Raw genomic sequence first — 60,948 nt, 5'->3', positions numbered from 1 at the left:
ACGCAAGGAAAAAAAACGATGAGGTTACCTGGTATGAAAGTGTCGACTCATTCAGATCAATAGAACTGTTGTTTTCGCTATGGTGTGGCAGTTTTGTTTCACCCCCCCCCCTCCCCTTGAATAAAGAAACTGTCCGCCATCTTGAAAGAAGCGTTTGGTTCACTGCTGAATCATCGTTGCTCATCAAGAAGAAGGAAAACGCAGAGAGCTCCGGTAGCAATTAGATCAGACTTGACAATAAAACTGTGGCAGTGAGTCAAGATGCGGTCGGATGATAGACGTGGCTGGAACTGTTTAAAGTGCAGCACAAAGAGTGAATAAGATAATGTGGTGGACGTCTCATATCCTACTAAAAACTCCTTCGATACAGAAACAGTTTTAAAAATAACATATTGACTCTGATAGCCTTTTTCCATTGAGTCAAATAACTCCAAATTGCTATTTGAAGATTTGCAGACTTTAATCCCTTCTAGATGCCTGACAACAAAGACTGTGTAGCTTTTCCTTTCTCCTTTGGATGACAAGAGATGCTTCTACTTTTGACATTTCCTTTCTGTCTTTGTATCTCTGAAAGACTTGTCGTCTTGCAAGCAAAAAAATAAAATACCTCAATAAAAAAAACCACGTTAACTATCCACGGACACGTCACCCAAGCTCAGACCAAAATGCACAGTCCTTGCTGGGAGCAACACCGCTAACTCGACACCTCTCTCTCTGCTCTCCCGAACACTGATTTGAGTGACAGTGTTAGAATTGACAGAAGTGGATGAGAAGGAATGTTGCTTTATAAGGTCTTCTCTGGCCGCAGGACGAGGGTGACAGTGGGACGAACGAACTGGGACACGCAAGTCGAGAGAAGGAAGGGCCCTGAGCTGACAATGTGGCCCTAATCTGAATGACAAGGTCTGCGCATCAGCCCTCAATCCACCCTGGGTTGTGTGGGTGGGCGAGGGGGGGGGAGAGAAGGGAGAGGAAGAGGAATAAGAAGAGACAGAGAGGGAGAAGGAGGGAGGGAGAGGAGAGGGCGAGCAAGGGTGTCCTTACTTCAAACATGCTGGCCTTAATGGCACGGACAGCTCTGACATTTAACCACTGAATCATTTTTAGATAAGTGGATTCGGGGGCGGGGGGGGTAGTTGTTACTTGTAAAAATTTCAAGAGGCGGTCTTCTGACTAGATAAAATAAAACACGAGAAACTTTTGGAAGTCGGAAAAAAATAGTGAAATAGTGAACACAAAGCTCAGCCGAATCATTCACACAACTTTAATTCGAAGAGAAGCAAGTTTGTCAGCTTCAGTGGTGATAAAGTGACGGAAAATTGGACCTTTCTTCCTCATTTACTTACTACTATTACTGTTCATCTTGAGCAACAATTTATCCGGCAGTTGGCCCAGTGACTCTGCACAGCAGAAAACCACAACTGTATGTGGCATCTCCCAAAGGGGGATCACTCTGAATGTGTCATAGGACACCACAGAGAAAAGGCCACACATGCCGAGCAGATTGTGAATGGAAGGGAGATATAAAAAGTAAAAAAAAAAAAAAAAAGATATGTGAAAGTTGCTGACACAAAGCAAACGAGCAGAGCAAGTTTGCGTAAAGGATCCTGTCGGAGTTTCACAATTAGCACTGCAGACGCCTCGTAATTCCAGAAAGACAAATCATACAGGAGATGATCCAATTACTCCCATGACAAAATGACAAAAGAAGCATACGCACTCGATATCACAGTAGCGTGTGAATGTGCCGTTCTTTTTATGTTGAAGTGTCTCCTTTCATTGGCCGAGGTTATCGGAGAATGTGGCCAACCACAAGTGTGGGCATAGTGGGACTCCCAGTCCCCACCCCCTCTTCACTTACAGTACATGGAGGCGAACATTATCATCTCCCGATTTTTGGGTTCTTTGGGTTCAAATAATAACAAACATAATTTATATGAAAGTAGTTCTAATAACGATCAAACGTTTCAAACGTTAAAGTGCATTATTTGCCACAATCAACTGCATTTGTATTTTACAATTCATTACTGAATTGTAAAATACAATTAAACAGCTTGAATACAAGAAACTGAATCACAAATCAATACGTTCTGAAGTTTACTTAACCATTATTGTCTATTAATTATCAAAAATCTTCTAATATTTCAGTTATTGAAAAAAAGGAATAATTTGGTTTTAGATATTCATATATGGGATTTAAAAAAGATGTGAGAGTTCTGTGAAGCTTCAAAGCACAACATTGAACTGAACTGGAAAAAAACCCCCATCTAAAGCCTTTTTTGAAATCTGCTTGACAAACCCAGCTGAAGGTCTTGTATCATTTCTTTAATATGAGTCTACTGATTTTCATAAAAAATAAAATGCTTCATGTCATGGTTAAAAGATTTCTGCCGTTGAAGTTAAATACTAACTTTAGCAGACCATTTCTAATCAATAAAGTGCTCACTGCACACACTAGTTTGCATTGCTCTGTCTCTCGCCCTCTTCCTCTCTCCATCTCTCTCTCTCTCTTTCTCTGTCAGGAGGGGGGAGGAAATTCCTGGCGAGGGTGCCTGGAGTTGTTGCTCTCTGCCTGCAGGTACGGACCGGCCTCCTCTGTCTGCCTGTCTGCAGATATCATACCGCGACGTGATCTGTTTAGCTGTCTGACTTAATGCTCACCTGCTCACGCGCCTCCGGCTGTGTGTGTGTGTGTGTGTGTGTGTGTGTGTGTGTGTGTGCGTGTGTGTGACTGAGTGTTGACTTCTTCTGTCCACTCACAGCTGGACTGGCGTCACTGTCTTCATCTGTTGGCCTGTGATTAAAGACATACGCACACAGACACGCACAGAATGATTGATGGAATTTTAAATACAGTGGAAAAAAAAATACTTGCACATTTGTAAACTTCACATCCTAACAGACAATCGGCAGTCTGCAAAAAATACACACACATGCACACATGGACTTGGGGGAAAAAAAATGGGTGAGAAAAGGACACAAACCCCCACAATATTTGCAAGAATTACAAAAACTCCAAAACCCGTTCCGAACAAACAATTGACTGATCTTTAGATGCTTTAGGGTGAGTTGCATTGTGAGCAGGCATATTATGACGTATAGTTTTCTTTATTTCATCTGCAGGTTGTCACGGTGTTGACAGATGCAGGATGACATGTACGACCACGCTCCCACAATACACGCAGACACACTTGAGTAGGGGTCTGAAGTCCAGCTGGAGGTGGTCTCTTGCCAAACCTGCAGGCAGGCCGACTGTTTTCATATTCATCACACACACGCTGATTGAACGCGACAGCACACACACACACACACACACACACACACACACACACACACGCAGCTGGGAAAAAAAAAAGTCTACTGGTGGGCGAATCAATATTTCAAGGGCAGCCTGCCATACTGAAAATTTTATAACAAGAAACTATTTTACCACCTCGTATGTATTATTCTGTCTTTTTTTTGACATTTTATCAACCAACCTTGCACTGTAAATTAAAAAAAAAGAAAAACAGGCCGCCATTGAGAAAAAGAGAAGTAAAGGTGGATGTACTGTTTGATGTAAACTAGCAGCGGTGAGTAATGTCGTGAGAGAGGAGTGCATTGGGGAGGAAAACCGAGGAGAGAATAATAGCCAATAGGCAGAGAGAGAGCGACAAGAGCGAGAGAGATGGAGGAAGAGTGCCTCTCGCCCTCTCATGCACACACGCACACACACACACACACACACTCACAGAAAACAGAGCGAGAGAGCTCTGCAGGGTGCCAAATAATAACCTTCCTTGTCATTATCATCGCCCAGGCAAACCCACTCTCCTCTCCACTCCTCCTCCACCTCCTTCCGTCTCCAACACAATCATTGCCCCATCGTTTACAGTGTGCTGCTAAATGGGAACATCAATAGACACATCCATTAGCTGCGCAAGTCCTTTCCTCTCTGATTCTCAAGTGCTTTAATAGCCGCCACACACACACACACACACACACACACACACACACACACACACACACACACACACACACACACACACACACACACACACACACACACACACACACACACACACACACACACACACACACACACACACACACACACACACACACACACACACACACACTCGCGTGCAGCATCTCTGCTGGCTGTTAACCAGGCTTGCCCCGCACAGGCAAAGCCAAACTGATGGAGTGTATCATTACAGCTGGTTAGTGACATGGAGGCTGTGTGAGGGAGTTGCCGTCAGTTAAACCCGAGCTGAAAACCAAGAGGGTGGGGCCGCTCCCCGATATAAGTCGCTCTCATACGAGCAGCAGCCCGAGAATTTCTGCTTTCCATTTTGTATTCATTTATTTCGCTCACGTCTGCAATGCTAGGATGTAATGTTTTTGCTCTGCACTTCGGAAAGATTAATATTTCATAACAAAATGTTTGCCACTGTTTTTTCATGGTGACACTTTTCTAAGTGGCACTCTTTAGATTTCTATTTTTTTTTCCCCTGCAGAACACTGCTCAGAATAACTACCAGAGTCACTGTCACTGTGACAGATCCTTGAAGGAGAAAATATCTCTTAGATTTTAGGGATTTTAACCACAACTGTAAATATGTAATGACGACGGTCTACCGAGTCGCATCCATTAGTAGTTTAGAAACAGCTTTCTTGTGTATTTGTGTAAAATTAAGCCATTACATTAACTTTAAACACGTTAATATTAGTGTTTGTCCTTATTGTGATACCCTTGAAACATATTTGACAAATCAATGAATATTTATTAAGTGCTGTGTTCTAAACAATTGATAGTGGTACGTTAAAGGACACAATACTCATCTTTATGTAATTTGCAAAGGCCAAATATAGAAGACTAATCACTACACAGAGGGCAATCTTATTTAGAACATCGTTAACACCTTGTTAGCCTCAGTGTGAACTTCACTGTCTGTAACCGTAGATAAAAATTAACATTGGCTGGTAATTAGTGTTTTAATGTAAATCTAAATAAAATGGGACGTATCCAAAACTGGCGCTGAATGAGAAAAAGATAAGCAGGGACGAGTAGGGCAAATGCAGTGAGCGAGCGAGCGAGGGAGGGAGAGGGAGGGAAGGGCTTTCCACAATGCCGCCTCACATGCTATAATTTCAGCATGTGTGGGGTTTTTTCGGATGGCGGGTGAAGCAGGATGCTGGGAAGCCTGGGAGGGGCACAGGGTGGGTAAAGGGGAGGGGGGGGGGGATATGGGGGTTTGTGGGATATGTGGTACGGCTGTTAAACTTGACTTGTGGGGATTGGTTTTGACGGGTGGAAATAGAAAAAAAAAAAGTAACGTGAGCTTTGTGCACACAGACCGACAGACGAACTCTAAATAGCATGTATGACACATACAATTACTCTCCGTATAAAAAGTTACAAAATCAGGAATATGATAACAAAAGCACTTTAATAGCTGAACATTTGCATTAATTCAATGATTTAGTTCATTTAGAGATTTTTACGATAGAATAGTCAAAGAGGGGAAAAACAGCTAGACATAATGAGTTTGTTTTCTCACATTAACACCATTATTACCCCTTTAATTTGGAGGTCTCTGAGTCTTACCTTAACAGGCCCTGGTGTGTGTGCGTTATTCAAGGTGGTGGGAGACCGCAGACAGACTCTAGGTGCCAGAGTGTGTGTGTGTGTGTGTGTGCCTCCGTCGTGTCTGGACCTGGGCAGAAAACAAACAGAGAAGAAGAAAGCGCAGGATAAATTCAGGTGTTGTTTGGTAAACTGTGTTATTAAAATGTCAAACCCCACACATACGGTGATGTACAGCCAAATTATTCATCAGCACTGACTGATGTGTGTCGCAGCATTAGCTGTGATAATACAGCGCACATGATTTTATACGTACAACAAGCCCGCTCACAATCAGATTCCCTACATACACACTGGGTGGTCTTGAGAAACAACGACAAGGAGCCGCAGTTGTACATTAACACATGATTCATCTTGGGAGGGGGAGACTGTTTAGACACAGGCTAGGTGGATTATGGGTAAAAAAAAAAGGAATGCCTGAAGAACAAGAGCCACACTAACACAAACATATGGAAGGGGCCTTTGAAGCCTCTTTGCAGTTTGTTCAATCAGATACACAGTGATTGTGCGTTTGGATGGATGTTATGTCTCTTCTAATAAACCCAAATGACATTGATGTGCTTTTATGTGGTGGCCTAAACGCAATAAAGAGCTGGAGGATAATGACAGCGCAGACTGTAATGTATTATATAGAGCTGTGTGTCTGATGTACACACGGCATGATGAGACTGGGAGTACTGTGAACCGAGACAGAATGAATTATCACAAAGAATTCCTGAGTAAAACGTCTCATGATGACCGGAGGGAAAAGGGGGGGAAACATCTGAACAACCCGATGATGTAGTAAGAAAGCTCACTGGTTTTTAAATAAACCTGAGAGGTTATTTTTGTTTTTTTTTAATGGCATAAAATGTACATTTTCTGTAATTTAACCTATTAAAGGCTTCCTTTTTCAGTAGACTAAATGTGTTCCTTTTCCACTTTGAACCTAATTAACTTCAAAAATGAACCATTCAGAGTCTACAAAGTTGTGTCTCAATGAGATGTCATTGGATCATGTTGAATAAGACACAACAAATGTACACAAAAATACACAAATGTGTATGTAGTCCAACAGTCTTTCATACTCTATTAATCACTTCCATTTTTAACTTAGGTTACTCACTTCATCCTTACGTTAATACAATAAAACAATGAAATTGTATATTTAAATGTTTTCCAGCTTCAAAATATACTCTCCATTTCTTATTTTCTTTATTTATTTAACTTCTGTGAGTGAGTTCATGTTACCTTTTCATTGTCTCAAATAAGACTATACTAAGAGTTGAATAAGATCACTTTTCAAACCTCTAAAAATCAAAGCGCAGATTAAGTTGGTGGTACTTGCAGTAGCAGTTTGGAATCCCATCACAGTACCCCATTAGTCAGTCATGGTTGTTCTCTGCATGCCCTGATGTTTTCTTTGATTCGTGAGCCATTTGGTCTCCCATTGTGACTAATAATGAGTCACACTGTGTACCCTGAAAGCTGCGGGTTCGTTTGTGGTCAATAAGCACATTAAAGTTCCTTTGGAAGACATATTCATCAATGGGTTTTAAACTGCTTTGGCCGTATTAATGATGTCTTTGAGCACCCTGCTGTTTGTAGCCCCTAAGAGTCCTTTTCAGTATCTTTAGTTCAAGAACAATTTAGTCTCCAACAAAAAGAACTTGTGCTCTAAGATGATTCAGGTTCAAAACCTTCTTACCAAAGCTATACCAAAATCTAAAAGGGCTGCGTTACAGCATGCTTTGTTGTAATCTTCAGGTCCATTTTTTTATTATAATTATTATTACACAGTTTATATTGTGATTATAAGGAGCGTTGGGTCTTTAACTACAAACTTGAATGCAGGGCCTTAAGCAAAATTAAACATTCTTAACACTTATTTAGCATTAGTAGTCTTTTCAGCTCAAGTAAACTCGTTTTTTTTTTTGTCTTTCATATTACATGAAGTGAATCTCATACATTATTAAAGGCTGTCTAGACACATAGCTGTAGCATAGATCCCATGCAAAAAAAAACAAAAAACAAAAAAAACACCCACAACCGCTAAAATAAATGAACCTAAAATTCCTAGAAAATATCTGTACAATCTAAAACCCTGGTTGCAAAAAGAAAACTCCCGTAAAAAAAAAAGGAAGAAAAATGATGTCTGGAAGGTTGCAGAAAGGTGGCTTGCTAAAATAGTCTTAGAGTGAATTATGGTTCCTTTGAACTCCGCTCAGCCGGATCTACATTCATAAAGAAGGAACAATGATTGACCTTGGCCAGATGAAAAATTGCCTTTATTGTTCATTCTCCACTTTGATGTTAAATACAGTGAAACGGGGCAGCACAGGAAAGCTGCTTGCCACAGCTGAAGGAGAAATTAAACCTTTTATGTCGCCTAGGAACTGCTCCCTTTGTTTTACCCCGACTTGGTTCAATTGCCTACATCTGCCAGAATATACGTGCAATTTACTGTTTCCGTCTTTCAGAGCTAATGTGTCCCACAGTTCTGCTCTTTTCTATAGTACATTCACTATGTTTTCTAACCAACTCCTCCTGCATTACCCCTCTCTCTCTTCCCCCACTCCCATCCCTCTCTCTTTCTCTGCCCCAGTAAGCAGACTTGCCGAGACCAGAGAGGGCGACTCCATCATAATGGTCCGAGCACAAAGTCACCAACCTACACTCTCATTAACAGATCCATGTGCTGCTTGGCACATCAAAAAGAATTTTAAAAAAAAGAAAAAAAAGAAGAGATTTCAGGACCACCCACGTGTCTCCCCCCCTTCCAAAAAAGAAAAAAAACTGAACGCAACAATAAAATCTGTGTTCTCCTCTGCCGGCTAAATGAGCCGATTCATGCGAACTGGAAAAAAAAAAAAAAAAAAAAAAAATTGCAAATTAACGAACATTTGAGTGTTTGATGGTACAGGGTGTTTATGTGTTAACGAGAAGATGCTGTTAATCAGGACTGAACGCTTGAAAAGGCCTGGCTGTGGGGTTGACTTGATGTTTTTGTTCTTTTTCCACACAGTAAAGAAAGTCCAGTGTAATGACTGTGACATTAACTGTGCATATGTGTGAAACAAGAGTGTGTGTTGGATTTTTGTATACTTTAAGACAGATTGTGAATTAATCTACAAACTATGATTCATGTACTATAGAATATAGTGTATAGTGTAGCCCTGCAGTTGTGTGCAGTTTTTTGAAGAATGACAAATCAGCCATACAACTAAGTCACAATGTGCTAACACCTCAGTTCTAGCTGCCCAGGTGACATTTTTCTCTTTTCTGACTGCTGACAAATAAACCCAGAAAGAAGTTAGGAATGCAGTTCAAGTCAAATTCTGTAGTTGGGGACATTTATGTGGCTCAGTCGAGAAAAGAAACAGAAAAAAAGATATTGAAAGAGGTCAAAAGTTCAACTTTCACCAGGATGAGAATATAAGATCAGATAATTTCTTTGATCATTCATGCTTCTTTAAAAAATACGTTTTTACTGTGCCGTGTCTTTTAACAACCAAAAGAAAATCAAGAAAACGAGCAGTGCGGCTGTTTTCATTCCTGTACCTTTTGTGTACGAACACTATACACACTCATCTTTGTGCTTTGTCAGGATCCGTCTATGTTCTTACCATATTGTGTCTGTTTGTAATAAAACAAGCACAGACATGTAGAGCTAGACCACCCAGAGCAGTTACCCAAACACCCTCCTTATTCAAAAAAAAAAAAAAAAGTCACTAGTTTTAATTATATCCATCCTTTGGGCGTGTCTTTTTGCCCAAAACAGACATCCAAGCACCCCCCCTTCACCAACAGGCCACAAACCTCACCCAGGCCTTATGGAAAGAACTTTTTGGTGAACACATTGACCCTAGATGGAAATAAACCCATTCAAGAGTTATTTGAGGTTGAGGTTGCAAAGGCAATCTGATTTTATATTGTTTGTTGTTGGATTTTCTCCTCCTGAAGCCCAACATGTTCCCTGACTTTCAAAAGGTTCCTCTTTTGATGACAACATCGGCAGGATTTTAAAATCATGTGGGGAATTGTTTAGCATATCAGAAGAGGTGGGATTAAATACCAATAATATCAGAAACCTGCTCAAAAAGACACACACCTGCACGTTTTAATAAGAAGGCGTCTGTTTCAGGGAGGGGGTTGTTGTGACTGCACACTGCTTTTTTCAGGATCATTTTCAAGCTGGCATTGTTGTGAGGGGGACACATACTGGTGTGCTGATGGAAGACAGAGAGACGTGGGTGTGTGTGTGTCTGTGTGTCTGTGTGTGTGTGTGTGTGTGTGGGGGGGGGGGGGGGGGGGGGGGGTTTACATGGGCTGGACCCCAGCGACTCTCTGCCAAACAAATCCTCCTTAGGCTTTGATCCTCTGCCCACTTTTCTCTCAGCATTTTTTTTTGTTTTCAGGCAAACAACTGTGACGCTCAGCTGTAATGAGATTCCAAGGCCTCAATAAAGAAGGACTCTTAAAATCTGCAACACGAAGCACGAAGCCGTTAATTTAAGTCCGAAAATGCGAAAAATGAAAGACAGGGCCGTCACGCTTGTCTTCTTCCTTTCCTAATGTTTTCAATGTGCTATCCTCCAAGGATCAAGGGGTTAATCTGCTCTTGTTGTGTTTTAGCCGAGATGCTATCGAAGGCCATTTGTTCTGAGCAGCGTGGCTAATGACCCTGAGCTAACGCTTGGCGTTTGTCTGGGAACTCAACGCGCGGGAAGGTAAGTAACCTCATATATTCTCGAGCGGGGAGCTAATGAGAGGGAATGGGAATACAAGCTACTGTCCATCATCTACTTAGAGCAAAGACAGCACACACACACACAGAGACACACACACGCACATACTGGAACACCCTAATAGGACACCTCTTCTTGTGCCGAATTTTACTCCTGTCTTGATGAGTGAATGTGCTGCATGTAGCGTTTCATCATCGATAAGTCAATACTACATTAACTCAGAAAATTCCTGTAAACAAGGAGTTTTATCATTGAAGCAGATGGAAGCCACTTCGAAGCAAATAACCGTGCATGTATTTTTGTCTTGCACACTTAACTGCAGCAAATATTTCATAGTGCAAAACAATTCAACGATTGAATTTTTCTAGCACAAAAAGCAGCATTTATAATTTTTCTGTCAAAGAGGATTACTATAAGTAGAGTTACATTAACACAGGCATGAAAGCTATGAAAAAATTAAAACAATGTTGCCTTAGTCTTAACCATGAGCTTCATAATCATACACGAACTCTAGATATCAGAGCTTCAAAGTTCTGTGCACTCTTTATCGAGATGCTTCTGGAAGTTCTTTCTATATTTGTAGAAACACACATGGAGCCGAGGTATGGCGAAGTGTGTAACATGTGAAACTGAGTGAATTCTGCTGTGATGGGAAAACAGCAGGGGTCCACTCCTCTGCCTTTATTCCATTCAGTCGAGCCTGGCTGCCTCTCTCCCTCCTTTGGCACGCATGCGAATATTTACGCGTGTGTTTGTGGAAAAAAAGGGGGAGAGAATGGGTATAAGGAATAAGTACCCCACCACACTCTGTGCATGTGTGTGTGTGTTTGTAATACCTCCAATGGCAGGCTAATGATAGGTCTTATCGACACCCAGCAGTGAATGCAGGCCTTTATCTCCTCGCGGGACGAATTATAGAAAGCTTCGGGGGCTGCCTTTGACTCGCTTTTTATTTCTCTCCATCTCTGATAAAACCCAGCTACTGTTATACAGCTACTGTTATACAGCTACTGTTATACAGCTCCTGCAGCGCGGCAAGTTGAGTAACAATATGCCCCCGCACCTTCGCCATCAAAATAAACTAAAAGAGAGACGCGCGGCTCATGAACTCAGCATAAGTCAGTGACAAAAGAGACAAAAATGAACGTGTCAAACAAAACCACGAGACCTTAAACATTAGACTGAAAACATGGCATATGGAGAACCAGCTGTGTAAAACTATGTTTAAAATATTTTCAATATGGTTCAATAGCACGTTTCCATTAACAAGAGTATAAAGGTCTATGACACAAAAAATGTTCACGAAAAAATATTTCAATTTCTGGATTTTTAGTTCCTTTGAAAGCGTCTGCTTTCCTTTACTTTTTTAGTTATGAAAATCATCCAATTAGGGACAAGGAGATATTTCCAGTTGTTGCCAGCGACACTTTGAATTTTTTTTTTTCCTTTCTGCCCACAGGTACGTCTCAAGACACTTCGACAACCTAAATACAAAATAACCTGGATAAAGTTAAAAGCTTTCCTTTTGGCAAGCAAAATGCTTCAAGTCTCTGTTCGGAAACTGATGTGGTCTACTTTAAAAACAAATACTGATGTAAATGGGGTCTTCCATTCAGGTACATGTGCAGGTATTTAGGACACCGTTAAGAATGAGTTGGGGCCTTTTTCCTACTTTCCACATAGTAATGAAATGAAGCTCTGCTTATGAAGGCTCTACTGTGCTGATTTCAGGGTGAGAGGTGGGAGAGGGGTCTCTTAGACAAGCAGTTTATGAAATGAAAATGTTTTCTTTTCCAATGAAGGCAAGCGTTACTTTTCACATTTTCAAGAGTTCAGCACACGACTCCTTGGGGGAGCGTAGCCATTTCTACGCTCGATTCCCGCTGAGTCAATAAAACTCTCTCTCTCCTTGTGCCGCTTTTTTATTTTATTTTTATGTTCTTTCTCAGCTTTATTTTCAGGTAGTTATTGTGAGGAAGAGCCTTAAGTCCTCTTTTCTCTTTACTCATTCACTGTTTGTCTTATTTTCAGTCGAAGGGGAATTCTAAGGGGATCATTAAGGTACAGAACCATCCCCCCCTACCTACACTTATCTTATTTTTTGCATCTATCTTTTTCTCAAATTTCATCTCAAGTGGAAGAACAATAAAGCACACTCAAAGACTTTTCTTAAGTCGCTCCCGTTCTTCGCATCCATGTTGCTGGCAAAGCATGTCGAGAAAAAGCCCCCTAAGGCCAAGCAGCCAGGATTTAGAGGCCTCATTTTGCAGTCAGGTAGAGTCGAGCCCCCCTCCCCTACTTCATCCCGCTTCTACCCCTCTCAGCAATTAGAGAGGGGCCAGGAAGTGCAGAATTTTATGACCTTATAAAGACATTAGAGGCATCGCTCTATTGGCCCTTACCCCCTTTCTATCTCTCCCCTTTTTGGTTCCCTCGCTCACAGATAACGCTCACTTTGAAATCTTCTCGAACCAGCATCCATTTCTCTTTCTTGTTGATTCCCACACTCTTTTATATTCTGTCCCTTCTGTTTTAATGTTTTATCTCTGCCCCTCATCCTTATCACACCCTCATTGTGGCTTTAAACTCAATAAAAGCTCGGGTTCGGATCTTTAATCCTGTGCTGGTTGATGGCTGGAGGAGGAGGAGGAGAGGGCACTCTGTTGTCGAGGCCTTCCTTTGTGGGGACACGAATGTTACCATTTTCGACACTTGTCCATCAGCCTTTTATGCCCCTTCCCCGGCTGATTATACCCCATCATTGGAATCCATCGTCCATCAGCTGCCTGTTATTTAGCGTGAGCGTGAAACTGACAATTACTCGCCTTGTCCCCGAGTCCTGCAGTGAATCAATACGACTTGACGGAGTGACTCATTTGCCTGTCATTTTCTTATACACGCTTCTTGAAATATGAAAACATGTGACACTGTGGCTTCAGCCTTGCAGCCCCGCCTCCATATACACAAATGGACACCAAAAAGAGAGCCACCTCTTGAGCCTTGTAGCTTTTTAAGTCCAGCTTAGACAGACTTGGCTGCTCCTGAAAGAGAGTCTTCCTCCAAAGCTGAGGACAGACACACTTGGGACGAAGAAAAAAAAAAGGGGGGGAGAGAAGAAAGAGAAGTGGCATGTCTGGATACGTGCTTACAACACCCTCCACCTTTTCCCTTTTCTTTTTACCCCAGACTGCAGTTGCATCATTCCAAAACAACGGAGTTGGGGTGTTGTTGTACAACGTGCGACTCCAGCAGTCCCGGTTGGTTGATACATGGCACATCCACCATCAGAGTGATGAAATAAATAGAACAAAATTCTTTTTCAAAGGAGTTCAAAACCAGCTCCTTCAGAAAACAACATCTCCTTGTCCAATTGGGATGATTTGAACAGGGATTTGAAATGTGAGGAATTCTTAAAATAGATTTTTATCATTTGCACTTGATGGCTCCTTGGAGGATAGTTTCACATTCTCCAAAACCATTACTTTACACTCAAACAACAATCTTAATCTTGTTCATTATCCTCTCTTCCTGTTTGTTGTTGTTGTTGTTGTTTTTAAAGGTAGAATGCCCTATGTTTTTTGAATGGATGTAAAGACTGGGCCATGTGACTGAAGTCTGAGTATTTTTAGAGGCTGCACAAGAGAAAAAGAACCGAAGGGATTTGAAAATGTGAGAAAAGACAGAAGATTGCACGGCTCAGTTGGACTGAAAATAAATGAGTGAGCGTACGAGACAAGAGGGAGAGCTTGAAGAGAGAATTGAGTTCGACTGGGTTGTTATGAAGTGAGTTGAGGTGCACAGAAATGAGGTGAATTGAATTAGAGCTGTCTTCTGCCAAGTGAATGCGAGTAGCAGGTCGCTTTGTGAGTTTTTGCTCGGGGAGTTGAACAATGGAACGAGAAAGATGGAAAAGCAGAAGAGTTACAGATTCATTCACCAAAGAACAGAAAAAAAAATGATGAAAATGAATATTGCTATTTTAGAGCCCATGATAAAAGGACAAAAAAAAAAAAAAAAAAACAGAATCAGGTGGCATGAACTGCAAAGAATACTCCAGAAAAGGTTTGAGATTTAAAATTAAAGTCATTACTATTATACCAGTAATAGTGTACCTCTGGGCAGGAGGTAGAGGTTAAAGAGAGTTTCAGAAGAATGGGGTGTGATGAGAAATGAGAAAAAAAACAACCCTTTCTGTTCCTCTCACTGCCTCTCTTAAACCGTCCCTCCTATCTGTGCACTGTGGCAGCCATTCTGTACATGCTTATGTAGTGGAAAACGATGAAGCGCTGCTCTCTGGCTCACACAGAGAAGAGAGACTCTCTGAGAGACCGCTCACTTTGGGAACCCGCTCAAACTCCGCAGAGACAATAGGGTGGCTCTTTTCCCAGTTTTAACTCCTGTGTTTTGCCTTTTGGCAATGCTCTTCTCCAAGGTAATGGTTATATTTTTAACTCCCCGCATTGCGAAGAAAATGTTGGATTTTTTTTTACATTTTTTTAAATATTCTAAAGAATGCTTTGAAAGAAAAGATCCCAACCTTATACAGGAGATGAGTTTTTTCTGTGTTCTGACATGAAACACGAACATGGGATTAAGATCTTAAAATAACACAGGTGGTGTTTTATGCAGTTGGATACAGTCATTTCAGTTCAATTGGATCAATACAGAAAAGCTGTTTTACATGAGTCAACACATTTTGCTTAACTTTGGACTAATGTAAAGCACAAAAGAAAAAAGTATGAATGAAATAGAAATTTAAGGGCTTTGAGTGTAAATTGGTTCCTGAACATTGATTGGTGCAGACATTTTCAGAATAAATTCATTAAAATTAAGAATCTGTTGCTGAGCCATGAGAAAAAAAAGGAGGAAACAGTTCCTGTGAAGAAGTCAACCTTTATGTAACGTCCTTGTGATAAAAATGAAGATAGATATTAACAAAGGGTGAAGTGGCAGTTGGTTTCTTCAGAACAGAGACATGAGTGTGGGTGGAAAAACAGAGAGAAAGACAACAAAGAAGTTAAGCATGTAGCAGGTGACTCAGGCAGGATGGTCGTTCCTCACCTGGCAGCTGTGGCTTTATGCCAGGAACACACACACACACACACACACACACACACACACACACACACACACACACACACACACACACACACACACACACACACACACACACACACACACACACACACACACACACACACAAAGCTGCATTCAAACATATTACAAAAAGACAGTCTCATGCGTGCATGCAAACAAGAAACCCACACTGGTACACAACTGACTCAGGCAAATATGTTGAAGGGCAACAGAGGAAAGACACACAGGAGACAATGTAACAACCAGGGGCGAACAGAGCGCTCTTACCTCTTTTTCAATCACTTTATCTTTTCTTCATGCTTCCCTTTCCTTCCTCAGCGATGCCTGATGCTGCTAATGCACGATCGGTTCCTTCAACTTTTTCTTACGCCGACGCCTTTCATGACCTGAGATGGAAAAAGGGGACAGAGAGGGGAAATGAACCGTTACCAAACTGTTTCAGAGAAATGGAGTCTCCACAGGCACCACACACATCAAGGAAAATAAAGAAATGAAATACTCATAGAGTAGAATATTCATAGAGTTTGGGGGCTTGAGGGATTCCATTTATTGCCTCTGAAATTCAGTTATCTTTCAAAACGGGGTCTTGCTCAGCCTGTGGGAGGAATGTGTGAACAAGAGGGGTGCAGAGATTACACCTTTATACACACATGGCAGTATGACGTGGAGACATTGTGTTGTTTTTAGTTTATCTGAAAGTGTTGAGAAACTATTTTGTAAAAACACAGCGGCAAAAACCTCAGCAAAAAAAATGAAAGGTTTCAACGTACGAAACAGGTCTCTCCGTGTAAGCGTTTCTTAAAATAAGAAAGTGAAGGATAGGGAACAAAGACTGGCAACCAGGTGCAGATAAAAGCCACAGGATGATTATCACCCTCCTATATAGCTTTAATATGCTAGTTATGGTTTAAAAAATCTGTACTCGCTTGTAACTGCATCAATTTTATCCATTTTTGTTTGCACATGAGTTGACTTGTAATTATGCTGTTCGGAAAATGATTCTATTGTGGCCTTGTTTCGTAAATTGACAGCGTTTGTGAATGTAAGTGTATGTGTGTAGGGGGGTGTCTTACAGTACACTGATGAAATTGCAAACAGCTGTGACAGCCACTGTTGCACACACACACACTTTTCACCCATCTCATTTGTATTGTACAGCCACACTGATAAAGCACGAGGGTTAAGCAAATATTGTACAATAGCTGCAAGACAATGAAACACTCCCCCCCACCATCCCTCTATTATTCACATTAACACCAACTGAAGCATTGCTTCAAGTGCAAACTGTGTGTGTGTGTGGAAAAAAAAAAGACTGGCACTGCTTGTCCTCTTTATTACTGTGAACAGAGCAGACACCCCCTCCCCCCCCCTCCCATTCATTTTAATCTCTATTCTTAATGATAAAACCTCCTCAGTCACACTCTCGCTATGTCTGCACCCCAACCCTCCCTCAAAAACCCCAGCGAGGCAGCAACAGTGCTCCTTTGTTTGTCCCTACTCCCCCCACCCCCAAATCTCTTTTTTTGCCCCCGTTGGACGATGCTGGTTGGCGGGGTTGGAGGCATGCCTCGACAGGAACGCGAGGAGGAAGGGAGGGGCCAGAGGATGCAGGGGTGGGGTGGGGGGGGGGGATAAAAACGTGAACGGGGAGAAAAGGAACAAGGGTAGGGTACTTTGGAGAAAGAGTCACGGTTACAGTTACTTCTCAGTCTTCCTTCATTCCTGTACTTTTTCTGTGCATTCAGCACTATGTGAGAAGCCTTTCTCACACTCAAAGTGTGTTTTATGGGGAGGGGTGGGTGGGGTTTGGAGGGGCTACACCCTCTTTGAACCCACAGACTCCAGTTGACTGAGAGTCCAAGGCAAAGTAGTTTGCAGATGACTATTTCTGGTTCAGGTTTGGAAGCTAATTTTAAACACTAAAGTAAAGATTGACTGGAGAGGAAAAAAAACAAAAACTCTTGAGTCTGGATTTTTTTCCCCTGCCTTTAAAGAATACAAACTCACACGCACACAAAAACTCTATTGATTTTACTTTTACACATACATGCCTCAGAAATAACGCGCCTGATATTCCAGGCGTCTTGCTAAAATAGCCTTTATGCCAACAACTTCTAATTTCTCATTTATGCAAAGAAAACACCGGACCTGCCCATTGAGGCCAGACAAAACGTAATTTTAGCTTCTTTTTTTTTTTTTCGTTCTGGTAGCACAGCTAACGTGCCAAAGCCAGTTCTCTAATAGCATAAATGCTGCTCTTGTAATGGTGCCTGGGGCATTTAGAAGTTAGGGAGACAGCACAGTAGAGCGGTGCCTTTTTCCTCTTAGCCAAAAACCCCGCGTGCGCACACACACACACACACACACACACGCGCGCACACACACACAGAGGGAATAGGATCATTAACCCTGACTGCAAACATTATGTTTATAGAAAACGCCTGTCCTGCCCAGGCGCCTGCATAGCCAGCCCATGCTAATTCATTAGTTGTGTGCGTTTGTGTAATGTGGTGTAATTGTGAGCCATGATGTGATGTGCGTCGCCTCACCACTGCTGGGTGTGTCACGTCTCTCAGTATGCATGTGTGAACACTCGTGTGTCATTGCAGAGTCTGCTGTGACAGACACACTGAGAACATGACAGAGACAGCGAGTGTGCGCGCGTGTCTGTTAATGTGTGCGCGTGAGTGTGTGCACCTGCCAGTGATGCTAGCGTTAGACTTCTGCCTCCCTTTGACTCCCCGCTGTGCAGGCTTCATCAATCAATAGGACAGATGAAGACAGACTCCTGCCGTGCGATGAGGAATTAATGGTAGCGTGCTTGTGTGTGTGCGTGTGTGTCTGTTTTTGAGTGCGTTTCCATGTTAGGAGGCTAGAAGAATGCCCTCTGGGAGAATGTGGCAGACATGATGCAAACCTTCAAGGCTTCCTGCTCACACAGAGATCATCTGCACATGATTTACTTTCTTGAAACAGAAAAGACTGCATTTGATGGATGATTTGCATAGACTGATATATTTGCTTGAGCATTAATCCCAACCCTCTACGACCTCTTTTGTGCGTCTGAAAGATCCAACGAAAGAAAAACAATGGAATTTTTTTTTTTTTTTTTTTTTTTTTGAACTGACGTTTTTTCTCCCTGCAACCAAAATTTAATCAAATCCCATCCCATTCTCAACTTTACTCTGGGTTGTGTGAAGTGGTGCAACTAAATTTGGAAAGGTTTAATATCCGCAGTAATCACACTGAGAATCAAACTGCTTTGATAAACCAACTTCTCAACCTCTTCCCCAATGAAACTGAAGTCTAAAAATAGCCCCACAGAACACATTTCCGCTGGTCAGATCACCCAGAACCCTGGAAAACTCAATTACACACACACACACACAACTGTAGTTATTTGCAGCCTCCCCCCTCAAACTTTCACATCCACACTCCTTTAAACCAAAATCTCAAAGGATAGTTCTATACTTCGAGGCACACTTAAACAAGTGGAAACTACTTAAAAAGAAAAAAAAAAGAGCAAAAGATGCATTTCAAGTGGACTCAGTTATTTACGTGGTTGTGAAGATATATTTTCTTCACATTGGGACACTCTGAACACAGCTGCGAGAGACACACTTAAAACTGCCACATTTCAAAGAAAGTGCGTGAAGGCTTTTATTATCTTAATTAGCTGGTTGGGTGTCATCACAACTCTTCTGGCGTATTTACTCATCTGCAAAGTACAGAGTGGAGTGTGCTGTACAGTTGGAGGGTGTGCATTATAAGCAGTTGGATATTATGACGAGTAATTGCGGAGTGATTAGTCATTCAGGTGTGCTTATATGAGTCAGAATTAGCAGCAGGTTTGACTTACGAAAAGCTCAAACTGAAAAATGTGTTCACAGGACATTATTCATAGAACACGATGGTAAAGCTGTCATGACGACCTATCGTATTATACGTGGCGCCCCCTGAAGACAAAGCAGTTTTTGCAGATTTTGTCCTGTACATATGAAAGATTTTTTTTTTTTTTGTCTTTCACCGAAAATGTAATCTTGCTGTCTTTTGACATCATTTTTTTATTCCTATTAAGTTTATATAAAAACAACTTATTGTAGACAATTGAATTGCAAAATGGGGGGGGGGGGGGGGGGGGGGGGGTCTATTTCGGCACTGCATTTTCTTTAGCTACTTTTTATGGAGAAATAACAGCAAATGTAAGCATGATTTTCATTAAATGTTCCCAATAGTGCAAATAAATCTTTATCATATCATTTAATTATGATGATATCATTGCAATATGCATATATATTGTAGTCATAATTGTTCATGAATAGTAGGAAGCCAGATTTGTGGTTTATTTTGTTAACGGGATGGAGGACTGCATGTCGTTTCCTGGTGCTTCAAATGGCTAAATGACTTGCATGCAAAGCCACAGAAGCCATTTCACCCACAGTATCTAAATCCTCCAGAGCCATTATCAGTTATTCAGAGGTTTAGCCTCCTCTGTATGTAGAGAGGAGGTTTTGGTTAGTCTCAATGTAACTTGTGATATCTGGCTGGGACTCAGTGCCCTCTTTGATGGCCATTGTGTGGAGATGAATGAATCGTTCTTCCAAATTTCATACAGAGATGCACTGTGTGGAAGCATTGAAACACCTCTGAGGTCATCAAACTGAGTTACAGACAATGACTGTTTGATGCTGAATTACTACATTTTAACACTTGACTCATGAACTATTCTACAGTTAAACTTCTATTACACTCGTCTTTTCTGACGAGTTTCAGGCATTAATTATCAAGTGTTTCAAATAATGTTGAATACTTACTTTTAATGGTGTCCTTATGTTACAAGATGTTTTTTAACATCCTTCAAAAAACCCAGAAGAGAACATTAGTGAATGCGTATACAATTGGGGGCAAACACTGCCACCATGACTCATTGTTCGAATTTGAGTAAAAAAACTGTTAAGAGTTTGATGGATATCCCACACTTGCAATTGTAGATTAGCTGAGATGCAAGCTGTGGCTGCTAAGTATTCTGGTTAATTATTTTCTGTGAAGAGAAATGAGCAGTTGCTTCTTCTGCTGCAATTTATTTTTCCTCCCCATGAATGATGGATTTCAGCCCTTATTTTTTATTGTTTATTCGTTTATAAAAAAGGACCATTTGTGATAATATTTTGAGACCTTCTAATACAAAGGGTTTGAACAAGCAGCAATCCACAATTGTAACTAAATAAAACTACTGCATGTATGTATGTATAAATTCTTAAACCCTGAATTAAGTTGGTAAAAAAATAGAAATCCAAACATTAAATCCTGTGTCAGTTTTTCACCCGAGATGCCCTGATTGCAGGGGTACATTGTGTGATTTGACATTGTACCGACGCCTCGCGCTCAGACAAAGGAGCCGGTGCAGGCCTCGAGGGGGCAGATGACAAACACTCCTAAACCATGGCCAGACATAATCCCCCCCACCTCCCGCCGAAGCCCACAGCAAACGCACAGCGGAGGGGGACTTATTCAGAGCATATTAGGGAGGTGAAGGAGGCCAGGCACTGGGGGACTCTCCCCACTTGGCTGTCCTAATCATCTGAGACAACCCCAACCTTGGCGAACCCCCACCCCAATTCTCCTTCCCGCCTCACCCCAACCCCCTTATGCATGACCCAGACACATCCAGGAGCGTTAAGATGGGAGGGCGAGCTAGAAGTGGGGAAGCTGACCAAAAATGAACAGCCCCCCCCTGGGAGATGTAGTTTAATTGTCCATCTTCTTGGTCCAAATTAAACAAGCTCGAGTGCATTCAAGTGTCCATACAAACACACACACACACCCCTTCCCACTTTTAACAGACTGGCACGTTCCATAGAGCATGCCATTGATGTAGAGTGATGAGCGAGACCCCATTGTCTCATTATATTGTCTTCAATTAGGCAGGAGATGATGGGAGACAATGAGAAGAGCATTTGTAATCATGAGCCTCCCAAACTCATGCTGGGAAACAGAACTTCATTATGCCCAATGGTCCCTCATCGACGATAAAAACCCAGAATATGTTTGGTTCATCCTTAGGAAGTTTTCAAGCATAAATGGCTCGGAAAGAAGTGAGTCACCAGGAAGTACTGTAGGGGGTTCTGAGAGTGAAGACAACAACCGAAATGGGTAGAGGCAAATCTCTTTCCTTTTATCTGCGCTGCCAGTTAACAGCAGGTTCCAGGCGAAGAAATTGCATTCAACTCTTAATACTTCTGCTTTCCAACTTACCTGAACTTTCAACCTTTGCAAGTATCATCCTGGTATTTAAAGTCTGAAAAGTCAGCAATGTGCAGGGTCTTAGAACGACAGAAGAAGACAGAAAGAAATTAGGGGGGAAAAAAAGATAAGACGTTAGAGAGAAATTGAGCTTTTCTGAGCAAGGTTTTAAAAGGGATGAATTTGGGCTATAGAGATGATGTCTTTTCATCTTCACCACATAAATGTTGTACAAGCTTAGCTCTGAGAACAGCAGCTTTGCAGCACTGGTGTCAGCTCAAAGCCATCTGTAGAAATTAGACTTCTTTAAGAAAAATGAAAAGGAAAACTCGAGAGCTGCATTATCTGTGCCTTTACCTGGAGAGCGCTCAGCTGAGAAATGACTCTACCCTGACATCCTGCCGGCTTTGTAGCTCGCCCGGCATTTAAATCACGTTGCACCGTGGCTGTTAGGCTTTGATAGAACCATCCAACCGGACAAATACAGCTTTCATAAAATTGTGCAAATGATTTCTTTCAACTTGGATCGCAGCGGTATTGTTCTCCCATCCCTGACCCCCCTCCACCCCATATGCCGTTGTTCCTAGCGGCACAAAGAGCTAATCTGAGACAAACACTTGCACAGGCTCTGACACATTGTCAAACCAAAACCGGGGTGATTTTATTTTCTTTAAATCGTGTAAGTGAAGCATGAGGTAAAAGCCATCACCCATGGAGGACAACAGAGGGGTTAGAGAAATAGCTTCGTATTTTCCCCCCATACACGTTGTGAGGATTATTTTCTTTTCTCCATTTTACCCATCCGTCATTCCGACTGTTCTTCCACATTTAGGGCGACCAGACAGATGCAGAAATGTTTTGGTCTTCCAGATGAAATCAGTCTGCATGTGTGCCAGTAGGAGGGATATCTGTCAAGACGAGCAGCCCTGGGGCCTGAGCAACCTTTTCTTCCAAGGCGCAGCTTCATTATCTGATTCCAGCAGATGATGGCCATGCCTGCCAGAGCCTTTGATTTTTTTTTTTTTTTTTTTTTACATATCCCACTGCTTTCACACTGCCTTATTGATCGCCAACAGACTTCATTGTGTTTCTCTGCGAAAAGAGCACTACAAGGATGCTCTATTTGTAAAGTGATCAACCAGATGAGGATGGCAGATTGGTGGACACGCGCTAATCCCCCCCAGCCTCCCAAAGTACCCTGGATCACCCCTGTATAGTTTGTCATCACCTTAGGGATAGATTTGTCCCTTCTCCCAGATATTTCTTCTCCAAATGGGGAGGGTTCATGGTATAATCCACTCTTAAATGTCACTTCTTATAAAGAAAAATAGCTAAGACTGGTAGTCCAATTGATACCAACCCCATTTAAAGAGAACAACTTATAATTTAGAGATTTGTAAGCGGGTTATATTTAATCATATATTAAACAAAAGGGTTCTGGTCGATGGTGAAGGAGACCTTTCTGTTTATCCCTGTTTGTTTCTCACCACTGTCAAAATGTGCTCATAGACCTCTGCGGACCCGTCACATTCCTCCGTCTCAAACAGCACAACGCAACAGTACAAAGTAGCGAGCATCTGCCTCGTCACTCCGCCCAGATGGCAGCAGAAAGTATGTAAATTGGTTCATTAACCTTACAGTGCTTGAACCAGCAGGCCATGCAGAAGGGCTCGTTCCATCCGGGGTTTCTTGAATTTTATTAACACCCATTAATAGCATCAGGGAACTTTCACTCATGGCCTGAGGTGGTTCATCTCCGCATTATCAAACACTGGAGTAATTATAACATGACATCCCTCTGATTAACACTCCTGTGATTATTGCACCATGTCAGATCACCTTTTCTCCCCCCCCTCAGGTTTAAAGACACTTGTCCATTTTCTTGGGTAGAAATACTGGGGAGGAAGGAAAAAGAAAAAAGGCCACATATTATCACAGCACTCCCCCCAACCCCAACAAGCAGGCTTGGATCTTTAACCCTTCACAATAGAATAATGGAAAAAAAAGAAGCAGGGGGGTTAAGATGTGAAAAGAATCCACATTTTCGTACGCCGTTTCCCTACCAGTGATTTCCAGGCCAAATTAGCCTGTAGTGTGCGTGTTTGTGTGTGAACTGCTAGAAGTTAGGGTGTGCACCTGGAGCCGGGAGGAGCATGCTAGGGGTCAAGGGTCACCTTGCAGGGCTAAACAGGAGTTCTCCTCTCTACACGAATAAGACTAGACAACCCCTGCGGCTGCATCCACAACACAGCGCCTTTCACGCACCTCTTCTTTCCCATTTTTTCCTTCCTCTACTTCATTTCTCGTTCACCTCCTTTCCTTTTTTTCCTTTGGAAAGGCGCAGTAATCCATAATCCACTCAACTATCAGCGGCTCAATTATCCCTCCCGTTCGCCCATTTTCTCCCCACGGATGGAGATTCAAAAACAATTAACCTCTTCACGGCTGGGGACTTTTCCCAAGGAAAGGGCACAGTGGTAATTGAATGACTCCGCCATTTACATTCCTGACCATGACTTCACTCCTTCACGCATAAATCTGGTTACTGAAAATCCTAATCTGTGGCTTTGTGATTGTCCAATGCCATTATCATGGATGTTGCATTATCTCACCACAGAGCCAGTGTTGCACTTCAAGCGGGATTTAAGAGGACAATTTGTTATGTTTACAAAACACCCTTTTGACCTACTTAAACCTGAACAGATTTGAAATGTTTTTACTCAAATATTTTGACAGATTAAGGATTTTGAAAATTATGCCCTTTGGTACATCAAAAACAATTATTGTCACGTCAAACTCAGCAGACAGCACATTCCTGTAAACTGGTACAATTGGACTATTTCACACCAAGTGTCTATAAGCTATGGTGCATCCCCCCACATCCTTAGCCTCTAATAAAATCTCCTCTTCTCCCCCTTCGTTATGGAGGGGCCTCCTATTCATCTCCAGGTAGAAAGCCTCATAACAGCTTGTTGCACCCATTGAGCTTTTTATTACTTCCCCCATCAAAGGGTGGTGGCAGAGGAAGAGACATACTCAATCTCCTTGATGCCATGCTACACAGTCAGCTCTCAGAAAACACACACAAACAAGAGGCGGGATTTAGGTGGAAGCCCTGTGCAAATGTTACCTACACTTGTTCTCCATAACATGGTATCTGAGCAAATGACAGGGTTAAAGGTTCAGAGGAAGCCTCTTCCAGCTGTTAGGGGATAATCTCCAAACAAACAAGTTTATCAAAAAAAATCGCACATCACCGAATACATTAAAAATGATTGGTCCCATTGGACTAGAAACAGAACGAGTGTGTACTGGTTTTCACTTTGTTGTGAAGAAAAGATAAGAACAAAGACTTCACGACAACCAGCCATTTTCCATCAAGTAAGCTAGCTTATTATCTAGCTAACCCAGCAGCAGCAAAATGATGTAATCCCCCACCAACCCACATCGAGAAACAAAGACATGTACTCCTCAAAGGTAGACACTCTTCGAGCCGAAGTTACCCGTCAAAGAATGCACATACAGATGTGTTTTTACCAACTCTGGCCTCAAATTAGTCTTTTGTATTTCCTTTTGCCTCACTTCAAAAGCCACATCAGCTTTAAGCCTAGTCAAAAAAAAAAAACCACCATCAGAATTGAGGCAAGACAGACTGAATCATAGGGCCTCATTTCAAAGCTCTAAAAATTGTTTTTTCAAGAAGGAATCAGACATGGTAAAAAATATTTCTCTTTCGAGCACTGTAACTCTTTTGAATTCAAAGATCAAAGGGAAGATCTTGAATTATCACATTGAAAAAACTTAAAAACAAGTCAAACATGTAGTTTTAGAGTCCACCCCCCCCCCCCCCCCCGCCCCCCTCCCATGTGGTGAAGATAATCCTTAACAGAGATCAAGTTCAATTAACATAACACGTAAAAAAAACCAGCCAACTAGAACAGCACAAAAGCACCAGCTTTTTGAACAAATGTTTTAAAATAAATAAATAAATAACAACAGTGCCACCACAACCACATACCTATACTTTTGCAGACCTTTGCCAGAACAGCATAGCTGAAATCTTACTCTCACACGCTCTGACTTAGACTCTCACACATACACACATAAGAAGTCTTTGATGTTTCCTCATGAGTGTGTGTATTGCAGCTGTGTGAGTCACCCACACTCCATCCAAGATCCATATAGGAAGCGGCAGCAGCAGAGAAACAGTTATAGTAGAAAAGTAAGTGTGACCCCCCCGACACACACAAATTATACTAAGAATCAGGGTAAAAGGGAGGGCCCGCCAGGTCAGCACGGGGACAAAAAGAGTAAAGGAAGAAAAGCTTAAACAACTGGCTATGCAACCAGACAGGAACTTCTCTTGATCATTATGTCTAGCGCTCAGGTGTCTGGGTCCAGGGGACTGTAGGCGGTAGTTAGGTTGAGTGTGGTGGGAGGATGTGTGTGTGTGTGCGTGTGTGTGTGTGTGTGTGTGTGTGGGGGGGGGGGGGTATAGACAACACAGCAGCCAGACAAAGAGGGTATAGGAGGGTTGCCTACATACCACCAGCATCAAGGAGGGGAGGGTGGGTGAGGAAAATAGGAGACTTATAAAATTTTGATTAGACAATCCTTTGCAGAAGTGACTTTTCTGTATCGGGGCTTGCTTTTTTCCTTTTTTTTCCCCCTTCCAGAGCACTGCCTCCAAGAACAGGGCACACAGATTTTATAGGTCCTAATTAAAGCCATCTGAAGCCTTTCAAAACATCAAATGGCTTCAGTCCCCCCCCTGCTTTTTCGTTCCCTGCGATTGTGCAGAAAATCACGGAAAATCAGGGGACACACATTTTAGCTTCCACTCTCACATGTACATACAATGTGCAACCATTCTCCATCCCCCTGACCCCAGTCACCTCTAATTTCAAATCATTGAAAGGGTTTAGTAATTGACATGACCTCATAGAGTGACTGTCAAATGGTTGGTGATTTGCTGCGTTTCAACCAATTTTGTCCTCTCAGTCTGATCCGGTCTAAAGTTTGGGGAAGTTCTTTTTTTCTTTTTTTTTAATTTTTGGTCATATCCTGCATTGGAAATGCCACATAAGGTTATTGAAGATCCACCCTTATCCTGCCTGGCGGGTTGAAGTGAAGTGCAGCCGTGCTTTAGTGCGCTTCAAGTACTCCATTTTCCCCTCCTCGATCTCTCTCTCTCTCTCTCTCTCTCTCTCTCTCTCTCTCTCTCTCTCTCTCTCTCTCTCTCTCTCTCTCTCCCCCTTGCCCCCCCTCCTAATTGTCCTCATTGAGCCGTGTGGACCGGTTGCACAGCCTGACTGGCTAGGGTCAGCGGGTTTGCCGTGTGCTTTTTATCTATATTTCATGCTATGGCGCTGCGCTGAGACAGCCACACATCCACAACGGGAGCATTCATCGAGACGCACAAAGAATGTGGACCGAGCGAAATGAACTCAGAGATCATCCAAGCATCAAAAATATAACAATGCGAGCCTGGACAGCGTTTTTAAATGTTTAATCATACGTTCAAAGTAAACATAAATGACACATAGCACAAAACGCAAAAGTGAGACACGCAGCCATAGCCTACAACAAAAAAAAAAGTCGTCTAAAAGAAGACGATCAACGTAACTACTAGGCTACTTAAAGGAATAATAACCAAAATTATTGATTAAAACATGGAAAATGTATAAGAATTCCTACTTACGATTCATTTCAATAACTTCTGGGCGTTATTGTCTCGCCCCTGTGGCTCTCTGCTCATTTGGAGACGGAAAAAGTCTGCTCCTCCAGCGAAGCAGAGACTCATCACGGCCGGCATCATCTTGATCGCGATAAAAGTTTGCATAAGATAACACCTGGTTATTTCTGCTGAGGACAGGGAACGTCCGATTCCGCCGGTGTCAGGTCTTCAGTGATGCCTGCACTCGCCGGGATTGAGCGCTGAGAGGAGAGGGAGCGCACAGAAAGGCGTCATGTGAGCCGGGGAGGCGCGCGCCATTGGCCAGCCGGGGATCAGTATGATAATGCTGCCCTGTGCGCCATTGGCCCAGGACTGCAGCGGAGGCGCCTCCTCACTTGGCTGTGCGCAAGAATGTGAGGTACACTGTTCATAATTTTTTAGCGGGGGGGGGGGGGGGGGGGGGGGTTGTTAGGAGGGGGCAGAAAGTAACAAATTGTTCACAAGATCTTTTGCTTTTTTTCATAGAATTATGCTGGAGGCAGCGAGGAGAAACTCACGTTGTGTTGTCACTGCTGTGAGGAAAAGAGAAACAAATGAGAATGTCTGGTGACTCTATACATCAACTTTAGAACAGATGTAGACGGCTTTAGTTGAAGGAGGAAGATACTAAAAAATAGTGAAAGTTGGAGTTGAAATTTAAAAAGACATCAAAGAAGAATTTATACCCTTATGAACAGGATAGATACACATTTTAAACTAGTCAACCTTCTTCTCATTTGTTATAAAACTTTACCTTCACTTCATTATACTTGCATGAATCAACACAATAAATGATTTAAATACTTTCATGTTAATAGACTGTCCTATTGCATCATTTTGCTGGAGGCTAAATTGATTGGAAAGTGATTTAACTCAAATTCAAGATGCATAGTATATCAGCTGAGGATAAATATTGTAATTCACTTAATGTACAGTATCTCCAAAAAAGAGAAGCTTTTGATGCTACACTACTATGTGGTTATTGTTGCCAAGACTTAAACCAACCTTTCAGTCTCAAATCAGCCAATCATTCTTTGACGCTAAGAAGTCCTGAAGCTAATTTATTATTCATGAGACAGGAAGCTAAATGACAGGAGAGGATGCTTGCTAAAGGTGACATGGTCGGAGAAAGAATCCCCTGATATTATCTTAAACATGTATTGAAAAAGAGAGAGCATGATGTGTTTAACATATTTATGCTATTCTTCCATCTTCTGTGTCTACACATTGGCTACCTATACACAGTTGGACTTCAGCGAGAGCAGCAACATATTAAAGAACATCCCCTTTGTGTCTCTCTCTGGTCCTCTGGAGTGTGGAGGCAGATGAACTCAAGGTTCTGTATGGGTGGGAAATAGAGCGCATGTAATCTGCAGCGCACATCTTCGCCCTGCACAGGCTGCGGAATTAAATCAATATTCCGCAAAGCTTTCTCTTGTTTTCACATTCACTTGACTGCTGCCGTGATGCGCCGCAAGGTTCGGACAGTTGCATCGCCAAATTTTTGTGGCATTTGCCCCCCTCCCTGTTCCTCCTCCTCCTCCTCCCTCACTTCACAGCAGAGACCCTTATTTGGATAGCTCCAAGGCGATGCGCCCGTTCCATTTGTCTCATGCGTTAACACGAGGTGGCAGGAATATGGCGATGCGCTATCTCGACACAAAACATTATCTCCGCTCCGCTCCTCCAACACCGTGAAACAATGATTATTAACCGCTTAAGGAGCGTGTTCAGGGGTTTTTGAAGCTTGTTGTCACACTTAAAGAACATGAAATACATTTCACAACACAGCCCCTCAATTAGATATTTTAAATTTATTTCAGTGCAGACAACGCTTCCTCTTTTCTCGCCCCTTTTGAGTACTGTCAGTACCGCCTCGCCCGCAACCATGGGGGGGTTACGGCTTACGCCATTATGACTGGACTTGTGGCAGTCGCACTTTTACCAGAAACCAGCCTAGCACTTCCTTTTCAAGATTTACAAGCCTGTCGTGCTACATCATCCCAGTGTAAGACCCTGGTTATGCATTCATGCACACACAAACTCACTCACACCCCGTCGTTATGAAAGTAAAACCCTGCCTCTGCAAAATGGGTCATACACTGCAGTCACTTTATCTCAGCGAACGTTATGTGCCTGTGCGAGTGGTAGACATGCGCATGTGTGATGGTACATCAAAGGCAAGACTCCGGGATTACAGCATGGGTTTCTTCTATGAAACAGGGCTCGAGCAAGTTTAACCATTCCGTGTTTTCGGGGGTTGTAACCTCGATGATATAGTTAGCCCAGAGAGCAAAAAATGTCAGACTTTCTTTTATACCTTGAGGCAGCCCAGAGGAAGGTGCTCTTTCTCTGGAATGAACTGTATAGCGTCATTTTCATTCTACCGCAGTGCCCTGCCTTATACGTCAGCGATTCCAGGCAAACGCAGGATTTACTCGGTGCGTGTAAAAACCACCCTTGGTTAGAGTTTGATGATACACAGACAGACTAATAGGTACACATGCACACTTGCAAATTGTATCCACTGTGGAGAATACGTTGAGCTGTGGGGTTCAAAGCTATGCCACTCAGAGAGGGAAGGCAGCTCTGTGCCATCGTCTTATAGACCCATCACTGTGAGAGCTAATCTGCAGCGTGTTCCAGCCCCTATATTTAGACCAATGTTTTGTGAACACTTAGCATAATTTGCTGAGACGAAAGGAGCTTTTCGACGCCGTTAACCTCATCTCTTTAAAATTCATTTGGAGGTTTTTTTTTTCTTCTTCCCATTTGAGCGTTCCAAAAACACCTGTTCCCCGCTTTGTCTCCCCATGAAAGCGTCTCCATTTCAATGACGAGCTAGTTTGTCATGAATGGCGATTAAGGTGCGAGAACATGCTGGTTGATGCGCTCAGCTGCTCACAAGCGCATTGATGTTATCTGAAATCAGCTCAACAAACAGTTGCAATTTAGGTTAAATAAAATGCCTTCACTGTCTCATACAGCATCACTTGATTTACCTCTGCAGCAATCTTCTTCATTACACTCACCTCCATGAGAACATGATGAAACACCCACTGATCAGGTCCATAAGAATTTAAGGGAAGTAACCGTTCCTGGAACAACACTACACTGGGTTTTAATTCATTCCCATTTATTATCATCCAGGGAATAGCCAGTTTAGGTACACGTGTGAAAGCGTGTGTGCATGCATGTGCGTGTGTGTGTGTGTGTGTGTTTGAGCACCAAATGCTCTGATCTGGTCCAGGTGGGCCAGAGGGAGTTGGTCATACTAAAAGCCTTTACCTCCATCTGCTGTGGCCTGCAAACACACATGCATTTACACACAAACACAGAGACAGGATGGACTCTCTGGTTCAAAAAGCCCATCCCTTAAGCATTAAACACTATACGCTTTGGCCACAGAAACAGGCCACACCAGGGGCCCGCATGGCATCTGCCTCCCAGCTCACAGAGCCAACACAAGGGGCCGAGGGAGGGGCCGGGGTCCAAGATAAGCTCTTCCTTCCCTGGTTACGGCTATGCCTTTGGGGGACCGGACAGGCCTGGAGCCTCAGCTGAGCATGGCTGATAATATCCACATGAGTGTACACGTATGTGTGTGTTCATGTGTGTGTGGCAGGATAAATAAGTGCGTTGAGACGGAGGGTGTTGGTGTGGGGGAAGTGAGTGTGTTTGTGGGTGGCTTGGGAGCAAACAGTGACACAAAAATATGCCTGCTTGCCCAAAAAGTCACATAACAGCTTTGACAATTATCATCCCCGACATTTAAAAGTTGTTCATATTGGTGCCAAAAGTTCACAGAAGTATTTAAAGATATGTTTCCTCTTCAAAAGTGGAAATATAAATGGTGCCACTCTAAAGTAAAACTTACAATAAACTACTTTTTTTTTGTCAAAATGTCCACGTTAAAATCTAATTTAACCTACAGTAGTACTCTTCTGATCTTTGTTTGAAAAAATATGTACAAAGAAAAAACTGGGATATTAAGTGAATTATGTAAAGAGATTTATCTGCCTCATTTCTATGCTGTGAATCCTCTTCAAGAGACAAATACAATAATGCAATTTGAACATTTTGCACTTCTTACATTGAAAATACAATTTAAACAACAAAGTATGAAGATGTTGTTAGGCAGCAGACAAGGCATGTAATAAGAACAGTACATTATTCTCATTACATTCGACAATGACATGAAACTATTCGGCATGCTTTCACAATGGCGTTCATTGTATTCTTTTTCTTATCTGTTCTTTGTATTTTTTCCCCTTACCCTCATTTACAGTTTGAGATAATTGCCGTGCTGCTAACAGAAAATCAATCTGTTCCTGCTCACTCGCTTTAATTCATTGTTTATTTAACATGAGTGTAATCTAGGCCTTTGTTGAATGACAGAAAATGGGCTCTCTCTGTGCTGCAGCCTTGACCTTATCATTTTAACTTGTCATATTGGAATACTCATTTACTCATCATGTTAAGAGTCGCCTCACGTAACGAGCCGGCGAAGCAAATTAAATGAATACTGGGCTACTTTTAATCAGGTTGATGTTTCAAATAACAGAACATGACTAAAAGGTTAGGAGGATGATAGAAACACTAATTGGTAAAAAGATGTTGTTGAGGCTGGAAGGAAAATTCCTTGAATGAAATGTAATATTATAATAGTGCACACAATCAGGATAATGTGACAGCCTTATGCTCTGTGTAATGTGTGCCTTTTAAACAATTTCACTAAATGAGAAGTTCATGACCCCCTTCAGTGGGTTATGTTCACTTATTAGTTAAGCCTTATCATATTATTTTTAAAGGATGATTCTAATTAATATCAAACGTGATTTTGCTTCTCAGGAGTTCTTCAGCTTCGGTATTGGAGTAAAGAATGTATGGGTCAGATGTAGTTGAGAAGGCATCTTTGGTAACTTTTCAAAAAAAGTGCTGGAGCTTTAAGTTTTGAAACATGAACATATAAAGTTGATTAAAGCAGATTTATACAATCTAAATCCCCATTTATTTATATATCATATTTAAAGACAACCAAAGTTGACCAAAGTGTCGTAGAAACACATAAAATCAGCAAAATAAAAACACGAGCTAAGAAAGGAAAAAGGATTCAATCATTAATGATCATGATGATTATGTTGAGCTACTGTAACTATTCCAAGGAATAGAGGTGAGTTTTGAGGATTTACAGTAAAAGCAGGTGATGTCGAGGGATAGTCGAAGGAACGGCATGAGCGTTCCTGTGCTTTGGAGCAGCGGCTGGCTATCGACCTTCGACGTTGGGACTGCCAGAAGCAACTGGTCTATACTGTAGGTCTGAGTGTCCAAGATGAGCTTGAAAAAGTAGGTTTAAGTGAGTTTTGTGTCCTCAAATCAGTCCTGCAAGAAGAGAGGGATCATAGGTATGATGTTTAAGAAGAATCTTTAAAATCAGGTAAAACTCCTGCTCACTGAGTGAGTCTCTGGTGTTCAATTTGGAGGGAAAAGTCATTTAAATAAAGAAACCGTTTGAATCTCAGTTTTTTTCTCAACCCGTTGCCTTCATGGACCCACTCTTTGCACAATTGGACACAATTGCTTTTGTAAACTTCACGAAATTGTTTCTCGACTTCTGCGTCTGGAAAGCTGACACCTTGGTAAAGTGTCACTGTTCTCTGCTGGTAGCTTCTTCTTTCATGCTAACAATCTGGAATAAGATGCAGGGTGCCTAAAGAGAGACACTTCTGATATTCAACACGGGATGCTAGGTGTTTTATTTTAAAGTGTTGGTGTTAAACACCGGCTTTGTTGCATCCTGAATTTCCCTCGGGATCAATAAAGTATCTATCTATCTATCTATCTATCTATCTATCTATCTATCTATCTATCTATCTATCATGCAGCCTAATTGGAGGCGTTGTCTTATTAAATGAAGGACTGTGAGCATGTTGTAACGTACCATAGTTTGTGTTATCCTCAGAGTTGTTTTGATGAGGGAGAGAGAGAGAGAGATAGAGTGGGAGAGAGACATAGACATTGAGGGAAATATCCAGAGATCCAGGTCAGCTGCAAGGTCTCAGCTGGAGTTGAGGGCTACACCTGTTGGCGCCCGGGGGCCTCTCTCTCTCTCTCTCTCCCCCTCTCTCTGTCATCTTTATGTCTGTTCCCCCCCCCCCCCCTTCTCTCTCTCTCTCTCTCTCTCTCTGTCTGTCTGTCTCTCTCTCTCAGTCCAGCTGGACGTGTAGGAGCCTCTCAACCTCCCCCAACCCAGCCTGCACCTCCCGGATCCAGGCCAGTTCAGCCCAGCCATGCGTGGCCATCTCTGGGAATTCATTCCGGATGCTTCCTGTTCATTGCATCCACTCCTCTCTCCCCCTTCTTTCTCATTCTGTCACTCCACCCACACAACCCCCAATCTGCATGTCTTCCTCTTAACTACTTATCCCATAAACTATCTTTATTTTCTCACGCACATGCTTGAAACCACTCATTTCTGCCTCTTGTTTTTACATGTTATTATCTAAAGGATGCCCTTTACATGAGATGTTTTTGGATTTAAATGATTTAAATGCTTAAACTGTAAAGAAAAGAAAAAGAGAGTTTTTTGTTTTTTTTTAAAGTCCCATAAAGGAATCTTTCCAAATATCTGACCTGGATTTAAACACCCAGAATACAGTTATATCCTAAGTATTGCAGCTCTCCTTGTAGGAAAAGGCGGGAATAATCCAAAGTTTTCCTTGTCATTCCAAAGTTTCGGCAGGAATCACTGAGGACTGCAGAACACATTCCCACCTCTCCTGACTCCTGCTGTGCATCCAAAGCCGCCTTTCAACACAGTCAGCAGAGACTGCAGCTGGAAACATTAAAACGCTACTACAGGCATCCTCTTTATTCGGATATTGTGCCTGTAGCCTACTTTTACGAATAATGCCTGTACAGGAAAATTTCACCACTACAGCATTACTACAGTGTTTTATTTTACTGGCCAAACTGGAGCATCTCTTATAAACAGAGTGGCCTCGTATGCACTTTTAAATTAAAGCTATAGATACGCATGAAACTTTGTCACATCAAAGCTCCTTTCTGAAGTTTAGATGTTAAACAGCAGCAACAAAAAATACTGTCAAAGGGCTTCATGTTGCTGTTTGGCAATCATTAATGTCCTTTCATAGTTTGCAATATGCATCAATATGTACCTGAAGCCACACACAGGATGTTTATTGAAAGATGTGCTGAATGCAAGATCAAGACTTTTCCTTGACTCTCATTTTGCTGAGTGTCAATAAAATGTTTCAGAATAATAACTCTTACATTCTTACATTTGTAATAATCTTACATACAGTTTAAATGAAGTGCTGACTGTTTTTTCAGGTCTTTGACCTGAGAATGAAATTCACTGAGTACATTTAGCATACAATCAAAGCTTTATTCTTTGCTGCCTGTACAGGACTGAATCTGTCTTTGGTTCTGAATATCATTACAAGCACAATAAAGTTGGTCATAGTTTTACACAAGTAGACTGCATAGAACATACACATGGTTTCAGTGATGTCACCTACTGGCATAAAACGCATAATCAAAAGCTGAGTTATTTCGAAAATATCCCTCTTGTAGATTGTTTAACCAGTCAAGAAATTAGAAAATAGGCTCTAGGGGCGACCCCTTGGCTTTTGCGGCCAGCCTCAAATGGAAACTCGAGGGACTGCAGTTCTTTATGTCTGGGTTTCATGTTTCATAATTAAAGTTTCCGTTTCTTCTGGCCTGACTATTTGTTCTCAAACTACAACACCCGTCTGTTTGCCACTGAGCAAATTCTGCAAAAATGTTGTTAAAATCCCTCTTCTGCTTACGAATAGACTGTTTCCAATGCATCATTCACCTGATTTCCTCCACTTAAAATATAAGCTTTAAATACCGCTGAATCTCTGAATCATAATCTGACTCTCTGCGTTTAACATCGTCCTGGATATCCTTCACCAGAAACTCACCCAGCTCACAGTGCCGGCCTCCACCTTTAAGTGGATCACCAACTTTCTGACTGACAGAAAGCAGGAGGTGAGGCTGGGGCGCATTATATCCAGCACCCGGACAATCAGCACTGGCGCCCCCCATGGGTGTGTTCTCTCCCCACTGCTTTTCTCCCTCTACACTAATGACTGTAGCTCCCCCCCTCAAGTTCGTTCAACTTTCCCCAGGAGCTGCTGATCATGTTTTACACCTCCATCACTATATGCTTTGGATCTGCAACCAAACTGGACAGACACAAACTGCAAGGGACAATCAGGACTGCAGAAAAGATCATTTTGCGTCGACCTTCTCCCCATCCAAGACTTAGACTGGTCCAGGGTCAAGAAGCGGGAAGGTTGCATCACTGCAGACCCTGGACACAAACTATTCCAGCTCCTCCCCTCCGGCAGGCGTTACAGATCACTGAACGCCAAAACAAAACAGTCAGCTGAAGTTAAATTCCTTGTTTACCTGGCCAATAAAGCTGATTCTGATCTTTCATGATATATTAAAAGCAACATGTGGATTACATCACTTCAGACTGGATATGCCATTACATTCTGGTCCATTAACTATTGCTATTAACAGAATCACATAAAAAAGTGTCTTCTCTCTAACCTTGTTACCCCACTCAGATCTCTTTATTTATAGCTCCACCTGCTGTACGCTTCTTTCTATGAAAACGTGGGGCGGACACGAAAAAATAAAGATAACAGTAATGGGTTTTGTTCAACATGATAGCCGTCATCTGTCAGCTCGTAATAAATCGGGTATCCAGTGTAAAAATGGTGACAGATATTGTCCCTCAGCTTGCTCTACTTTTCTGGATAATTGGCCTGCCGATGAATTGTACCCACAATAAAAAAAAAAGCATCAGCTTGCCTTGTAAACCTCAGACATTGTTATTTTCCTTTCGTAAAGTGATCGAGCTGGTTTACGCCTTGCACAAGCTTGTAAAAAATCTGCCATTTAACCTCCCTCAATCTCCATTTTGTCCCGAAGCAAAGATGGAGCTCAGGGTTGAATAACAGTAAGCTTATTCTCTCGCTGCACTCACATCACATCCTATCCTACACGCCGGCTGCTGAATTATTCAGCTGTTTGTACCTGTGAGGCAGCCGGCCCTGTTAAGGGCTGCCCCGGAATGATCTATAATTAAATATAATGCAACATGAAAGTGCATAAGACATGAGACTGGGGTTTGGACAAGTCACTCAGACTTCCGTCTAGTTATCCTTTTTTTTTTAGGGTTCATATGCTGACTGCAGCTGTTTGTAGAGTATTTATATGAGCTTTTTTTTTTAATAGCTTTTGCTTGGCGTCTTTAGGCAGTGGTTTTGAATGTTTGCGATCAGTTGTTGACATTATGGGGGCAATAAGATCAAGTCTTGTTTGAATATGCTATTATTGTCCTGCTTTTCTCCAAGTACACAGTATTACACCCAGTAGGGCCCCTGTCTTTTGCAGCTTGTTTGTTTGTTCCCCCGAGGAGCTCAACCATAAAGCCTTTGAAAGCTCACACTCAGAAATAATCCTGCGGTGCATTTAGAAATATGACCGTAACAAAACAGTTTTGCAGGCTCTTAAAAATTGACCCTACGAGATACTTAAAAGTCAGCATCCGAGCCTTTTTCGCTGGAAGTGTCTAACTCTCTTGGAGGTAAGATGTGAACAGTTCAACATACAGAAGTGGACATTTTAGGGAGATTTTAGAAACATTGCCAAACTAAGACTGTAAGGGAAAAAAAGTTCAAACAGTTACAGACTTTTAATGGAAAAAAATCTCAGTTGATGTTTAAGGCCTTAACCTACACACACACACACACACACACACATAGACACACACACAGAGACACACACGGACACACGCCACAGTGGGATCCTTGCATCTGTCCAAATGTGAACGGTAATATCTCCACTTTGCAGGCGGCAGTGGGGAGGGAAGGCTTAGCGGCTCGCTCACTTTCTTCCTTCACTGGCTGTGAAGTGGAGTCTGAGGTGTCAGGAGTTTTTTTTTTTTTGTTCAGCCCCCCCCCCCTTACTCTCTCTCTCTCTCTCTCTCTCTCTCTCTCTCTCTCTCTCTCTCTCTCTTTCGCTCTCTCACAGTCTTTTCACAGCGAGTATGTCTCAATAGTGGTTGAGTCTGTGCTTTACAGGGAACACTGCGAGCGCCTGATAAGAGGCTGAAAGCAGATATATACATCCTGGAGTGAGCCACAGATACACAGTCAGGGAGACAGTAAACAGATCACAAACATTATGTTTCCCTGATTTACATGTGGCATATGATACAGAGGTGTTAGCGCAGAGTGACGGGTAAATGCTAGCTAACTCCTATCTTTGCAGCCCTAAAAGCACAGTTGATGGAAGGGAATCATTCACAAGGGTGAATTTGAGCAAAAGAATACGATGCCATAACATGCCCCCATCGCTCCCAGCCAAATTGAATTGACCCTTCCATCAATTCTGTGCCAGGAAAATTATAAAAATAATTTCCGTCCACAGGCAATATAAACAGAGTGAGTGTTTATTCCCTGCAGCTGCGTACTGGGAGTATTTGGAGAGTTGCATCCCCCCTAGACAAGCTTTTACCTCTTCCCCTCACAAAGACCCAGCAATTACTCTGGTTTGCTGACACCCTGAATACCAACACAACAATACCTCTTCTCCCGCTCTCACACTCACACTTACACACACACACACACACACACACACACACACACACACACGGAGCATCTTACGACCACCCTCCGCACCCAAACACCCCTCACCAAGTACAAAGTTGCCCCCATGGTTGCTATGACTACAGCAGGAGTTCATAAATCCAAGCGCAGAGGGACCCTTGATTCCTTCAAATTATCTTTTTTTTTTGGGGGGGGGGGGGGGGGGGGGGGGGATAAAGGGGTGAGGTTGGGGGTTATCTATGAAGGATTTGGATAAAGGAGTTAGAGGAGGACATTACTCTTTCCCCTCTTTTTCCTCCTCCATGTTCTCGGCTGCAGCAGATGGTGCCGTGTGGCTGTGCCATGCCACCTTCTAAGGAGGGCTGCCATAAGGAGGCAGGTTAGTCGGAGATTTGGAGTGACAGTGTTTGGCAGGGGCTACAAAGAGAATATGAGGGGAGGGAGAAGGCGCTCTGCGCCGTAGGCTGACACAAAGGTAAGCTGCTGTTATGTTTCTGTCTCTGTGATTTAGTGACCATGTGGTGCAGGAAGTGGAAAGCGAAGGTATTCGGGGATGGACCTATATCACACTTTGTTTACATTATTCAGTTAAAGTCCTTAAAACATCCCACATGCAAAAACAATGTTAAAGGTATATGTTAGAGCTTGTTAAATCTTTATTTTAGAGATAGGACAGTGTACAGGGTGAGAAATCAGTGGAAGTGAGAGAGGGGGGAATTACATGCAGGAAAGGAGCCACAGGCCAGATTTGAGCCTGGGCCACACGCTTCAAGAACAACAACCTCCCAACATGAGCAACACAGACTCATCACAAGGCCACCAGCACCCCATATTCAGTTTTAATATGAAATCATGTGAATTTGATATCAATGCCTCTATGAGCCATAAAAGTAGACCATGCCAACCATCAGCTACATTTCATGATTGTAAAGCTCTTGCACACTGCTAACGATTGATGTCTGACAAAGCAATTTAGCAGAATTGAATTAATTTATATATGTCCAGGAAAAGAATCGAAGAGAGTGATACAGTATGTTGACAGTGAAAAGACAGCAGGAGGATTTATTATTACAGAATGATGTGATTCACACCTACAGGGCATCATCAGGAGAGAGATGAACGGCTCTGTCAGCAGACTTAATCAAAACAAAATTAAAGTTCCTTACTGTTTTTAATCAATCTCGCAAATAAATAGCTGCTTCACATACCTGTCCAACTCGTGACTTTGGAGTGACATTTCGCTCCTGTGACATTTATGCTTGAAGAGGACAATTAGATTTTTTCAAGACGTGTAAAACAATATTTGATTTCATCGTCATAATGAGCGTTGATCAAACTGTACTTTGTAAACATCATGACGTTCAGTTGTAAATCAGCTCAAAGAAATGTTTGTATTTACCGTAAATTCCGTACTATTGAGCGCACCTGGATATAAGCCGCACCGGCTAAAAATAAGTAAATAAATGTATTTGTACATATATAAGCCGCACTTGATTATAAGCCGCAGGTGTCCACGCTATAACAAGAGCTATTTACACAGACGTAGGCTACCGGTAACATCCGCAAATACTGTAGCGTCTGTACGGACGTTAAAGGACGACGAGAGCGTTCAAATAATAACTTAATAACCCGATCACTGTCGGCCGTGACCACGCCGTTTACAGCAGAGAGCAACACATAACTTGCCGTAACAATCCAACTCTCTCCCCCAGCGTTCTCTCATACAGCCACTCAACACGTTCTCGCTGGTGCATTCACTGACTCTCCACATAATCGGAATTATGAACACATTATCAACTACTGACTTTACAACATGAACCGTTACAATACGAAGCCTAGCCGACGGTGTCTGTAACACGGCTGATGAAAAAGATGACCGTAATATATTTCACAAGAAAAAGTCCATCCATTCACTGCCTCTGAATGACTTCATTACTCACTTCCTCAGTCTCTGTTGTCGCTGTCAGTGTCATCTTAACGTGCAGCAGCTCTGTTAGCTTCTTTGACAGCCAGGTCGATCGCCTTTAACTTGAAAGCTGCATCATATGTATTTCTCCGTGTGTTTTCCATGATGAGGGTGCGTGCATGAAGCGCAAAATGACTGATATTAAGATCCGACGTGACGAAGTCAAATGTTTTTGCGGCAGAAGCTCATTGTCCCGCAAGAAAAATCCATAAATAAGCCGCACCGGAGTAGAAGCCGCAGTGCTCGAAGTGTGAGAAAAAAGTAGCGGCTTATAGTCCGGAATTTACGGTATTCTGAGGCTTAGAGGTTTATTTTCTCAAACTTCATTTAGGCTCAATCAAGGGTTTGTCATCTGCGTTGTACACTTCTTTGTATATCAATAAAATAATAATTAAAAAAAACGCGGTTAGGATTGTCATAATGACATCATCGTTGACGAGACGTTAGACGGTAAAAGGATGTTGCCTGAGTCACAAGAGGGAATGTGGGATTGTTTGAGACAAAACAGACAGCATATAATGAAAGCAAAGCTAGGATCATTTTGTCATCAGCAGGTGATTCCATGTACTTGATGGTTGAGCTTTGATAGAGGATGTGACTCTGACAGAGACTGTATGCACTATGCATGTACTATGACAGTAAAGCTCTAAATGTAAAGATGTTTTGTCATTTTGAAAACATATTATTTTGCAATCCAAAAAGCTGCAATCATTTAGCTGGAATTAAAAACATTTGAAAATGTCCAATTACATCCAGTCTGACATCCGGAGCCAGGGCACGACATGCCAGAGCCTTGGTGAGAACATTGTGTACAGGCCTTTGCATGAAAGGGTGGGTGGGTGGTGAGGTTTTTAGGAGGGGTAGCTGAGGGCTGCTGGGGGTCATTTGCCTGAATACTCCTGCACACATCCTGGCATGCAGTAGCTGCCTGTCTCCCTCTCGCTGTCACATGCAAACTCTCATGTGCACATTAGCCTCCCGCATGCATCAAACCCATCTGCAGAGCGTTAACAGCCTAATCGTGTCCCCCCCCCCCCCCCAAAAAAAAAAAAAAAAAGAGAGAGATGGAACACACACACACAACTGAGGCTCAGGATGCATCGCCACACACACATGCACACATATGCACTGACATCACATCACACTCTGTGCATTGTATGCACCAGTACACTCTTAAACACACACACAGATGCGCACAGACACACCAAGCCCTCTGAAAATGTGGGCTGGAAGAATGGAGGCAGTGTGCAGCCAGGCATCCTGCAGACAAGGGCAGGGATGGCTTTCTTCAGGGTTATGCTTGTGAGTGTGTGTGTGTGTGTGTGTGTGTGTGTGTGTGTGTGTGTGTGTGTGTGTGTGTGTGTGTGTGTGTGTGTGTGTGTGTGTGTGAAAGAGAGAGAGAGAGTATGTAGGGGGTAAAGCAGGGCCTGGAAATGTGGGTAGGTTTTTGGGGTGGGCCCTTGCCCATGCGTCTGAAATGCATTCATGTAAAAAGAGTCCCAAATAGAATCAGAGACGTATGGGAGCGTCATTATCACAAACTAGGAGATCTGTTGTCGCATCTTACAGCACAAAGCCAGTAAAGGAAGTGAGTTGATTCTTACAGGCCAGTTTGGGAATAAATTATTAAAATCACGGATGTTTCCGAGCTAAATTTAGCAGCCTGTCTAAAAGCAGCACTCAAAGGATTACAACAAAAAAAAGCTGCTTTTAAAGAAAGGCTGAGTATAAAATGAAAAGTCTGTCATTGTCTGCAAAGCTTCTTGTCAGCTGAAACTCCACTAAACTTCAGAAAAACAGTGAAAATAAATACCAATCTAACCATCTTATCCTCAGGGAAAACATAGGAAAGGCTTTTTTGTATTTTGAAACACATACATTACTGCAAAGATCTAAGTATGTAATACTTTTTCGTAAAAAAGAAAAAAAACAAAAAACTACCTGGGCAATACTTGTTCTGGGTTTTGTATTCTTCTTTGGCAGATGTTGAAAAATGCAGATCAAAAAGGAGAACACGGTCTTTTCTGAAAGCCTAAAACTTTTCTAATACAATTTAAGTTTGGGTGAACTATGCCTTTAAAATCTTTCTTTTGCTTTGCTTTTTAGAAGTTCCTTAGAGTCAGCTTCTTAACCCGTCACAGTTCTGCTTCAACGTTTAATAGTGATTAAGATTATACAACCAAATCTGACTTCGCTATGTAAGTGTTTCTTTTAACTTTTAAGCCATTTAGCTGACACTCTCATCCGAAGCTGCTTAAACTTTGCGAGCAGGTAGAGTGGTACCGTGTTTTTGCTCAAGGGCATGTCAGCAGGACACTTTTCACTTCCCCTGACAGGACTACAATATGATGTTTACAGGATTACACAGTTTTATGACCTCTTTCTATCCTGATGCCTTTTGTTACGAACTCTATAAAAACATACGCAGCAGACACCCTTCACAGCTCACATATTACACTTATCACTGATATTGATGATTAACTACTTTACAATTGATGTTCAACAGAAGAATATAACGTACACAGGCCTGTTAAAGTGTGGGGTTTTTAATTGGCGTGGTGTGCAAAGCTTCAAAGTTCAGGATTCAATTTGTATAAGAAAACCACCAATCTGCAGCTGTTCTCTGTCAGCCACGACATGCACTCTTTATACCACCTCAATGCATTTTTTCTCTTTCAATTGGAACTAATTGCATTTATCTTGCCATTAAAAACAGTGTATTGTATTTCTGTTTTCATGTCTGTAAAGCAGTGTGAATTGCCTTGTGTCTGAATAAACTTGCCTTGCCTTATTTCTTATAATAATCATCAATTTTCAAATTTGGTTGCAAAAGAGAGATTTTGACTGAAATAACAACATACAGTGTCTGTTAAAGACGGTTGTTTCCTCACAGGGAGGGGGAGAGACTGTGTGTGGGAAAATTCTGGGCGAACCAATAAACCCTGATTTTCCAACTTGTACCAAGCACTCTGAGAAATGATGTGGTTGTTTTTTTCCAAATGGCATGTTCCATCACTCCGAGGGCAATTGTCACTAGAGGATGCATGACATTATTCCGTATTGAAATAAAGGTATATAAACGTAAATTCTTAAGGTCAGTGCTGCTTGCGCTGTGAAACTGAACACACCGTTGTAAGAAGGCTGTCACTTCCATTTGCACTACTGTGTCCAATCATTCTGCCATTACGCCTCATCGTATCGCTCTCCGCTCTTTTCCTCTCCTCCCTTTCAACCATCATTTTCTTTTCAGAGAGGCAGCTGTGAATGAGTCTGCATGTGGAGGTTTAAAGTGTGTTAGTATGAGTGTGTGTGTGTGTGTGTGTGTGTGTGTGTGTGTGTGTGTGTCAATGGGGAGAGAGATTGAGATGGAGAGATGGAGACAAAGAGAGGAAAAAGGGAGGGAAGTTTGCCAACTAGCCCTCTCTTTTGAAAACCCAGAGGGTCTGGCTGACTGCTGTCTTCAACATGGCCGCTGTAAATCAGTGTGAGAAGGAGCTAAGTTAATTGCACAGGCGTTTATGAAGGAGAAAGCCTTGATTTACTCCAAAAGCTTTACATCTCCCCTGTGGATGTGGAGTGATGAAAGGAGTGGAGTGGGAAAAAGGAAGGGAGAGGTGGGGGTGGGGGTATGGTGGTGTCGGGGACAGGGGTAGCACATGGGGGCTGTGAACAAAGTTCACTTGCATTCACTTGCAGCATTTTAGATAAGCTGATTGGTAAACTAGATTGTGGTTGGATATGCATCTTTTGCCCTGGGAACAATTATTAAAACTTGTTCGAAGTCAGGCTGACTTTAGTTCAGAAGGGAGATTTCATTATGAAGTCATATAAAGGAGCAGCACAAATTAAAGGTATAGTGCACCAGTTTGCACACATTTGCATAATGTAAATACTATGTAACAAATACGTATGTTACAATTCGTTTCAGTGTTGCCCTAAAGCATAAAAAAGAGTTCAAATATAAATTGTTAAAAGAAAAGAAGAAGATGTTACACGTTAGAGATGTTTCTGTTTTTAAATAATTTTAATCTTCAACATGTCAGAGAGAATAATTGTGCATTTATGTGTGATTGTTGTCATTAATTAATTTAGAATCTGCAGGTTTTATTAAACTTTTTTTTTTCAACATTAGGCGGGCCTGTGTTCTAACCAGAACTGATGCAGTTCAGTGTTTTCAGTGTTCAGCGTCCTAAGAGCAAAAACACTCTTGGAATCTGCTTGTCGCTGCACCACCTTACTCGCCAATGTCACTTCTCCCTCACCTACCAAACAAAAACAAGAAGTGGTGGGACTGATATCCGCTACAATTACAGAGGTTAAACTAATATGACTTGACTTTACGAGGGTCCGCTTTCCAGGTGTAGAGCTGATGATTCCTTGACTGTTCTTGGTGAAGCCAATTGAATTAAAGTCACGATTGGACATATGGACCAATTTAACATGGCCATACTGTTACTATTGAGTCAAGCAGAAGTACATAAAATGGACTTAATGTTTGAACAGTCATTTAACTGATCAGGTTCATGTTATGATACATTAATATGCTTTAATACTTCAATGGGTTGTTATGTTCTTCAGTTCACATTCACCATGTTCAGTTCTTACATTTGTGAGCTGTGAACATTTAACCCCAATTACTGACAGTAAGCTAACCCTTCAATAAATCGGCAATCAAAATCATTTCAGGTATTTTCATTTACAGTATTTTCAGTAAATATGACCTGACCTTTTCTGCATTTCAACAATCAGTCACCTGCTTACTCTTTTGTATTTATGAAGCAGAAGACCTGAGCGACATATAAAACCATTAAAAGATCAGTATCCTATGGGACTGCAGCACCATAGTGTATCAGGAAAATGTCCTTTTCACTCATGTTTTACACTTTGAATTTTAAAGGGACATGACATACTTGAGTCATCTGATGCTACATCAACTGACTGTACATTTCCCAAAATTACTTCATTTATCCACAGAGACTTCACAGCCCTTTTTCAGTATGCAGCAGTTGTGTATGTAAGCAGTATGTAACTGTCCACGGTATTTTTGACACTGACGCAGTATTGTGAGTCTAGAAATAAAACCTTGCTTTCTTAATTCTTATTTACATTGGGTATGGACTTAAACATGCAAATTATGTGATGATATTGCTACATTAAATAATAAACTTCCACCTCTTAAGCACTATTTGAAACATTGTCAGATGTCTGAGTTGCTGTCCTATACATTGGCAGCCAATGTACAAACTGTGTATCCAAATGAGCCGTGATAACAAAATAGATAGGACGACATGCGGACCTCCCCAAAGAAGTGACAGTGAAGAAGCTTAAAATGTTTTCATGCTCTCTGAACATCTGCTTCATCCACAAAGAGAAAGATCATCACCTTACTTCACTTCTTTTTCCTCCACAAGTCCACGTTTAGTAGCGCCAGCTAGTGTCTTCCTCATGGGCTTCTTTCCTGTGTCACGATGCTATCAGGGTTTCTACTGATGATTTGGCAGCTGTGTGATACATAAAGCCCCCTCACACACATTCGCACAAACACACATAGAAGAGAAGGAGGTGGAAGTGGTGAGGAACCGTTGATGCCGTGGTTTTGAAGGAAGGCCTATGTGGCAGATGATGGGAAACATTCGTTACAGTAGGGGAGATTAACTACAGCCCAGGCAGAGGAAGACACAATAATTGAGAATCTCCAAGGCTTTTCTCATATCATGAAAAAAGGAAGAAGAGTTAAACGGCGAAATAAGAAGCTTTACTTTCTGTGTGTGCACTCACTTGTTGCCATTTTATCAACAACAGCAGAAATAAATGTTCACTTTTTTCTGGTTTAAATTTTCAAATTGAACATATTATACACTTTAACACTTAAGGCCTGATTTACTAAATGTTTCCGTGTCTTAAAACGTGTGCAAACTTGATACCACCAGCAAAACATGTGCTATCTGATCTACTGACAGTGTGCGGTGAGGATTGTGTCTTTCATATGAGCAAAACAATACACATTGTCCATTTTGAATATGCAATATGGAGCTTTTCACGCAAATATTCTTAGTAAATCACCCGCAACACACCCACAAACCAAACTAGTAATCTTTTGGAGTGAACACGCAATTTAGTACTCTTTAAGTGGCAATCTTAGTAAAACAGGCCCTTAGCCCTCATCACCCTTGTTTTAGGTAAAACATATTTTATCTAGAGAAGTTTGACAATAGATTAGTATAAAACATGGCCTACTAGCTGCCTATACAAACGGGCTCAATATGTTTCATCATTACACTACTGCTCATGCATATAAACTATGCTTTGTCACTCAGCATGTGTACACGTTACCTGTTAGATGGTGGCCAGAGTATTAGGGACATGTTTTCAAACCTTTTCCATCCAGCCAGATGAAACTGAAGTTACCTAATAGCTTCAGTCAGATTAAAGGTGCACTTTGGAGATTTGGTGATGAAATTTGAAATTTGGAGAGGTGAAACAATTCTATGCTATATTTTCTAAACTGAATACACAAACTTTACCCAAAGAAAAAAAGTGGGTCCCTGGTTAACTATTTGGAGCGAAAAGCTAACAGGAGAGTTACAGTTTCACTGTTGCAGACTCCCCACCATAACTTCTCGCCTCGCATGTTGTCTTTACACAGTGTAACAGGGACTTCATTTTCCTCTGAGGACAGTCTCTGTATAGAGTTGTGAACATTTACTACACAATCTGTACATCTTTCCAACTTTCACAATTCTCTACCAAACCTACAAAGTGCACCTTTAAGAAATGCAACTTTGGTGCTGTCAAACAACAATATTTTTTAAAATAATTTTGGATTCAGGAGGGATGTGGTTATCACTGGTATTATGTAAAACATAAAGAGAAGCAATTAGAACCAAAACCTAGACGTAAATACAATCTACAATCTTAACATTCTGTTTATTCCTCCCACTTGTTGTTGTTGTTGTTTTTTTATCATATCTTATCAACCAGGCCAACTGCTCATGCTGTAGGAAATAGGTCTCATCACACTGAAGTAAGAAAATAAAGGTGTTGTATAATTAGCCAAGTTCAGAACTTAATTTTCTGAATAATATGGATTAACTATTTAGAAATCCAGCATGTTAATCTTTGAGGTATAGCACTCCCTTGCTAGAAGAACACAGAAATGGTGGATCGTGAGCCATGTAGGAGGTCACATACGAATGTCTTCAAATGTTGAAATATATCATATGTTATAAACAATCTGACACCAACAACGTAAACAAAATAAGTTAAATGTAATATTTTCCAAAGTTTATATCAGAGTTTTCAAAAAGTAAAGAACATTACAAAAACATAATTTCCATATATAAACGTAAACATAACATGCCTATTTCCCATGTGTGTCATTCCCCATATTAAGGGTTAGAAAAGCAACATTCAGTGATTTACTATTCTATGATTAAGTGCTGTCAGGTGTGTGTGTGTGTGTGGGGGGGGGGGGGTTTCCTACTGTTTCCCCTACTGGGACCTGGGGCCCCAAGTAGTTGCCTAACTACTACAGCATTCTCTAAATAGTAATTATGTCCCCAACTTCTTATTCTTTAAATGTGTGTGCTCTTCTGTCTGTTTAGTGGTTGCTTTCTAATGTTTTCTTAAATATCATCGAGCAGTGTAAAACTTGTATCATGTATTTCAAAAGTATGCATGTAGCTTTCTGTCAAATTATTATTTTGTCAAAGTAAGGTCTTACATCATTCCATGGCATTTTAAAGATGTTCAGTGAGCTGTCATTATGTGCAATAAATCACTGTTTAAAAAAAGAGTTGTTACTTTCTTGCTACTGTATGTTAGATTTCTCTTTGTCATACTAAAGTCTTCAAGTGTCTCTTTAATACGGTGCAGTGACCTCAATAGAGAAATCTGCAATCCTCCCTCCTCTGCTTAGCGCTCCTGTTCTCAGGTGCTTCAATCCCTTTAGTTTTACTCCAGAGGGGATTTAAACGACATGAATATGGATGTGACGATGATGAACCCCAATGATGAAGGTAGTTTGGTCTTCTTTCAGATAACACTAATCGCATTTGGAGAGCGTGGAGGCAGAGCTAGGTGTAAACTTGGCCAACGGCATTATGTGGATGGGGGTTGCAAGGTATGAGTGAAGGTGCTTTAGGTGTGTGTGTGTGAAGATGTGTTAGGAAATCACTGGGAGCAGCCTTGAAACACTTCCCCTGAGAGAAAGCAGTGGGTGAGGTGCAGGATGTTATCTGAGCACACGTAATCCCAAACCAGGGATTGATCTTTTGACTCCTCCCCTCTTACTTATTTTTCCTCTTTCTCCTCCCTCTCCTCTTCTTCTCCTCATACTGGAGGTTTTTTTCTCCCATTGAGCATTGCTTAGTGCTGACGTTGCGGTGGGATAAGGGGTTATTATTAGCCTAGATTTCTTTGTACATATTCAAATTTCCCATCTAATCTTGCAATGAATTTCTAACGAGGACACAGGATTGGTTTGTCAGTAATCCATCAATGGATGCGATAGCTAACATCACCTAGCAACAGAATGAATCAAACGTAACCCCACTCAGTTCAATTTGAGGGCTCTGCATCAATGACTTTACTTCTACCTGCCCCCATACACATTGGTAAGCCAAACTCGTTAAAAAGTTTTGTCTCTGATCTTTCAAGCACGTCACATCCCAAGTTATTCTGATATGAGACATGATGTGTTATTTCAAATGTAGAGGTGAACTTTCCTGAGCTTTGTTCCTCAACCAGCATTGTGCATGTGTATACTTTTGTTAAAAGTTCATTCCAAACATGAATTTCTCCTTACTTTGTGTACGTTCATTTAAAAATAATGATGAAGTGACAATTTGAGATATTTTTCTCACTTGAAAGGAATTCCTTTCTGTCAGATTTGTTAGCTCCAATATTTAAACCTGTTTGTAGTTTACACACAGTTTATGTGGTTCCGTCAATCTCTTCTTATGAAGTGAAACATGTCCGATTATAAATCTTTTTTTTTTTTTTTTTTTCAATTAATTTAGATAAACTAGATATTTAAGTGTTCATACAATAACCCCCTCCCCTTCATCCAACCCACACTGGTTATGTAACTTTTTATAGGCAAACATTCTTTTACAATGGGGAGGACTTATACCATCTTTCTAAATTCTTATTATTATTTATAGAATGAAAGGACCAAACAACAGTCCAACACTGATCAGAGGTTTGTTTTTGCTTTTTTGTCAATTCTGGTGTAGTTTTATATTATCAAGCACTTTCATTAGATGCAAGGAGATTGTGAGTTGACCGCAAGATGTAATCGTCATCCTCCCTTTGATTCATTCGTGGTGAATTCTCCTCACATTTTCTGGTCCATTTTCACACTGGCTAACCACGACTTCTCGATAAAACTTTCTCTGGACTGGCAGAAAACTCGTAGAGTAAAATGTTTGCGTTCTCACATACAGCTCAGCTTAAAAATGTAAGGAGGCTTTGTGCACCACAAAATCGTAATATATAATCATGTCATTCAATTTTTGTTCAAGGTTAAATGTATTTCAATATAATCGCCCTAGCACACCTACACGGTTTTCTAGTTTATCCTGAACATTTTACCATATTCCGTGCCAATATCAGGCCTGTTTAATTCAGCACAGCACTGACTTCTCTCTGAGGCAGTGGTTGTGTCACAAGGATGCAGTGAAGCTTGCTTGACGTGTATATATATATATATATATATATATATATATATATATAAAAAAACTCTGCTCCACTCACCTCAGGGTGTGTGGTGCATCTATGGCGCATGGCCTACATGCTCGCTCAAGCATAAGCTGATGTAGCCTCTGCCTCCCTGGTGCTGCAGCTCAGAGTTTGTCATTTATCTCAGATGGGTTTTTATAATGCGCTGGAAGAAAATGCAATGTTTTCCAACAGGGGTCAGACAGTGGCGATCCAAATGTTTATTTGTATGCATTGCACAAATTAGAGTTAACTCTTGTGTTATGCTTTTGGATTCAAGGCCTTGACGAGAACAACTGGATATATTAGCTAAAGTGGAATATGATTTATTTGTTGTTTTCCCACGATAAAAACAACCACTACTGAGGTCAGTGGCAGAGCAAGAAGAAGCCAGAGAAAACATTCGATATGATCTGGCCTGCTCCTAAAATTGTGAATTAATAAAATAAGTAAGAGTATTATGTGTGGTTCAACACTGGAGCAAAGGAGCATACTGGGAAGAAGGGAGTGACACAAAAGGGAGCACAGGGCATGAATTATTTCTCTAAGAGAAACTAGTCTGCTGGTTATGGAGAAAACAGGCAGCAAGAATTTTACATTACTTAGTTTTCTCTTTTTTCCACTTCCTCTTCAGCACATATCTACAAATATCTGTTAAAAAGATGAATGTATGCTAGTTTTCTCCATTCAGTGTCGTCCCCGTAGTCTTGAGTTCAAATGTGCCACAAAGCAATACTCCATCGTAACTACACTTGTTGAAAAATGTAGAGCTAATTTGCACAGAGATTAGTTTACATTTATTTTACACAAATACTGCCCAGCTCTTGAAATCTGTCAACAGGCCTTTTGAAAAGGATGGAAGTTATTTTATTTTAAAAAAAAATGAAATCTACAATAATAAAAAATATTTTTTTTCTCCATCATTCAAGGCCAGTTTTTATTGTATAAGAATTTTTTTTATCCTTAGCTCCACCCTTTCAGTCCTCCAAGTAGGTCACAGCATCCACTATGAATTATTCTAAAATGCTAATTGACCGATGCGATGTAAACATGACAGGATGGCTTTATGGGTATACTTTTTTATAATCACAAGTCTCGTGTTCCTCAGATTCAGTTGATTTGAGGACTAGAACTACACACCTGCTCCAGCACCAAAATGTCGCCCTACAGAACAACATCATGCTGAAGTCTTGCATACAAAAATACATATCATACTGCAGGGATTCCATCAATGCCGTTTTATATATTGAGTTTGTCATGAAGAGACCAAAGCAAATTTGAGCGATTGTTTCTTGAACCATAGAGTCTGTCACAGTGTTCACTATTTGTTCCTTCTGGAATCAGCATGATGAAAAGTCCATAGACAGAAGCCACCTTGTGACATGGACGGTGCCAGCTTAAATCTCATTCACCCGTTGATTGACAGCAACGACATTTCACGGTAGGGAGGCATTCGTTCTCACTGCTTTGTCTCAAGCTTGACCTATCAGCATGTCCTCCCCCCTTGAAGTGTTTGAACATTTCTTTCTTTGAGGTTTCATGTCATCAGTGGGCTAGGACTTTACAGACTTTTATTCATGCTGAGTTTTTGACTGTCCATCACTGCAATAGGTCAAACAAGACACAAATGGGAGATGAAACAACAAATGGATCAAATCAGTAGCTTGGGGTAAATAGTAGTTAGTACGCCCCAACTTTAGATGCTGGTTAGAAAAATGGGCAGCCCAGGTTTGGATACGACCTTTGGCTCCTTTCGCTCATTTCATGACCCACTCTCTCTTGATTTCCAACTCTATCCACTGTCTTCTCTCGCCAATAAATTATAAATTAAGTTTTTTGAGGTTAAGCCTAATCTCAAACATTTAAATGATAAAAGTAATTGAGTTACAAGCATTTACTCTACCACAAAGTTCTTGAAGAAAACATTCTGCTTTCAGCTGGCTCCAATCAGTTGTAATAGGCAAGCGGAGAGTATTTAATTTCATTTTAAATTCATTCATTCAATTTTAAATTCATTCATTTATTGTTTGTGGTACCACTGCCTTTTATTTGACTTCTTACAAACATAACCCCAAAGTCTTAACTGTGTTTTGAAAAACAACACTTTTAAAATGTATTGTTGCTAAAAGAAGACTCCCTTTAGGGTGGTATCAGACAGATAAACTGCCCATTATGCATAGTTTAATACTTAAAAAAACCTTCAGAGAGTGCTCACTTTAACAATTACAATGGCAAAGAGGGCCTCATCATCTAATGTAAGCAACAAGCCCAGAGCAACAGACAGGACCTTATTGGCCCCAACAGTAACACAATTTAACTCGGTTGATTGTGTGAAATTTCTTCTCTTCTGGTTTAATCCTTGACAAAACTATTTTGTAAGTCAGACCTTCATGAATATCTACTTGATGGCAACTGATAGCGGCCCTTTTATGGACTGATGGAAATTCATTACTTTTACCATCAGTTTCTTTTAGAGATGCTATAAAAGTAGAAGGTCACAACAAGCACTTTTCTCCACCAACAAGTCTCGTCAAAAGAATCAGACATGGCACAAACACACTTGTTCTTCACCTTTATTTCTCATTGATATCCGTTCTGTGCTTTATAGATGTTTTTTCTCAGTCAAGTTTATGTCAGTCGTTGTGTAAACTGAGCTCAGCGCTCCATGCTTTGGTTGGGTCTTGCAAGAACAGTCACAATTGTAATTGACTGTTAAGACAACTGCTGTTGCCCTTCAGTTGATAAAGTCGAGTTAGTTTACACTTGTTGTGGCTGAATTATTTGTCAGTGAGGATTCTAATGTGTCATTATTTTAAAAATGAGTTTGGAAACAACTGCAATGTATTTTTGCCATTCTGCCAGTTGCAATGCCCTATTTTTATTCAAACGTTTTGACCTGCCAGTTTTACATCTGTGATTCTTACCCGAGGCTTCCTGATTACTGATTCATTCGCAGGCAGCTCATCAGAGCTCCTGTACATGGATCACAGGATAATTGGGCATTGCCAATTATTTTGATGCATCGCATGTGATGGAGGAGAGGTTGATTCTGCCTCTGTCCCTCTTGCAAGACAGCACAAATCAATATCCACTCAATGTTGGTCATTATTAACACAATGTTTTACTCCTGCACAACAACTGGAGTTTGTAACAAACAAAAACAAGGATTTTCCATGAGAAGGTGGGGAAAGAATTTTATAGATCAGAAAATATTTTCATATTAAATGAAAAGCAAAATTCTTAAATAACACCACCAACAAAGCCTGTTTCTTCAACATCAAAATAGTCATCTGAATTTATTAAACTTCAAACACGATAAAGCCAACACTTGAAAGCGCACACACCACAATAATGCAATTAGCTACAGAGATGGCTGAAGCCAAGCCTTCAATCAGAATTAGAGGATACATCTCATCCCTGCACTTTAAGAAGCCAAAAATAGGCAACCAAATCTTAACTGCTGATGTTATATATCTTTGTATCTCAGATAATGCTGTCACTGGCTGTGGATTTTAACATGATGTAAACACGTGCAACATCAGTCATAAGACGTCATTGCTGAAATTCTCAATAACAGAATATGCACTTACACTGAATTCCGAGAGGAATTTTAAAAAATCTCAAGGGAAATGCATGCAGCTTTTACTTGCAATATTGCACATATAGGCCTATGATTTTTTTTCATTCCCCACATGATCACACTCTTGCACTTTTCACACTTTCTCTTTCTGTCTGTCTCCATGCTCGATATACTGTTTCACAGTCTTTCTTTCCATGTAAGTCCATTGAGTATTAAATATACAGACACTGGATTCTTCACACTTTTTTCTAATCTATAGAATAAACTTGGGGTGAGTGGGATCAGCTCATTTCAAAAACATGATACACAGACTTGGATTATGTCAAAAAGATAATGTGTTTCCTCTGCTGTTTTTAAAGTTCTTACTTTTTCATATCTCGTCATATCTCTGAGCAGTGTCTGGGTCCTTCAGGAAACTTAATGGAGTGTGTCTTTTTCGAGGCTTCGGGAGACTACTCCCTGCTGTTAATGCAGTGAGAGAGGAGCGACCGGGCGAGCAAAGTCAGCCGCCGCCTCACACCAGGTGACTGACTGAACGAACTTCATCGTGTGCAGTAATAACACAGCATCAGTGGCTTAGGATGCTGGGCTTGCAGAACAGTGGCATTGGTAATGCTATTTCGTGTTCAGAATCTCATTTCATATCTGAAAAACTCCACTGTCCCATTTACTTCCTCCGTGCCTTCTGAAGTATCGCTGCACTTTGTGCTCTGTCTCTCTGGTGAATCCTCTGTTCACAAGTGTCTGCTTTGCTCTCTTTTCAGCAGTTTGCAAAGAATGGTTTGCACACTACATGAACATGTGTTGTTTTAGAACGTACTAGATTTGTTTGGTTATAAAACATGGTTTACTGCGTCCATGAGGCAGGTCAGATGAATGCAAAAGGGATGTGTTCCTGTTAGAGTTTCAATATCTAGCAGAGCAGGTTTGTTATACATATATTCTGTTTTGATTCTGATGTATACAATATACTATACTATATAATACTTTTCTTTTTTGTGTTAAATAAAATACACGTTTTTGAAGAGCTAAACATGGGAAAAGCTGGTGGAATTATGAACACTTTATAAAAAGTCGTTAAAAAGAATTTTTGAAATGGGTCTGAGTAAAGCTTCTTTTACAAATCTTCAACACTACTTGTCACCTGTCTCTCCTCAGAAGTACATATCAAAGAGAAACAGACATTTAAAACAAAAAAAAAACTAATAGGACATTAAAAGACAAAAATACAATGTTGATGACCATTTCTCTTGAAAAAAGTCCTTGACCATTTCTTAAAATTACATATTAAACTCAGTCACAGGCTTCAGTGTGTCTTAAATGCACATGCATTATGCTGGTTACATGCATAATGTTTCAAACCTGAACATAGCTTTTTGTGTATACCACATTCTACTACAAAGATAAGAGGCATGGTCAATGTTAAGGCATTAAAGAACTGCAACTCTATGTGGTAGGTAGAGGAGGTGCATGAAAACTCACTCTGTAATAAGACCTGTATTGCATGTGTGTATAACTAGCTATATATACTTACCATATAAATACTGTAGCAGAAGGTAGACAGTCTCCCTAAAGGAAAACCACAGTATCTGTAGTTTTTGGAGTGGTTTTAAACTAAATGAAGGATTAAAAGGCTTAAGCATACATTGGAGAAACCTCTTGAGGTCATGCACAGAGTACTTTCCTCTTTAGAAGACTTTTGCAAATATATCTATTTTTAGTTGCAAAACTGTGACATGGAAAACAACTTCTGGACTTTTTCCTACAAAAATTGATCCCTCAGAGTCTACTTTTAGACTTTACTTTAGTTGAGTTATATTTAGGCTTGTAGCAAAACTACGTTTATGTGCTATTCTATATATTCAACAAAACAGCTGACAATGGTTTGCAATTTTATGGTGGTCTTGTTAGCTATAAGTGGATGAATGCCAGCTACTAAAACATTGCGCTTGAGGAAGATTTTCAATGGTGAGAAACCAACTAGATGTCTTGGCTGATATTCAAGCCTTGTCTTAACTTTATGGAAACATCAAATGAAATTCTTTGCATGCTGGGATAGCACCGACCACAGAAAATGTATGGAATTTATTTATAGTCTCAGCCCGCCTCCCACCCAAGTTGGGCGGTGCCTGCTTTTTCCAGATGTTAAATTGAAGCCACGTCAGTTCCCATGTAAAGTTCTTCATTTGACTCAACAGTTTCAGGGGGTGAGAGCAAGCAAAGAAAAAGAAATTGCCTACATGAAGACTGTATCAAAGCAGCCAGGCAGGATATAGCACAACGCCTCTGGGATGATCACTGTCTGAATTAGATAGAGGTACTTTCTCAGAAAAAAAACGTACAGCCTAAATCCAAACCAGTCTCTCTGCCTCCTTTTCAAAGCTTAAAAATTATGTGATATAGCTGATTTATAAATGCTATAAAGAGACTGGAGAACAAAACCAGTTAACCAAGAGGCTGCAAAAATAAACAATAGATTTAGCTCATCCAAAAGGCTGCACCCTGCACAGAAAGTGGAAGTCAACAAGGCCCAAGAGAAAAGGGTCTAGGAATCCATTTGGATGTGGGCCTATAGTACCTTTGTATCTGGTTGGCAGGGAGAAGTTGCCCTCCAGCTACGAGCAAAACCACTCTTGCCTTTCCTCTGAGATGCTGCCTGTTGTTGCCGTCTATTTGTGTGGGTAGGGGAGCATGCTAGTGACTCAGGCAGACACTCGTAATTAAGGCCAGCTTCTCAGCCGAGTGAGCAGCAAGAGATAATACGGATGTGTACAAAACGACCCCCCCCCCCCCCCCCCCACCATCACCATCTCCTGTTCTCAAACACACATGTATACAAAATGTGGTAGACTTATGTGACACACAAGGTTTGTAGTCACACACAGAGGCATGTGCACAAGATGAAAGCGTAAGAAAATCTCAGTAATGAATTGAACAAGTAGGACACTACTCATTAGAGATGCATTTGTGTACGTGCGGCGCAGGCACTTCATTATTTTCAGTCGCACAGATTCTGGCATAAGTTGGCAGATGCATATGGATATTTCAAAAACGTTTTTTCAGTTCAGGAAAATGTTTTACAGTTAGTCAGGATGGGTGCACACCCAAACTGGGTAATAAACATTTGCTTTGAATGACTTCTGCTGTCATCATGATTTTATATTGTGGTGAGGATGAAAAGAAGTTTGAATGTGTTAAGTTCAATGTCTAGGGTGAAATCGAGGGCAGAACGAAAGCATTTCTGCTGCCATGGCTTCAGAGTCAGAAGAGATATAAACGGATCAGGGGTGTGAACATGGACTTACACTGCAGAGAAGAAGGCTAAAATGTTCAAATCCAAACATGTATTTCCCCTCATCCAGCCTCGGTGATGTGAAATATTAGATGTATTCATTTTATTTGTTAATGTCTGGGAATAGGCATACATTTAACCTAGGATTAAGTCTCCTGGCAATACCAGCAAGACGTGAGTACCCCACAAAGACCCCAAACACCTGTGCTGTAAATCTGTCATAACTCAATTCCTCCTCTGCTGCCACCTTCCTCAACCCCGGTCCACCCTGGTGCTCAGATTGCATCCTTGCTTGGCTGCCTGAGGCTTCATTGAATAGACACTTCCTGTAGTTTAGGGCCGTGATTAACCAGGCCCTTTATGCTCCCAAGCACCCGTCGCTTTTGTCATCAGTACGCCTCACTTCCCCCTCACTAGGAGCTCAGCAGAAAAGGCAACAGAGAGCTCCTAGGCCAAGTCAAACACACAAGCACAATCATGTTAACCCACCATTGTTTCCAACTCTCCATTGTGGTTACTATGGAGTAGTAGACTGAGAACCTCAATGCAATAAAGCTCTCAACATGTTTAGAGCCCCATGGACACTTTCTGGGGCCGGGGCGTTGCCTCCAATTACGATGCTATTGAAACCCCTCTTTTGTAATTACGCACAAGCCTTCTTCCACATGGCTCTGAAAGCAGGCCTTGTACTTTGCATGTGAATCAGTCGAGCATGTTGTTAAAGGGAGCTTTTGGTTTGCTGTATGTCTTCGATGAACTGTAGTCCTTATAATTATATGCTGGTTGCAAAATAATGAACAACGGTGCAGGTATGCAAAAATTTTAGTATACCTGCACTGTCGTTCATTTACTGCTCTGTGTGTCCCCCACGGGCAAATAAGGTTTTTTTTAACTGAATTGAATTGAATAAATTGCGGGTATTGCTTCAGTTCACAGGTGCTGGATTCTGCAAGATTAAGGACATGTAAAAAAACGACTACACAGCTCAGAGATGTAACGTTATAGGTCGTATTGTTGGACTCATGATCTTTGGTTAATATTCATGATTTGCTGTTTCTGGCAAATTCACGAGTTAGAGTATTTTTCACAGGAGCCGAAAGCAGAGACATCTTGCTCTCTTTTGACTTCCAAGAATTTTAATGGCTGCACTAAATCTATTTTTGCTCTTTCAGTCCTTGGTGGCTGAACAATAACAGATAATGAAATGTCTACATATTATACATGCTCAGTCTGTTAAAGCAACAATATGTGTTCTGCCTTTAAATAGTAGTTCCAAAGCTCAATTTTATGGCACAATCATTTCCAACAGGGAGAATGGTGTTTCTCACATGTCCATAGCCTGGTCACATAGGTCCATAGGTCACCTGTTTACTACAGAATGTACCTTTTGCAGCGTGCCATGGTCCTCTTGCAAGAAGACTTTTCAGTTCAAAAAAGAGTCAGTGAGCCCATCTTTGTACCATTTGATCCAATGACCAAGCCTCCAAGAGGAATGTGGTGGTGATGGATGAAGAGAAAAAAGAGAGAGAAGAACTTCTGTGCAGCTGTTATCCATAAGAGATTGCGATGTAACGTTATAGATCGTATCGTTATATGTGTTGTTGTGGACTCATGTTTGGCAGCTTTACTGAGTGCAGAAAGTCATCTAACCCAAGTTATGTCTCTGGTTTGCATACAATTAAGAAATAAATTCATCTTAGGCCAAAAAGTTATCTTAAAGTTATGTTTTAAAGTTTGGAACCTAATAAACTCAACTGGCCTAATAAATCCCCTCTCCAACATAAACATTTAGCCACAGCCCATTGATATTGATGTTCCCATAGCCCATAGATATTGAATATATACAAATAGTCCACATGCAAACCAAACAATGCAAACAATGGACAGAAGAGTATGTCAAAGTCATATTTGTGCTAGTGATATGTTATTAGATTATGATAATAGGCTATTTAAATTCAGGTTACTAAAATATCCAGCACACACACATTATTCTGTACGCCACTACTTAGCAAATTAACTGCTTACAGAGACTATACAACAATCACAAACAATGATGATACAAATCATAGTCACCAAAGTAATAGAGACTGAAAAGATAAATGTGTCACTATTTGGTTTGTTCATTTGGTTTGGCAGTGCAGCGGTAGCTCGTGTAAGTATGACTTAAAACTATTTGAAAACTAAACTGAAACACACATCTCCAGCTCAGCTGCATGTAGCAGCACAGTTAGCCTGAGGCACACAGTACAACACAGAAGGAGTCACTTACTCACTAACTTACAATATTGACCTTAAGGTGGTCCTCTTGCTCCCCTTCTTTACATGTCTCCATTTCGGGCAACACTGTGCCTCTGCCAAATTAGAGAATCACAAAACTGTCTCAACACCATGGTTTACCTCTGAGCTAAAAACTAAGGGTAGTTATCACGTACTAACTTCCTAATCAAATTGCATGGGCAGAAATGGTTACATTACTTTCACCCCTTCAACTTGTGTTACGTTTTGAGTGTTTTTTTTTTTTTTTAAATATGAGCATCAATGTCTAAAAATGTACCTCCCCAGCAGTAGTTTTGTATATGCTTTAGATTTGTGTAAACTTGCATTTTCATGCGATATGTAGGCTAATGTTAATCAAGGAAATGTAGGCCAATGTAATGCATGTGCAATTTTTGGTGTTGGATAGATGGACATTACATTTTCTTCAAAACGCCTAAATCTCCTCAACAGTAGCAGCGATGACTGATGCCAGATTTATGACCTACTGTATATGATACGAACTTTCCCCTCAATGTTACTGTGTTTAGTTTGATTCAGCTGTTGTTGACTTTAACTCACTTTACATGCCTGCAATTATTATCCATGAAGTTTAAGAGACAGGTGGGAGGCTTGCAACTGTTTTTGCACATATTGTCTGGTTTCCTGTGCTCGAGGGGCATGACACACTCTACCAAACCCACCACGATGGATGCCACAAGAACCTTCAGATGTGACTTCCAAAAGCAATAAAATGTCTAAGGGTGGACTTCAGTGAAAATAAGCCTCATTATATTGTGTGTTTTATGGTTTTTAAAAAATATAATGTTTCCCTTCTGGATCCTTGTGATTGTCTTGATGATTTATGATTATACCCTAAAATAAAAATCAATAAATCTTGAAACCAGTTGCTCTCTAAACCTTCTTTATGAGTCAAATAATGTGTCTCAGTGAAACCAATGACTCATCAGTCCCCTGTGGCTCAAATCACTACCCACCACCAGCAACTTTCCACATACAGTAAACTACATCTTTGTTTGCTGTGACCTTCAAACTATTAATTTTCAAAAGGGTGCTAGTGAAAACTCCTACAATATTTGATCAGTTAGGGGTAGGGTTAGTGTAGATTAAGTGTAGACACATTTTAACATTTGGAATAACAATACGCCATGGGCAAAACATGAAAGCGCGAACCTTGAGTGATATGTCCAGCAAGACGTGCAATATGCTGGTGCTGCTGCTGTGTACTCGACCTTGGAATGCTTCTTAGAACAAAATATGTAGAGTCATGTGAATCTGAAACAGGATTGCAAAACAAATGACGTGGCATTGTTTAATGTTCTGAAATGATATGGAGGATATAAAATTTCTGATCAACACTTTCTGATTTGAAATAGAAAAATACCAAAGATGGAATGCATTTGTCCCTGACTATCTCTGGGGTGCTTCACAGAAGATCAACCCTTCACAGATCATCGATATTGTAGCAAATAAATAGCAGCTTTCAAATCGTAGGTCAGTTTGAAGCTCCCTCTCATATCCCATGGGCCCCTGGCATTTAGCCTCTCTTACGCATACACAGTCTCAAGAATGAAAGGCATTTGCATAAGGATGAAGAATGACAGGACAAAGGTAGTAGCAGTTGGTTCTTGTGTGTGCTGTTCGGAGGTCGTGGTGTGCCATGCTCACACCTCCCTTTGTCTTGGACTAATTCCACAATGTTGTCCTCAAGAAAAGGGCTCTCACTCAGCATGTTTACAAAGGGCCCCTCAAGCGTGACCCCTCATTATGTACAGCCCCTCCTCTTACAACTGACAAGGTCCCGAGGGGCTTCAAGCACTAGCAACAGAAAAAAAAAAAATCACAAAAAAAAAAACACATTTGCATTTGATTTGATTATCCTTCATGGTTGATTCATGGCCCTCTGAGCTTCTGTTCGGGAACCATTTAGACAAGCAGTCAGAGACACAGTAACTCACGCATCGCTTTTGTTTTTCTTTAGGGAAAAAAACCCAAATTCCTTTAGTCTCAGAAAAGCAAGAGTGGTTTTCA

General features: G+C 41.2%; 1 long non-coding RNA gene across 1 annotated transcript; it reads right to left on the bottom strand.

Annotated features, from left to right (window-relative positions):
- Positions 1–2,093: 2,093 nt before the first annotated feature.
- On the bottom strand, positions 2,094–27,618 carry LOC306827808. The gene is made up of 4 exons (XR_013779672.1): positions 27,398–27,618; positions 15,721–15,839; positions 5,591–5,699; positions 2,094–2,794 (listed from the first exon to the last, which is right to left on the bottom strand). It is a non-coding gene; the product is annotated as an uncharacterized lncRNA (long non-coding RNA).
- Between the last annotated feature and the right edge of the window lie 33,330 nt (positions 27,619–60,948).

Source organism: Symphodus melops, assembly GCF_947650265.1.
Source record: "Symphodus melops genome assembly, chromosome: 8".
NCBI lineage: Eukaryota > Metazoa > Chordata > Actinopteri > Labriformes > Labridae > Symphodus > Symphodus melops.
This window is presented reverse-complemented; position numbering and strand designations above follow the sequence as displayed.